Source organism: Papaver somniferum, chromosome 8 (assembly GCF_003573695.1).
Source record: "Papaver somniferum cultivar HN1 chromosome 8, ASM357369v1, whole genome shotgun sequence".
NCBI classification, from domain to species: domain Eukaryota; kingdom Viridiplantae; phylum Streptophyta; class Magnoliopsida; order Ranunculales; family Papaveraceae; genus Papaver; species Papaver somniferum.
Genome location: NC_039365.1, coordinates 16,716,314 through 16,788,402, shown reverse-complemented (window position 1 = coordinate 16,788,402; position 72,089 = coordinate 16,716,314). Strand labels below are relative to the sequence as shown.

At 36.3% G+C, this 72,089-nt stretch overlaps 3 protein-coding genes, 4 non-coding genes and 2 pseudogenes across 7 annotated transcripts; 6 read left to right on the top strand and 3 right to left on the bottom strand.

Annotated features, from left to right (window-relative positions):
- The first annotated feature begins 20,084 nt into the window (after positions 1–20,084).
- LOC113301650 (DNA-directed RNA polymerases II, IV and V subunit 6A-like) lies at positions 20,085–23,077 on the top strand. The gene is made up of 6 exons (XM_026550438.1): positions 20,085–20,238; positions 20,358–20,388; positions 20,478–20,653; positions 20,772–20,823; positions 22,527–22,594; positions 22,702–23,077. The coding sequence occupies exons 1-6, from the start codon at positions 20,204–20,206 to the stop codon at positions 22,769–22,771; spliced, it is 432 nt and encodes a 143-aa protein (XP_026406223.1). The 5' UTR covers positions 20,085–20,203; the 3' UTR covers positions 22,772–23,077.
- Positions 23,078–34,093: 11,016 nt separating this feature from the next.
- On the top strand, positions 34,094–37,969 carry LOC113306532 (E3 ubiquitin ligase BIG BROTHER-related-like). The gene is made up of 8 exons (XM_026555460.1): positions 34,094–34,284; positions 34,673–34,913; positions 35,072–35,324; positions 36,021–36,058; positions 36,169–36,213; positions 36,461–36,585; positions 36,719–36,827; positions 37,718–37,969. The coding sequence occupies exons 2-8, from the start codon at positions 34,758–34,760 to the stop codon at positions 37,751–37,753; spliced, it is 762 nt and encodes a 253-aa protein (XP_026411245.1). The 5' UTR covers positions 34,094–34,284; positions 34,673–34,757; the 3' UTR covers positions 37,754–37,969.
- A 314-nt stretch (positions 37,970–38,283) lies between these two features.
- LOC113307109 lies at positions 38,284–38,481 on the top strand. Its single transcript, XR_003339037.1, has one exon. It is a non-coding gene; the product is annotated as a U2 spliceosomal RNA (small nuclear RNA).
- A 1,513-nt stretch (positions 38,482–39,994) lies between these two features.
- On the top strand, positions 39,995–41,646 carry LOC113303472. Its single transcript, XM_026552501.1, has 2 exons — positions 39,995–40,143; positions 41,200–41,646. The coding sequence occupies exons 1-2, from the start codon at positions 40,024–40,026 to the stop codon at positions 41,410–41,412; spliced, it is 333 nt and encodes a 110-aa protein (XP_026408286.1). The 5' UTR covers positions 39,995–40,023; the 3' UTR covers positions 41,413–41,646.
- A 1,630-nt stretch (positions 41,647–43,276) lies between these two features.
- On the top strand, positions 43,277–43,474 carry LOC113307098. The gene has a single exon (XR_003339034.1). It is a non-coding gene; the product is annotated as a U2 spliceosomal RNA (small nuclear RNA).
- Positions 43,475–44,390: 916 nt separating this feature from the next.
- Positions 44,391–44,516, bottom strand: LOC113307329. The gene has a single exon (XR_003339116.1). It is a non-coding gene; the product is annotated as a U6atac minor spliceosomal RNA (small nuclear RNA).
- A 587-nt stretch (positions 44,517–45,103) lies between these two features.
- Positions 45,104–45,254, top strand: LOC113307074 (annotated as a pseudogene).
- Positions 45,255–46,794: 1,540 nt separating this feature from the next.
- On the bottom strand, positions 46,795–46,927 carry LOC113307041 (annotated as a pseudogene).
- A 6,483-nt stretch (positions 46,928–53,410) lies between these two features.
- LOC113307037 lies at positions 53,411–53,512 on the bottom strand. Its single transcript, XR_003339004.1, has one exon. It is a non-coding gene; the product is annotated as a U6 spliceosomal RNA (small nuclear RNA).
- Between the last annotated feature and the right edge of the window lie 18,577 nt (positions 53,513–72,089).

The window sequence follows — 72,089 nt, the reverse complement described above, 5'->3', positions numbered from 1 at the left end:
ACAATCCTTTTTGAGGTATTTGATGTCTAGCTAAAGACTTTAAATTTAGCATTTCCTGGGAGGTACTCATGCTTATGGTAATATCCTTCCTTATTTATTTTTCCATCCATCAAGTGGTAACAGTTTCTTATTGTTCATGCTTTTAATTTCATCTTTAGAACATTGAGGACAATGTTATATTTAAGTTTGGGGGTGGTGAAGAAACTTTTTGTTAGCTCTTAGCTGCAACAAATAAACTCCAGAGCCTAGAAATTTATGCTTATTAAGGTTGGCACTAACCAATCTAAGTGGATGGGAACATCTTATTTATAGGAGTTAAGGAACCAATCTGATTAGATGGAAACATCTAAAGAGTCTATTCATAAAAGCACATAGCTCAGGTGTTAGAATTAAAAAACAAACATGGTGGTTTCGCCATATCTCGTTGAATCCTAATCCTTCTGTTTTTATTTTTTTAAGTGATTTGGTGGGGCACACGATTCAAGTTGTTACCTTTGCTAAGGTAGAATAGAGTGATTGAGACAACAAAAAAAAAAAAAAAAAAAAGAGACCATACCATTATACCAACCGGAATAAATTCAATAAAGTCGACCACTGGTGCCCTTGTATATGCCAGTTGTGTTGACCTAGAGTTAGGTTTATCTACCACTGGTCCCCTTGTATATGCCAGTTGTGTTGATATTAGTCAGACCGGTATCTCAGTCCATTAGGATAGGTTCACCTTGGCAGAGGCCTTCAGACAGATATGGGAAACACCGTTCACTTTTAACCATCTTTTTATCCATCTTCTTAATCTTTCCATGTGATTAGTTGACTCCAGTTATGATGTACATAAACTATCTGAGTAGAGCTCTGTCACTTATATATGAATTTTAGTATGCTGAGTGCAAACTCGTGTACAACAATTGGAATTTCGCATCAAGGTACTTCCTCCTGTAGTCAATGAGAGTATGCCAACCAAGGAGATTTTTTAGTGCTTTCCAAGGTTCTGCGTAGATAGCTAGGGTCTGGAGTAAAGGTTTTGTGGGTACACCTCTGGTAAACCCTCCGGAGACAACACTCCGCCACTAGGGCTACCTAGTGGTTTAACGGCTTGCTGCACGTGCTAAGTGTAGTCATTTTTCTAGATTTGCTCGAGGACTAGCAAATAATAAGTTTGGGGGTATTTGATAGACACATTTTTGGGTCTAATTTGTCCTCAATGTTCTGTATTGTTAGTACTCGATTTCGTATTTATTTTGGTGTTTTGTGTGTTTGTAGGTATTTCTTTGGAAATAAATATTGTTGGAAAATTCGGCTCGAAAAGTTGCTTGGAGCACCCCGGAGGACAATTGCTATACGGACCCCCATTTTTGCTAAGTGTCACCCATGGGTATATGTAGCCCATTTTTGTCCACAACACCCATTTTTGTCCACAACACCCTTCTCACTCGTTTGAATTAATTTTTTTGGCGGGAAACTTTTTTTTTCCACCTGCAACATATTCTTCTTCGGATTTGGAGGAGCTGCAGTGAGACTCAATGGCTGAATTTGCACGGGATGACTTTACGGATCGTAACAGGCGTGGTATGGTATGGTTGATTGTTTCGATTATAATTGGCTGCATCGTCGGATTGAAGCTAAACAGGGCAAGCCATGGTCACAAGGGAGACAGTCACGGGAATACAGCGAGTTTGGACGTGTACCGCACGCGTTGGTTGCTTCAGAAACGTGAAGGAGTTAAACAAAGATTTTATGCACGTATCCAGACGCGTGCAGGAGAAGAAAAAGAGAAGAAAATATTCCCGAGAATATTTTCTTTGCTGCCGGAGTTATGAGGATTATTTGGAGTAATGGGGTGATATTCGAAGGCCTCTGTGGGTATATATAGGCTTCTGGTATCACATTTAGGGGAATGGAGAGTTTGAGGATAGTTTAGAACTCTACAGAGACGTAAATAATCGAGTTTCAGGAAACTGCCATTTCTGCTGCTGAAGCTGAAGAACACGAAGAACATCGACCCACAGAGGCAGTCGTTTTGCTACAGTGACAACGACAGTTAGGTTCTATCGTTCCCTGTAACAGTTCGGTTTGTAACACTTATAACTGTTACAAACCCGGTTTTAATTGATTTCTCTCCCATTTCATCATTTGTACACCACCTTTGAGCAATAAAAATGAATTTTGAGCATGTTTCCATGATGAAGAGATAAACCCAATCCTTGGGGAGATGGAGGAAGCTGTTGTTTCGGTAAAAGTGATATATCTTTATTTTAAATTAATTATAGCAATTCTATTATGATTTTTGCATTGAACTAAAAATGGATTATATGATTTTGATTAGTTATGTGTATTTTCTCTTGATACAATATGCTTGCTTTAGATTTTTGATATTCTATGCTTGGATTAACATCTATTCTTTTAAAAATCTACATGTCTAGGCAATACTATTAGAATCAATTTGAATGTTGAGTTGCGAAATTATTGTTTTATTAAATCACTAATATCGACCAATGGTGGAATCCTAGCCCCAGTCTCTCCACAATATTCATATCACCTTTTTATTTGAGTTTATTATTATCATTTATAAAATTTAAGTCTAAAAAAATCTGCTTTCACAAGTCTTGAACGAACCATCTTACTACAACATCATTGAAAAAAAGAACACATCAGTTGTACCCCCGCTTTTTCAATTGGTATCAGAGAAGGAAAACACGTTTAAAGACCTTACAAGTCTGTGTTTGTAGCGGTCCGACAATGAGAATATCTCTGATAATGCACCATTAGTTCAGAGTCACCCTTGTGAGTTTCAAAGTCATGAAGCTCTTAAAAAATACCTTGTCTCTAGTCCGTTGTCTGAATCTGCATTTAACTGGGAGAAATATCTTGATGAACAGTTGGATGATCTTTCGGATGACAGTGATTCAAGTTGTTTGACCGTGACTTGAAAGAAAAGAAGTCAACAACTTGATTGAGTAAATACATGGCTCCTCTTTGTCAATAAAACAGAAAATTGAGAAAACTCTTTAAGGGATATGATTGTGGATATAAACTCTTACAATCTATTGTTAAAGATCATGAATAAGATGTATGATCGAAAAGATCCGAATGTGATAATCTTCTACGAAATCTCTTTGTGTTGAAAGAAAAACTTGCAGAATCTGAGGCAAGATATGACTCTCAACAAAAATGTTTTAATGACAAAGAACTCAGTTTTCTCGCCAAAGAAAAATCCTTGGAGACTGATCTTACTACGGCTCTTGATAAAGTAAAATCACTGGAAAAGAGTCTGAGTAGATTCAATTCTAGCTCTAAAAAATTATCCTCTATGATTGGAGCATGTAAAGAACATCGTGATACACGTGGTCTGGTCTATAAAGGAATAGACGCTCCAAAAACTAGTAAGATCAATTTTGTTAAAGCTAATGATAATTCTTCATGCGTGAAAACGTTTGCAGCTTATAATGATTCTGGAAACAAGGATCTCGTTCCTTCTAAATCTACACACACGAGAAAGGTAAAGAACAATTCTTTTAACTGCTATTATTGCGGAAATAAAGGACATTCTGAGCGAAGATGTCGCTTTCGTTTAAGGAATGAAAAATTTCACAACATTCTTGCATGGATGTCAAAATAATTTATTAAACCTGTCTCTCATATTGTTGGAGTAAAAGGCATTATTGACAATCAAGAAAACTTCTCTGATAAGACTTTTCTTAATTTTGTTTTTGAAACAAAAAATACCGACAATGGCAGAAAGAGAACTGACTTCTTAAATAACTCTGAAAAGAGAAAAAGGCATAGGAGAAAGAAAGAAAAGTTGGGTTCCTTTTCTCTCTCTAAAGAATACTGTAGATCCAAGTCGTATGATCTAAATTTCATCCATATCAATAATCGAGTCTAAGAGCTTAAGATCAGCATAAACAGACTCAAACGGAGCATCAAAAAGATAAGGAATGCGTCTGGCTCAGGTACTTCTTGTTCCTCTCTTGATAAAACTTCTTCAAGTAAGTCAAGTGATTTTTCTATAAATCCTCTTGAAGGAGAGATAAAAGAAGTCAATATTGATGAGAAAATTGCTCATCTGAACACAACATGACTGCTCAATGTAGCATTCTTCTTGCACTCTAAGAAGGATGCACATAGTCTCAAGAAGTGACTTGAGAGTGTTGTCAAGGTTTATGTTTTCTCTTCTTTCTTCTTTTTGTTGTTTTGTTGTTGATGATCTTAAAAATCTGTTGAGCTTCAGTCCAGTTCTTCTCTTGAAGATATTTCTGATCATCTTCTTTTGAGAAAAATTCCTTTTTTTGTGTGTGTTTCCTCCAAATAGTTGGTTCTCAACTATTATTATTGACACGTTTTTCATTATTTGTTCAAAATGTCTCTTGAGCTCTCAAGAAGCAGTCCAAATTTAGCCTCTATCCTCTTGGTCACACATTAGGGTCGTCACCACAAGTGCACGAACACCTGGCCCACACGGACGTATACAAGTTTTCCTAGGGTTTTCCATGGAACTTGTTTATATACACTTATGTGCCATATCTTGATACATAGTTCCGTAAGGTCAAAAGGTTCTACCGAATTTTGGTGTGTGCAATGAATGGAGGTAACAAAGATGATGAAGTCAAGAAGGGGAAGACTGTCGAGTTTCACAAGAATCCTGTTTTCATAACTTGCTATCATGCTATTGATCATGAAAACAAACTACCAGTTCAGATGTCATCACAACTGGTAGGAAATCTTCTTCGAGATTTTGAGGTTGTACGTGAACAACTCGGAATTACAACAAGAAATCTTGATTTTCTGAAAAATGAACTGAAGAAAGCAACTGATGAGCTCGTCCATATTCAATCTCTAGTTTCTGACCGGGTTTACTGTTTTTAAAATCATGTTCTCTAAGAGATAGTTTTCCCTAGTAAATCTTCTATTTTTTCTTGTTTTGTTTAGAAGAATAACTAGAGTTTGGAATAGCCGTTATTGTGATTACACATAGCTATGACCAATGTTTTCATCTTAATGTTTTTAGGTTTATTTTTTTAAATTCTAAAATTGTTTGGAAGGTGATTTTTGCAGTATTAATCTTTATGGTTTTGTATATTGCAATTTTTTATGGGATATGTGTGTTTGCGTCCGCGAACTGTGATTGTCCCATACCTTGTCAAAAGTTAAGTCTTTCATATGTCGATATGCATGTATTGATAAAAGAATGAATGGACTTTTGACATCACAAAATTTGAAGCCTATTATGTGATGAACTTTTGTTGACAAGGATTATGTCTATTGTATGTCATTGTACGAATAGTGATGGAAAATAGAATGAATCCATGTATATTCTGCAGTATTGATCTTCCCAGATCCATATTTTTTATGTACTACTGTGAGGCTCTGTAAGTTCTCTTATGTCGAGCATGATCAACTGAATTCATCACTTTTTGTGGTTAATTTGGTTGTATATTTCTGATTAGATTAATTATGGGATCTCTTGTGATTAATCTAATTGAGTACTTTTGGATTCAAATTCATATTTGTATATGATTTGTTATGTCCAAAGAAATCCTTGTTTTCTTTTGAAATTAAGGTCGCTCTTGTTTTTCTTTCGGGAATGACATTTTATGGGGGAGAGTTCTTAATTGAACTTGTGCTTAATTGCCAAATCTTTGTGGGGAGTGTGGTTGTGGAATGTTATAGGGGTCATATTATATCTTTATAAACTCCTTGATGAATGCATTTAGCTTGGGCTTTATGATTGCATCTAAACAAGTTGATTTATGATTTATTTTGGTCATGAAATGTCTCTTTTGGAAATTTCATTAGGATCACGTTTTCGTACCTTTGCCAATTTTACTGACAAAAAGGGGGAGAATTAATATGTAGTTCACACTACAAATACACATGGTTTTCGGATCATTATGTAAGGGGGAGTGGTTTCCATGTGAGATGGAGTATTGACTAAGGAGGAGTGATACATATCACCATAGTATTGTTGTCGAAGTTGTGATACAATTGAACTTTGATGTTGTATAATGATACTATGACACTGTATAACAATGACTGAGAATTATGTTTTCTCATTGTTATAGCTACGGATTTTCAACAATGATGATGCTGAACTTACAACCTTTGGGATCATTGGAGTACTTGGAAGTGACGAAGATTTCGAGTAATGTTGAAGATTAGGCATGTGGAATAAGAGCTACAAAATTTTATTTATTTATTCTTGTATTCCATATGTATTGATAGTTTTGTCACTAAAATTGACAAAGGGGAAGATTATTAGAGAACTTCTCGGTCGAACTCGCATGCGTTGCTATCTCAAGCATGTTTGTCAATGTTAGTGATCAAAACTATAAGTCTTGATTTCTAGTCTACTATAGCTAAGTCTCGGACTAGGATAGAAAGTGTAGTTGAGCTCAAGAACTCCATAGCGATCATCATACAAGACGAAGAACTACTCAAGGAACTGGTGGAACTTCATCGACCAAAAGGTATGTGGAGACTTGAACTTATCTATCACTCAAAAGTCTATCTACTCTATCTCCTATCTTGAGACAAAAGTCGTTTTGCTATATAGACTTTGATTATAGACATTTGCTATTTCGAGCCGAGTTTATCTCGCCTATCTGTTTCTCGAAATATGTGTTGGTAAGCTTTCGCTTTGGCCAAGTTCATCTTTAACCAGTGACGAAAGTCATGTTATGTTTCAATCACTTTGAAAATGGCTTTGACGAAAAATGGTTTGTGAATAGCAACTATATAACGTCCTCTAAGAATGTTTCAATGATTGAAATGAGAGTTTAGATTATATAACCGTTGTTGGATATAAGCATTATGTGGAAACACATATATGTATAAGTCCTTATTCCTTGAAACAAAGTATGTGTACTTTGTTGATCAGGAAAACCGAAACAAGATCTGTGAGCTCATTCCGCGAACTCAGTCAGCGAACTGGCGGAGGTTCTCATCCTGAGAATATCTGATGGAGTTTGTGAACTCCTTCCGGGAACTTAAGTCCGCGAGCTTGAGTTGGTTATATCTAAATAAGATTATTTGTTAACTTATATTTATATTAACTAAAGAATGCAAATTGGAAACCGTGGCTATAAAGTTCATTAATCGATTCGAGTGAATCAAATCGTTTTTGCTTCGATTGTGTCTTGTATAGTTATATAAGATTTATACAATTGAACAACTCTATAACTAGTTCATTTGAGTCATTTGAACTAGTTATGGTGAAGAAAAATATGGTTGATATGAAAGTGCTCATATAGCTAACCATTTGGTTAACTACTGTTGAACCAACAAATGTACATGTTTTGGTACGATTACACAAAACTAAAATCGTTCATTTCATTTTTGTGTAACAAGCTAAGTTTTCGATCTAACGGTTGAAAGATATTATCTTGAATCTAATCAGGTTTTCATCTAACAGTGAATATTCAATGTTTTGTTACCAAGCTAACATTGATTCCAAACCTTGATTTAAAAGACTATATAAGGGAGAACTCTAGCAATTGGGAAACCTAAACCACACACCTCGTGTGTGATACTAGTTGTATTAGCTATAGTCGATTCTCCTTTAACCTTAGGCTTCTTCTTAAAAACCAGGTTAACGACTTAAAGACTTCATTGGGATTATGAAGCCAGACCGATACTGCTTTCTCGTAGTTGTGTGATCTGATCTTGATGATTCTATCGTGTTGAGTACAATCGTAACGATTGGCTTGAGATTTATATCTCTGATAGGAAAGATATAAAAGTAGTCACAAACATCTTCATCTTATCGTTTGTGATTCCATAATATCTTCTTTCGCCGCGTTGATTAAGATTATTGTGAGGCGATTAATAATACTAGTCTTTTCTTCGGGAATATAAGTTCAGGTTATCAATCGGTTCATTTTCACCTTGATTTATCAAAAGACAGAACAAATACTTGTAGGTATTTCTGTGAGAAGATTTATCTATTACCGTAGACTTTTCTGTGTGATACATATTTGTTTATTAAAGTCTTCGACTTTGGGTCCTAGCAACTCTTAGTTGTGGGTAAGATCAGCTAAGGGAATCAAGTGCGTAGTATCCTGCTGGGATCAGAGACGTAAGGAGCGCAACTGTACCTTGGATTAGTGTGAGATTGATTAGGGTTCAGCTACAGTCCATACCGAAGTTAGTTTGTAGTAGGCTAGTGTCTGTAGCGGCTTAATACAGTGTGTGTTCAATCTGGACTACGTCCCGAGGTTTTTATGCATTTGCGGTTTCCTCGTTACAAAATTCTGGTGTCTGTTTTGTTATATAATTGAAATATCACAGGTTGTGTGTTTGAATCAATCAATTGGAAATCCGACCTTTGGTTGTTGATTGAAATTGATTGATACTAGAACATTGGTCTTTGGTACCGTTCAAGTGATTTCTCTTGTATTCAATTAGACTCGCAGGTTTCTATTTGCTTGAGTAAAGAATTGAATCAAGAAAGAGATATATAACTCTTTGATATACTTTATTAAGATTGAGTCTAGTTGATTCTCTTGAAAGTATATTGGAGTTAGTCCATACAGATTTCTAATCGAAATATTGGGTATGGTTGTTGTACCCCTGCTTTTTTAGTCTTCATTTTCATGAGGAAGGTTTGGTTCATCTCCCATCCAAGGAAAGATAGATATACTTGTGTTATCCGCACATATGCAAGGAATAAATACCGGTACAAATTTGAAATCCTAATACCCCTTCTCATATTTTGGTCAAACACATCTCATTCAATTTCCCTTTCTGTTTCAAACAAACCTAAAAATCTTCCGTTCCCTAATACTCAGGAATCTCATAGCTTCCCTATTTACAGTAAACATAATATGTTTTATGTATATATGAATCCAATATCCCAAAACCTAAATACGGATAATTGCATCTTGCATCAAAAACAAATGACTGCAACTAGGGTTTTCGGTTAAATTGATTCGAACTCAACCATTGAAGTGTCTGATTTAGCTGCAAAGTTCAGGCACACAATGTTAGGATTGGAGGCCGCTGAGAATAACGTCCTCTTCAATCAGTCTGATCCTAAAAATAAATACTATGAAGAAGGAGAATGAGATTTTTTATCTCATAGGAAAAGTTATTATGGAAGGAAAAATGGGTTATAGTGTTGTTGAGAAAAAATTCAGTTCACTTGGAATTTCATTCCTCCAGAAGAAGTGAATATTATTGAAGTTGGCATAAATATTATGATTTTTAAGTTTAAGAGTAAGGAAATGGTGGATAAAGTGATTGATGAAGGTCCCTGGAATATAGATGGCCACTTATGCATCTTGTATGACTACTTTCATGGTCTGGTGCACCAAAACCTTGATTGGAAAAAATAAGTGTATTGGATTCAATTAAAAAACTTGCAACCGGAACATATGAATGTGAAATATGTTAAAGATATGAGTAAGCTTTTAGGTGAGGTTCTAGCTATTGCACCAAAAAAATGCAATTCCAGTTGGGGTCCCTGTCAAAGTGTGTGTAAGGATTGAACTCACTACTCTCTTAAGAAGAAGTGTGCTAGCTATCACTGCAGCTGGAGTAACAAAATAGGTCATATTTTTCTATGAAAAAACCCCACAAAATTTACAAGGAATGCTTCATTATAAACCATTTTCAGGGAGCCGGTAAGGATGCAAAAAAATATGTTAAAGTTGTACATGCTATCTCTGGAAAGCCTGCAAGAGAAATACTGTTGTTTTAACCCCTAAGCCAATCTTTAGAAAGCCTGCAAGAGCAACTCCTTTTACCCCGCCCACAAGATGGAGTTCCTATCAACATTCAAATTGAAGCTGATAGTGAAGAATTCCAAGCTAGACTTGGAAAAAGGCGGAGATTTATTGGTCCCCAAGATGGAAAAGGAAAACTAACCACAAAAAGAAGTTGCATATAACAATGTGGAAAGTTCAGGGAAACAAATAACAGCTAGAAACACACAAAAGGATAAGCAATTTGGAAACTTTTAAGGGGAGAATAAGGTAATTTTTAAACTTTTTCCAAACTTTCCCTGCATTTACTACTTACACTGCATTTATTTTTACAACTTTTTTTCTTTTCAAAAAATTAAAATGATGAAAATCTTATTTTGGAATGTTTGTGGTTTTGGTAATAGGTACATTATAAAGCATTTGAAGGATATGTCCAATAATCCTGATATTATTTTCCTAACTAAAACTAAAAATAACACAAAAAAGATGAAGTAGTACACCTCTAGCCTAAATTACAATAATAGGTTTTTTCATGACTTAATAGGTACCTCTGGAGGTTTGAGTCACCTTTGGAAAGATGACATTGATTTACAAATTATAGAAACTAAACTATATATGATTCAATGCACTATTGAAATGGATGCTAGAACTAAAAAATCCTTGGTAACTTTTATGTATGGAGCCCATGATCCTATAATTAAAAATGAACAGTGGAAATAAATGAATAATTTCTTAACCCAAATGAATCTACCATGGATTGTGGCTGGGTATTTAAATTTTGTCATCTCCCAACATGAGAAAGATGGTGGAAACAAAATTAGCCAAACAGTTTTAGATGAGAACAATAGTCTTCTAGATGTTAATGGTCTTCATAGTATAAACTTTATAGGTAATCATTATACTTGGACCAATAGAAGAAAATGTCATGCTCTGATCTTATAGAGGCTAGATAGATTTTTTGCTAATGAGATTTGGTTAAATTTTTATCCTACTTGTGCAGTGTATCACCTTATTCCTTTATAGATAATCATTATACTTGGACCAATAGAACAAAAGGTCATGCTCTGATCTTAAAGAGGCTAGTTAGATTTTTTGCTAATGAGATTTGGCTAAATTTTTATCCTACTTGTGCAGTGCATCACCTTATTCCTTTTTCTTCTGAGCATTGCCCCATCATGCTCACTAATACCAAAGTTCATAATGATACTTATAAACCTCTTAGATTAAATAAAGCTTGGTTTAGAGATAATTCCTGCAAAACTATTATTGAAAATAGTCGGAAGATGAACAATAATAGATCTCATGCTTATAGATTTACTAGATCTTTGCTTAATACTAAACATGAACTCAGGAAATAGAATTATATTAGTTTTGGCAATATAACAACTCAGATTAATAAGATCAAGTCTCAACTAGAGGTCTTATATAAGAGTAATAATAATGACAACATTCATTTGATAGAAGAACTTAATTGTAAATTAAATCAGCGGTATAATATTGAGGAGGATTTTTGGAAGCAAAGAAACAAAGATGAAGATCTTAGGAATTGTGATAGAATCATATATTATCATCAAAAAGTCAATTTTAGGAGGGAAAAAACAAACATAGATACCTTGCAAAATTCTATGGGTAATGGCTCACTGATAGAAGGGACATAACAAATAATCTTAAGGATCACTTCTTTAATATGAGTAGGTCCACTCTTCCACCAAATGCGGATGATTATTTTGTTAATGTTTCCCTTGTATTATTGAAAATGATATTGCTCAGCTTCTTGCTATTCTTACTCATTATGAAATAAGAAAAGTTGTTTTTAGTATGCATTATTGAACTGCACCTAGACCTGATGGATTCCCACCAGGATTCTATCAAAATATGTGGAATACTGTAGGTGATGACATAATTAACATGGTTCAGGATTTTTTCCATTCAAAACATATGCTTAAACAACTTAACCATAATTTTACAGCTCTCGTTCCTAAGAATAATTATCATGTGTCTGCAATAGATTCTAGACCCATCAATATGTGTAATGTGAGTTAAAAGATCATATCTAAATTACTTGTTACTAGGCGTAAGTCTCTCTTAAACAAGTTTATTTCTCCCTTCCAGTCACCTTTTATCCTCATGGGCTGATTGACACCATGAAAAAAATAAAAAGTAAGAAAGGCTGGATGGCCATAAAATTAGATATGGGTAAAGACTTTGATAGGATTGAGTGGAGTTTGTAATTGCTAGTCTAAAAAGTCTAGGCTTCTCTGCTGAATGGTGTAAACTTATTGAGCAATGCGTTTCTACAGTCTCTACCTCTATTCTTCTAAATGGATCCCCTGAATAGTTGTACAAACCTCAGAGAGGCTTGAGGCACGATGATCCTTTATCACCTTAACTGTTTATCCTTTATATAGATTCTTTATCAAGATCTCTTTTTACTGATGAGTCTAATAACTACGTTCATGGATGCATTGTTACTAAGAGTAGGAAATACCTATAGGTACTATAGATAATATATTAGGATGAGTTTGGTCCGGTTGACTCAGTCAACTATCTGTTTTGTCCTTTTTGGAAAAATAAATTATGGTTTGGTCGTAAAAATTATAGTTTGGTCCTAAGGTGACGTCATGGATGATGTAATTGTCATGTGTGGTGACGGAAATATCTTTTTGGGACCACATATATAGAAAAAAATCCTTGAAAATATCTTATTTTTATTTTTACTTTCTCTCTCTTCCTGTTTTTCAGATCTAGAATCTCTTTGCTCTAGAATTTTCTTTTCCCTGTTGTTGTTGAAGATGAACCTTGCTTTTCTTGATCTGCTATTGCGGTTGATGATTTTTTTTTTTTTTGCTGTTTGAAGATGAACTCGTGATGATGTTTGAAGACGAACTCGTGATGTTGTTTTGATGTTTGAAGATGAACTCGTGATGATGTTTTGAAGATGAACTCGTGATTGTTGTTGTTGAATATGTGAATACGATGAAAGAAGATGATGAACGACGGAGTTTTTAGGGTTTGATTGGTGTTGCTGTTGTTGAAGACGACGAAGATGATGAAGATGATGCTTGTGTTGAAGATGAAGATGAAGAAGACGATATTGATGTTTGTTGTGAAGGATGAACTAATATCAGATCTGAAAAGAATGAACTCGTGTCTTGCTGCTCGTGTTGAAGATGAACATGACGATCTTGTCTTGCTGCTGGTGTTGAAGATCTTGATTTTTAGATCTTTGTCTTGTTGTTTCTGCTGTTGAAGATGATGAAAAAGATGAAGATTTGTATGTGTTTTCGTCATTTTTTTAGGTTTTTATATGAAGTTCATTTCTGGAATGAACTCTGTTTTTTTAGGTTTTTATATGGAGTTCATTTCTGGAATGAACTCTGTTTTTCTAGGTTTTTATATGGAGTTCATTCCATAAATGAACTTTGTTTTTTTTAGCTTTTTATATGGAGTTCATTTCTGGGATGAATTCTTTTTTTTTTTAGGTTTTTATATGGAGTTCATTTCTGGAATGAACTCTGTTTTTTTTTAGGTTATTATATGGAGTTCATTTATGGAATGAACTATGTTTTTGTAGGTGATTTCTGAAAAACAAGTATAAATTAACACGGAATGGCGCTTTTGTCCATTTAATATTTTTAAATAATTATGGACCAAACAGTAAAGGCGTTTTCCCAAAGGACCAAACTGACTTGGGACCAACCAAAAAAGGACCAAACGATATTTTTCCCTTACAAAAATTGCACCACCTGTGAGTCACTTATTTTTGCGGATGATTATCTCCTATTTGCTAGAGCTAACAGTAATGAGGCTGCTCATATAGCTAAGATTAATGAAGAATTTAGCAAATTCTCAGGTCAGTCAGTCAATTTTGATAAATCTGGGATTGCCTTAGTCCCAAAATTCAAGGTAATATCAAAACTGAAATCTCAAACATTTTGAATATTAAGAAATTGGCTTTGCAGGATACATATCTTTGAGTACCTCTATTGCTTCAAAAAAACAAAGTTCAGTCCTTTACTACTTTGTTAGATAGGTTCAGTGACATGCTAGCTCCTTGAAAGTATAAGTTTGTAGCTCAACCTGGTAAGACAACCCTCACTCAATCAATCTTAGGAAATATTTTCAGTCACCATATGGTTGTCTTTCCTATGCCAAAGACTATTACTGACAAGATGGATGTTGTTCATAGAAATTTCAGGTGGAACAAAAAATAAGGTGAAAGAGGAATTTATATGAAAAATGGAACCATATATCTATCCCTAAAGACTTAGGAGGTCTGAATATTAGACAATCTACTATCTTAAATCAAGTTATCCTAACTAAATTAGCATGGAGAGTGATTGAAGATCCAGATGCCCCTTGGGCTGTCCTTCTTAGACATAAATACTTCAATTGCCAAAATCCTATTGACTGTGCATTGTTTAGAAATGGTTCCTGGGTGTGGAAGGGAATTTGTGATGGTATAAAATAAAAAAGTTTTATTGTTGGCAGGTAGGTGATGGAAGGAACATTTCTATCTGGAAGGATAACTGGATTCCTAACATGGATGGTCCATGAAAGTCCAATTTTGCGTCTACTACTAATAGTAAGGTGTCTGACTTAATTGATAGTAGTGCTAAAACTTGGAAAGTAGAAACTTTTTGTTTGATAGAAATACTATTAGAGCCATTCAAAAAAATTAAAATCTTAATGTCAGGAATTAATATTGTTAGATGGAAACCATCTAGTGATGGTCTTTTTTCTGTAAAAACTGCTTCCAGGGCTATCATGGATAAAACTCAAGAGAGGCATGCTAATAGTAATATGATTGACTGGAAATCTCTTTGGAAACTTAACCTTCCCATAAAGGTCCAACACTCCATTTGGAAAGTCCTCCACAACTGTTTGCCAACTAAGGATAAAATAAATAGATATACTAGTCACTTTATTTATGAATGTCTTCTATGTAAAGCCCATGATGAATCTCAACAACATCCTTTTGTCGATTGTAGTATCTTTATCTCTGTCCTTTGTAGCATTAATTTTAAATGTGTGCAGGTTTTACGAGGAAAAAATTATCCATGAATGGGTCTCTTCTTGGTTTGATAATGATGTTGGAAATAGGCCTAAAAAATTATTAAAATTTAATTGTATATGTTCTACTATGTGGCATATTTGGAAAACTCATTGCACTGTGGTTTTCGAAAATTCGCAGGTGAAACTAGAGGAAATAGTCATTAGTGTGAAATATCATATGGCTGGCTGGATAAGAGTTCTGGGAGCACAATCAAGTAACAGGGGAGAAAGAAGAGTTGATCATAGACTAAAAGTTTAGAAGAAACCTGATATGCAATTTATCAAAGTTAACTTTGATGCAGCCTGGTGTAAATTTAATAATGAGAACATTGTATATATACCCCTACTATGAGACCCATTGCAAAGATACCCTTATGAACTTTACAAATACCCCTAAGCTTAATACATTACTAAAATACCCTTTTCCGTTGTATAGTGTATATAATCCACTACCAATATTCAAAAAAAAAAAGCATCTACTGCCCACCACCACCAGTCCACCACCACCAACAACCACCACCACTGTCCATCGCCGCCGCCGCCGTCCACCACCATCTCCACCACTGTCTACCACCGCCAACCACAACCAACGCCGCTAACCAGCACCACCATTTCCCTCCACTACCGCCACCAATCATCACCACCGCCGTCAACTACCACCCACCACCACTGCCGCCGCCAACCACCACCACCGACAAGCAACACCACTGTCCACAACTACCGACAACCACCACTACCCACAGCCGCCATCAATCACCAGCAACCACCAATTCCACCACCACCATATGGAGTCAACTTGCTGAAGTTGTTTCCAAAAGTGGAGTCAACTTGCTGAAGTTGTTTCCAAAAGTAGAGGAAACTAGCTCAAGTTGTCTCCAACAAATAGTGTGTAAGAACAAGTTGCTTTCCATATTTGAAAGCAACTAGCTCAAGTTTTCTACAAATATGGAGGCAACTATCTCAAGTTGTCTCTGCATATGGAAGCAACTAGGACAAGTTTTCTACAAAGGAAAAGTATACACAAAAAAATGAACCTGGTGTGAGTCGAACACACATCATCTGACATGGAGTCAGTCGTGCTACCGTTGCACCACATCTTCGTTAATGCAAAATGACATATCAAAATCACATCCAAATAGATATACTACACCTACTAATGTATAAAACAACACATATGTTCATGGTTTGTAACACATACATACCTAGTGATTTGCGCGCATACAACACAAGTTTATATTGTCTCCTGCAACTACCCCCACCACAGCTGCAACATCCACTACCATCACCACTAATGCTAACACAACAAACCACCTCCACTGCGACATCCACTACCTCCAGCATTGCTGCAAACAAAGAAAATTGGAAGCTCAACAACCCTGTACATTCACCTAAAATCCACCAGTTCAACTGGCTATAACAGCAACTTAACACAACCTAATCTCTACCAGTTCAACTGGTTATAACAGCAACTCATCACAACCATGTGTTACCATTGCACCACATATTCGTCGCAACTACTCTAAGATATATTATAAGATAATTTCATATGCATGGATGGGCCCAAAAACATAACCAAGTTGCCTCCGAACTGGAATCAACTATCTCAAGTTGCCTTCAAATAGAGTATCAACTGTAGGTCAAGTTGCCTCCGAACTGGAATCAACTAGCTCAAGTTTCCTCCAAAAGTGAAAGTAACTTTATCAAGTTGTCCCCAAAATCTAGAGTCCAAGAACGAAATTGAGGAAACTAGATAAAGTTAAACTATTGTTAATCCCAAGCCAAATTGGATCTATGTATGTATGTTCTTGGCTGGATAGACTCAAGGATAAAAAAATGCATCAAGATAAAGAATACCTGAAAGAATATGAAAGAGAATCTAAATATAAACTGGTTATCCATCTTTCTCAACTCCATGATGCTCTTGGGAATAGTGTTTGAGCACTTCATAGTGGTGTCAGGGAATCAATCATAGTGGTTTCAGGGAATCGGTAATTCCCTGACCAGCGACTCCTGAATCAATTCCCACCACAGAGACTAGAGGGGAACATCAATGCAGCTATATACACCTGTCAAGACAAAAGAAATGTTGCAGTATTGAGTATTTCGCATGCATAAAAAGCGAAATTGTCATTACAGATACATATACCAGTTCTGAAACATTTTTTCATGCATAAAACAAGAAATATTCATTATAGATACCAGTTCTACAACTATGTCAAATTTTCTAGTTCCTGGCATTTGTGAATGTGTAAGAGTGTCTAAAGTTAGTATCGTCACACATATACATGGAGTAATAATTTTCTTCACAGAGGAAAATGTAAACATCATTTTATTCTTACATCATGGAATAGTGTACCAAATAATACTAAACTATGCTTTTTGTGGTAATGAAGTTAACATAAGCACTCAAAAAAGCTGTAAAGTGTTGCTATTAAAATTACACAATATCTAATACAAAATGTGCAACAAAGTAAAATATCAATACATCATTAGCTACATGAAATATGAACCCATCGACATATATGTTTGGACGCCACAAATTAACCCGGGGAACAACCACCAACATACACTATTATTACCAATTAACCATCTATACCATTTTGCATTCACTGATAAATAAAGAATATTCATTAGGGAAATTCATATCTTGTTTTAACCACCTCCTTTAACCACTTCTAGGAAACAAAGAAATGAGTTCCTAAGCACACATGGTGGTGAGAAGCATCCTGTGCTTACCCAGCACTAGTAAGACTTCATGAAAACTTCTTAAATAAGTTCAATTTCTATATTACATATCCAACAGAAGTGCTTTCATAAATAACTTCTTACCTAGATCAAGGAACCACAAAAATGTCAACATCTCGAGGATATCTAGATCATGTTTAATTTTGAATCTCATTTAATTTCTTACTATTAGTCCACAAATCAAGTCACTTTTCATATGAGCAGGCAAATTAAGGTTTCTAAAGTTAACATATACATGATTAAAACACTAAATTCAATCAAGCATTTTTTTCTCAAAGTAATTAAAAACCCCTAATACGAAATATGAAAACAAAAACAGTAATACCTCCTCCACCGTCGTCGCCACCACCACCACCACATCATCGTTATTACTCCTTGAGTTTCTAATAGTACCTAAGGAATTGAAGTTAGATTTTAGGAACCCTAAATTACTTTGTGTTTGATATTACATTCGATATTTCGACATAGTTTCAAATAATCCTTCTCCACCATCACCACTGCCACCACCTCCTTCAGTATCAATGTCTTCAAGTCTAAAAACACCATAATAATGTTAGTCACTTTTTTAGATCGAGCAATCAAATTGACAAGAATGTATGTTCAAAGTATCTAATAAAAATCAAAATCGCAACTAGTTACCACACCGCCACCAGTAACTCGAACCCCTAACCCTAACTTTATAAATTCAACCACCGTCACCACCACTGCCACCACCAAATTTTAAAAAAGAGAAATAGAATGCATAATTGAAAACCTTAATCTCTCTCAAACTCCAAAATCTTAATCAAATATTCATCATAATCAAAGAAGAGAAACTTTTCCGTCGGCGAAGAAGATGATGGTAGTGACAGAGTTTTATAGGATCTGAAACATAACAAAATACGATCATATCGCAGAAGATGGTGCTGGTTTTGGTGGTAGCGGTGGCGGTGGCGGCAGTAGATATGGTGGTGGTGGTAGATAGATATGGTGGTGGTGGTAGCAGAAGTGGTTGAAAGAGGAGGAGAGGAGAAGAAAAGTGAAAATGAAATAAACAATCTCATATCCAATTTATTATTTGGTGAGGGTGAATTTGGAATTAATAACTCCTTTGAGGAGGGGAGGGGTATTATTATAAGTGCAAAAGGTATTTCTGAAGGCGCGCAAATTACTAGGTATGTATGTGTTACAAACCATGAACGTATGTGTTGTTTTATACATTAGTAGGTGTAGTATATCTATTTGGATGTGATTTTGATATGTCATTTTGCATTAACGAAGCTGTGGTGCAACAGTAGCACGACTGACTCCATGTCAGATGATGTGTGTCCGACTCACACCAAGTTCACGTTTTTGTGTATACTTTTCCTTTCTAGAAAATTTGTCCTAGTTGCTTCCATATGCAGAGACAACATAAGCTAGTTGACTCCATATTTGTAGACAACTTGAGCTAGTTGCTTTCAAATATAGAAAGCAACTTGTTCCTACACACTATTTGTTGGAGACAACTTGAGCTAATTGCCTCCACTTTTGGAAACAACTTCAGCAAGTTGACTCCACTTTTGGAAACAACTTCAGCAAGTTGACTTCAGATTTGGATACAACTTCAACAAGTTGACTCCATATGGTGGTGGTGGAATCGGTGGTTGCTGGTGGTGATTGGTGGCGGCGGTGGGTAGTGGTGGTTGTCGGTGGTGATGGACAGTGGTGCTGGTTGTCGGTGGTGGTGGTTGTCGGCAGCGGTGGTGGTGGGTGGTAGTTGACGGCGGTGGTCGTGGGTGGTAGTTGACGGCGGTGGTGATGATTGGTGGCGGTGGTGGAAGGAAATGGTGGTGCTGGTTAGCGGCGATGGTGGTGGTTGGCGGTGGTAGACAGTGGTGGTGGTGGACGGCGGCGGTGGTGGACAATGGTGGTGGTTGTAGGCGGTGGCGGATTGGTGGTGGTAGGCAGTAGATGTTCTTTTTTTTTGAATAGTGGTAGTGGATTATATACACTATACAACAGAAAAGAGTATTTTAGTAATGTATTAAGCTTAGGGGTATTTGTAAAGTTCATATAAGGGTACCTTTGCAATGGGTCTCATAGTAGGGGTATATAGATAATGTTCCCTTTCTTTTAAGTTATTGACCATCCCCAAACGATCCCTAAGAGCATCTCCAACATCGGGTGTTAAAAATCATACATGAAATTTTTTTGAGACCCTTATTTAAAAGAATTTGTACATATAATAAATATAGGACCCCATGACTAGTAAACCATCTCCAACAGTATATAGGTTTAACCATTAGAAAATCTTGTGTGATGAAATCTTAACCGCTTAATTATTTTTTAATTAATTATTAAAAATATAAAATATGACATGGAGGTCATTCCGGAGATCAAGATAAGACTTTCTTCAAAACCTTCAAAATTAGTATTTCATCCCTCTATTTTATAGGACCTACTGTTGGAGATGGATTTAATTAAAATGAAGGTCTAAAATCCTACATGCCACTAAAAAATAAATCTTCTACCCTTTTCCAGGAGATGCTCTAAACAGTGTACTGCATTTAACGAAAAATACCGGGCGGAAATAAAATTTCCAAGCAATTTTCCCCTTTAAAAGAAAAAATAACCCATTTCGCTCGTTAGGGTTTAAGTGCGAGAGCTAGACAAAGTGAAGCGACGAAGAACAGCTAAAACCCAGAACACAGACTCTTCTTCTTCAAACAACATCATCATCATCAATGGCCGACGATGATAATGATATGGGTGATATGGGGTAACTCTTTCTTCCCTATTCTCTTTTATCAATTTCACCCAAAAAGTTCAATTAGGGTTTTTAATTTTACTGTAATCTCGATCTTTTGAACTAATTTGTTAAAAATAACTCTCTTACAGATACGAGGATGAACCAGTTGAGGATATTATGGTAAGTGGATGAATCAGTTTTCTTTTATTGGTTTTTTTTTTTTGGTAAAATTTTGTTAGTTTTGTTGATTGTGATTGTGGTATTTGTAGGAAGGAGAAGAAGAGGAGGTTGAGAATAACAATGAGGATGAGGCTGCTGAGCAAGTGGTGTTAGAAGGTGAAGAGAAAGAGGAAGCTGAACCAGTTAAAAAAGATAGAAAGACGTCTAAGTTTATGACTAAGTATGAACGAGCAAGAATTCTTGGTACGCGCGCTCTGCAGATTAGGTATGTGATGTTTTGGACTTTATATTGTGTTATTTGAGGTGAAGCTTTGCTAATAATGTTGTAATTCGTTGAGATGAGAAGAGTTTTTACTAACAATGGTTTTGTTATGTTTTGATAGTATGAATGCACCAGTGATGGTTGAGCTGGAGGGAGAGACTGACCCACTTGAGGTAAGAAGCAGGAAGTTCTTGCCCTTTGACTTCTTTTTTTTCGAACTTATTAGATGCACTGAAAGTACATTTTATTGAATTAAGCCGGAATAGGTAAAATAGAAATAATTTGATTGCTTAGACTTTGTAAAAGTGCTTGGAGCATTCTTTCTATTTGAGGCTTAGATGCTCAGTTTACGACATACTAATACCTCGACGATGGACAAAGTTGAGACTTTGTATAGTTGAGACCATGGAAACATCTAGGTATGCTTTACAGGAGTTATTGAGGTGAGGAAATTCATGAAATCTAGGATATCAGGTTTATGCTTAGTTGGAAAAAGGTTTTCAACTGCCTACTCACATTAGAAGCTCAGTAGAACAGGCAAGGCCGACTTCAATGGTAGACTACTGATGAAAACTAGGTTGGATATTCAAAGATATTCAGATATTGAAACAGTATGTTCCCCTATTATTTAGAATATGCTGACCTATTGAAGTTTAATGGAAGGAAGGAGCTGAAATGTTAGTTAAATAATAATCTTGTTTGATTGCCTCTCTGTGTTAGTCGGGGAAGTGAAAGCTTAGTGGACTAAAATCTCAATGAATTAAACCAACTGTGTGCAATATGGAGGGATAAAGGGGTCTTAAAGCCTATTAATGTTCACCATACGGTGGTATTCTGTTCACCATGTTCTAAATGGTGACTATCAGTTCAAGGCTTAGATGCAGAATTTAGAGGATTTAGATGTGCAGACTTTAGTACCTTGAGATTTGAAAATGAGTTTAATTTGACTATTCTAAGGATAAAAGTGGAGTGTGCTCTGAGCAGTGTATTCTAAAGGAGCCTTGAAATCCAAATTTATAAGTGGGTTATACCTTAGGGGAGGTTAATAGCAGCATGATGGGCGTTTTGGATTTCTGTAGTCTGTTCGTTCTTATGGATATTTTTCCCAATCTTCGAGCGGTACCATATAGTAACAATATATGGTACCTTGATTTAGGAAAATATACATCTTTCAAGGCTGAGATCCAGAAAGAGCTAGGTATTGGTTATAGTTGACTCATTGAGGTAAGGTAATCAATGATTTCTAGGATATTGGGTGGTTGTAACCAGGACAGAGAAGCTCACCCGAGGGTGTAACTTGGTTTTTTTTCTGCCTACTTAGGTAGAAGCTAGGTAGTACATATAAGTGTGGGTTCGAACCAGGTCGGACATTTAGATATTGAAATAATTTGTTCACATCATTTAAGAAAATGCTGACCTGTTGAAGAACTCTAATAGAAGGAAGAAGCTGAAATGCCAGTTAACTATATTATCTTAGCTTGATTGCTTCTCTGTGTTAGTTGGGAAGTGACAAATCCGAATGAACCAAAAGCTTCAATGACATAATCTGACTCTTTGCAGTGTGTAGGGATTAAGGGTAGTGTACATGATTCTGCTGGCTTGATTATAACTTACTAGAAACAGCCAGGACTTGTCATTATCAGTATGTTTACAGAACAATTTTCCAAATGTACGAGCACCTAATTCTTAGATAACTAATAACGTTAAGTAGAATAGCATTACTCATACGAAGTTTTAAAGTAAGTTGGTACACAGATTTTGTGTTTGAACCCACTCCATATGCATAAAAGACTGAAGTTACGGACATTATATCGTTAGACATGAGAGTGTTGTTTGGCAGATTACTTATAACCTCTGTATGTTCTCTTATGTTCAGATTGCCATGAAGGAACTCCGGGCGCGCAAAATACCTTTCACCATCCGTCGCTACTTGCCTGATGGAAGGTATGTTTTGCATTTAACTTTAATGCATACTTACTGATTATTACCTCTTCCTATCTTAAACGCTGAAAAGCTAATATTACTGCCTCTACTTTTGTATATGTGAATAGTTACGAAGATTGGGGAGTCGATGAGCTGATCGTCGAAGATTCTTGGAAGAGACAAGTTGGTGGTGAATGATCATTCAATAAATCTGGTGCTGTCCCGTCACACTCTGGCAGCAATATGTTTGGTTCTCTTGGTCTGCTTGTCTCTAGATAACTACGGGGTCCTTTAAACATGTTGCAACTTTGGTTTTGGGTTGTATAAAGAAGGTTGTAATGGGACTGATTGTCGGTCGGATGTTAGAATTTGTACTATGTTTGCTTTTCCTTTCCTTGAATGTAATTAAACCAGGTGTGTTCTTCCAGTTTAAAACTTCAGTGATGTTGAACTAATAATAGGTGTTGGTTTGATGAATTTGAAGATGATTTTCAGTTTTTCTTACTCTTTTGGTTATAGTAGTGGAGAATTTGGTGCAGTAGGTATACAGACAGATGAAGTTTTTGATGAAGGAATTTAGTTTTTTTTTTTCTTCCCGAAAAGAGGATAGAATCCTCAAATAATAGATTGATAACTTCGATTCTGAGAATCCGTTGCAATTACAAGATTACGGCAGTTTTCAATGTAAAGGTAGTGCAACATAGCTTTTGTTTTTTCTGATCAAAAAAACAAAAAAACATAGCTTTAAGTTCTTCACCGATCCAAGTGTTTAGAATGGCATTAAGATTACAAAAAGTCGCTATGTTTGCCGCTTTTCTAATACTGAATCCAGAGACTAAAATAAAAGCATTAGCCTACAATTTAAGTTTGCTTCAAAGTCTTCACAAATCATATAACGTTGTTGTCTAGCTTTTGCGTATCTTCCCATTAACAGTTTTAGAGTTGATTCTGAATCACTTTGAAAAGTGATATTATAGCCACTCCATTCGGTTGCCCATTGGAAGGCAGCTTCAACACCTTTTTCTTCTAATTTTTCCCTGGTTGTGTAGTCCTCAAAGGATCCTCTTGCCTCAATTGTATTACCTGAAAACTCCATCAAAGTTATGCCAATTCCAGATTGATTTATTGGGATATGCATAGTTATAGCTAATGACATTCGCATACTTAGGTATGTTACATGTTTTTCAGGTTCTCTAACCAGAATTTTTAGATCTTCATCATGCATATGATCATAGAAAAGAGTTTGCATTACATTATAAGTAGGGCCTGCTAACATTCATTGTGATTCAGAACACTATGATTATTGAGTAAATATAGAATTGAATGATAGAATTAAGCTTGCTAGGGAGAACGCTGAGTTGCATCTGGAAAACTAGACTTTCAAAGACGTCATGATGATGGAGCAGAGATAATTATTTTGTTTTGTTTAGAAAGGGAATTATGAAAAGAATTTCTGTTTGTTTTGTTTTGTTTACAAACGGAATTATGAAAAGAATTTCTGTTTTTGGTGGAGAGGAGAGAAAAATAATCTGGCATTTTTAGGGGCCACTCAAAATGAATTAGGGGCCAATAATTTATAACCATCCAAAGGCAGTAGCTAAGGGATATCCCATAGGAACTTGGAGCTATGTATGTTCCCTTTCAGGAATAAAACCAATTGAAGTTATTTATCTAATTCATTTCTATTCATTTCTATTCATTTCAATTATTCTTCCCCTCCTCTTCTTCACTCCCGAGTGTGAAGAGATTTTTTTTCCCTCGTTCTTCAATTTGATTCATCGTCATCTTGAATCGCTTTATCAAAACATCGTCGATTCTTCTCTTAAACGATGACTATAACTAATCAACCTAATAAAACTCGAGTGAAAAACGTACACCGTGTTGATGATCCACATATTGGAATTGCAGCTGGAAACAAAGAGATTGTTCCTGAAAATGATGAAGAAAATGAAGAATAGGAAGAACGCGAAGAAGGGGCAGCCGCGGATGTAGTTGGTGGCGGCGAATCGGATAGTTAAACACTCCCGAAACTTCAAATGACCCCAATTAGGTAAGATTCTATCATTTTTTAGGTTTATGTCGCTTTATTTAGACGAATCGTTGAAATTTTTTTCTAGGGTTTTATGTTTTTTACCCAGATTCGGGAGATATGCGTGCTAACTGACTTCTGATTATAATCGTGTTCTTCGTTTCTCAAGAACATAGTCAATATTCGGGAGATAGATTTATAGGTATGTTTGGTCATATCTTCCTGAAACCTAAATGGATATAATCGGTAGGAAACATTTAATATGTCTTCCGAATGTAATAGAAGAGTAGAAGATACAGAGTCACCGTAAATTGGCCAAAATCGGAGGTTAAATACTTTTTGACTTCCGAATATATTGATGTAGAAGTACAGTAATCAGAAGTCCACTTACTACCGAATATATATTTTGAAAAATTCTCATAGATTGTGATTTATGCAAAATCCCATATTGGGGCCAGTATATATTCAGAAGAGAATATAATGTGATATACTTCCGATTGTAAAATGTTGAAATTGAAATAACTTTGGGGCCATATTGTATTTGGTAGAAAATATTATTAATTATTTCAAAATTATATAGGCTCAACAATTTAGAGTTTTATGTATCCAAATGATGAATATTCGGTAGGTAATACATTAGTTTACCGTCCAATTGTTTTGTATTCGGGAAAATAATGTTGCTTTTTTACTTCCGATTGTGTACATTCGGGTTTTATTTGTGTACTTTTGTTTCCGATTGTATAGTTTGTAAATATTGTTTTTTATTTTGTTTTTTAGGAAAAGTCGAGCTAAGCAAGCCCACAAAACAGCTGACTTAGGGCCTCGTCGAGCAGGGAGTAAGAAAGTGTCAGCTAGTGCTAGGAGAGAAAGAAGTGCTAAGGGAAATTCATGTGCTCAACAAGGTGAAGAACCAAGTGATCCACAAGGCACTCAACAAGGTGAAGAACCAAGTGCTCCACACGTTACACCCCAACATGAAATTGAACCAATTGATCCAGTGCCAAGAGTACAAGAAGAAGGACAACGAAGTCGTACCCAAGAAGAAGGACAACCAAGTGCTACCAAAAAATCCAAAAAAGGAGGAGAAGGTGGAAAGAAATAAATTGCTAAGAAAGCATCACACCTTGTCCTACCACACTTGAAGGTGCAGGATATCCCAAGGAAAAATCCTTCGGCGGATGGAGGAAAATTGTTATTTGGATACAAAGGCTTCTGGGCCAAAGAAATATACGAAACCGAGGTTATAAGCGTATCCTTTTTATTAACGTATTGTCTAGGTTCTATCGTAATAGTTGTATTAAGGGTTTTTGTTTTCCTTTAAACATTTGTCGTGTGTTTAATAGTATCATCAACATGCGGTTCGTCTACTCAAACCCACCGCCTCACCAACAAAAATGCTGGATTGGCCTTTATCCGGTGAATTTGAAAGGTTCAAGGAAATTATCAAAAACTCGGGGTTGTCTACTTCTGTCGAGAATTCAATATTGGAACAAGATCGTGTGGCTATATCGGCTTTCGTGGAGAGATTGTATCCTGAGACCAACACCTTCCATATGCCGTTTGGGGAGATGACGATTATCCCGGATGATGTTGTGCAGATTCTTAAACTCCCTGACCAAGGCACAACCGTGAAGTTGAACTACACAAAGCAGTTAAGTTGGGCACAACTTTATAATCTAACTCAAAAGTGCTTAGGTTGGGATGAAGAGACATCAAGAGTTGAGTTCAATAGGCATGCAAGTTACAGAACTAGACAGATCAACATTAGCATTTTGATGAAAATGTACCGAGGCACCTTGGATAAAGAAAAGAAAGGAGCGTTAACTGATGAGCAAGTGAACCACGCGTCCACCGCATATCTCCTTTGTGTATTGGGATGTGTGATTTTCCCCAACACTATTGGTAACCGGATCGATGCCATATTTCTACAACTTCTGGATCCTCTCCATGAAGTCAGTGACTACTCTTGGGGCATGGTATGCCATGCACACTTGATGGAAGAGTTGAGAAAGGCGTCGAAGCGAGGAACTAGCCAAGTTGCAGGAAACGTGTCTCTATTGAAGGTTTTTATTTACTCTATTAGTCCATCTATAGTCATGCTTCCCATGAACTTGATTTGTTATTTGTTAAGCTGTAGAGTTAACAATTTTGAGACCGAGAGTGAGTGATATTTACAGCAAGTTGCAAAGAATTTATTCCCATTTAGTTGGGAATATGACAATGACCAGTGGGGGCTTTCTTCTTTCATCTTTTAATTTTCTTTTTAAAGTCAAAAAATAAAAAAATTGTTGTGAAATTTCGAAGAGAGTATGGGTAGTCAGTTATTTGTCATATGACGTAAATTTTACACCATAAGCATCGATGTTTAAGTATTCAAGTTATATCAGGATTGAGGCATATTTTAAGTGTAGGAGATTACATGACTGAGGTTTTCTATTACACGACTGAGGTTTTCTGTTGGCCAAGAATTTGTCCTGAAGAAAATTATGTGAACTACATTTTTAGATGTTTTTTTTTTGATAGTTTTCAACCTCCAACTTCGGGCGTCACCCAAGGACACAAAGTATACATGCCTTAATTTTATACAATCGGTTTTCCATACTGACAGTGTTTTTACCATCCTTTTGATGTTCATTACTCTAGGCTACTCACGCATTGTCAACTGTTACAAAATATACTTTACCATAACCATGTGATTAACTTGTCGAGGAACCGATCCTTCCATGAAATATCCAAAATTTAATACATCTTATTAAAACTGATCTTGACATCGGTTTAGAGGATGGAAGTCTTGTTATGACTCAGGCTAAGGCACATGTACTTGTTTGTGGTTGTTTTCACCCCGCCTGTGAAATTTGTATCTTTATATTTGTGTAGATGATTTCTGACTTCATCTTCCCAAGGATAACGAAACATTCTAATCTGTATGCCCAAAAAACTCATACACATATTGCACTGATATGGCATATTGTTTTTGTATATATCTTTTAAATAAAACTGTCGTGAAGTTCAAGTTTATGTGAAGTAGGTTTGCAGGAAACAAAAACTTTAAACAAGTTATAGTAAATAACATATTCTTATTCAGCCGAATATTTATGTGGTTTCAAAAATCAAATCTCCGTGAAAACTATGAGATGTTGGAGAGGACGGAGAAAGAGTGTTGTTTTATGACATTGTTGTAGTAGAGAATAAGGGAAGGTTTGAAGATGCAAAATGAGCTCTAGAATTTTTGGTGGAAAATGAATGACCTTTCTGTATTGGGAGGCAATTTTTTTTTAACCAAACTGAAAAGTATTATCTCGATTGTTATGCTGAACAAAGATCGGGTAAAATTAGTTGTTTCTTATATTAATCAGGCTCACAGATTTCTATCTGTTTGATTTGCTGATTACATTAAGAAACATAGATATAATTCTGGGATACACTTTTCCTTGATTGAGTCTGATTGTCTAGTTGATTCTCTTGAAAGTATATTGGAGTTAGTTCATATAGATTGCTAAACGAAATATTAGGTGTGGTTGTTATACCCGCGCTTCTTCACATTCTATATGCCATCTTACAATCATGACAACATTGACGCAGATGAAAATTTGGTCACTGTCAGAACATGGTATCACGAAACAAGACATGAAGATGTCGTAGCCGGAATGATCACAACCGAAATCTTTTGCGGGAGGGTGTATAACCAATTTTTATGAGAGTATGGAAATCCAAAGCAAAGATCCCTTCAACAAGTTCATAATCGGTTCCGACTTACCCAAAAAGGATTGAATGACTACATAACGATACAAAAGAGGATCTTTAACACTAGACACTTAAGCTTGTCGATCCAATAATTTTTAAGTATTTGCATACTTATTTTACATAAGACTGGATGAGTATATCTTCTTACTAAACTATCCGAACTTAGCATTCTTTTGTATTTGTAGGTTTATGTAGGAGACACTCGCAACAAGGCACTACTAAGAGGAAAAAGGAGAAGATTTCATATATGATGGAAGTTATGAACTCCTGAAGTCTATGGCCACAGTATAGAGAATAATGGTTATAATCGGAAGTTAGTAGGTTATGCAATCTACCGATTCTGTCAAAATTTTAAATTTTTTTGTCAGAGTTTGGTTATAATCGGAAGTTGGTATGTTACGTAATTAACTGATTCTGGGAAATTTTCAATTTTCTTGTCAGAATTTGGTTATACTTGGAAGTTACTATATTATTATTTCTACCGATTATAGGAGTTGCCAGAGTTTGATTTTAATCGGAAAATAGAATGTTATGTAATCTAACGATTCCTAGAATATCTTTAAAGAATTATCAGAAGATTTCATAATCGAAAGTTAAGTGTGCAAAATAAATGACCGATTTATATAATCGGTTGATATATCATATGATATAAATACCGATTATATCATATATCTTCACTGCCATTCCAAAAAAAATATGTACAAAAAGGCGGTTCAAAATACATCTTCATCATAATGATCAAACATCGTCATCATCCGAGGGTATCAATTCGAGTAACCCATCGGGAAAGTTGTTCATGACGCGATACCAATCAAACATGTTGGACTCGTATTGTTTTACCAAATCCTTGCAATGGTTCATAGGGAATTAATCCGACCACTTACTCAACGGAAGTAACATACATTCTTTCTTTACCCTTAATACCGATAAAATGCATGTCATTCACAAGCGCCGTAACAATTTTTCTATCTTTAACCGACTCTTCGCAAGCTGACCTTGTGGGTGCAAACGTCATGCTAAGTCCATACTTAGGAGGAATAAAAAAATGTACCACGCAATTCAAAACATCCGCTAGGAGATATCCAAATCTAGGCAACTTGGATCTGATTGTCTTCAATCCCTTTCGGCACTTTACACACGCAACTAATTCTTTGAACTCTTGTTGTTGTCGTATCTATCTCCTCGCCTCATCATCTCTATACAAAAATCATTGTCCTTCATTAGTTGTACCGCCATATTATTTCTTAAATATTGGCATTAGGTGACATCTTCGATAACCGCCTCTCTAAAGTGACCTATTTGTTCCATGGCGACGTGAAACCCACAATTGCCATCCTCATCAACCTCATTTGTGGACAAAACAAATGGGGCAATGAGTGGAGCGAGTTGTTTCAAATACTCTTCGTATACTGTATACGTGGTTCGATTTGGTCTTCCTTGAAGATCCCCAGGGAAACAAAGAGTACCATTCTTCTCTTTTATAGTCACAATTTCCATGGATTGGGTTTGTTACGAGGCGCCCATTTTCTCAACAACTTCTAAGCTAGTTTGGGTCTCCACCAACACAACTTCTTCGATCACCTCGGCTTGACATACTTGATAAGGCTCCGTAGAGATCTTTGGTCTCACTTGTCGTGCGGTTGGTCGACTTTGATCCTTTCTTGGACGACCTCTTTTCTTAGGTTCCAGCTCATCTTAAAATTCGGCTTCCAAATTCTCGTGCCTACACAATATTATTTTATTAGACAAATACTCCTTCAATTCTTTTCATTGGATGGTCCTTGGCACTTCGATGTTCGGCCTACCCGCCGCCGTTTGCTTAATAGGTTCATCAACCTCCCTTAAACAAAGGTTAAGGGTTTCCTCTAAATGGTGCATCAATATTTGCATTTTGGCACCGTTTGATGTAGTGTAATATCGTGCACACAATTCCGACTCCAACAATGACGGACCATCAACTATCAGGGTGCTTGTGAAATTTAATTTCTTCCAAAATGGATGAATATCATTGATGTCAATCACTTCTACATACCTACGTACCCAACTGATGACGAAACAGGAGTCCAGTACCTATCATATCCTTGCAAACACAAAATGTATTCTTGTCATCGTAGGCTTTATAAAACTTCAATTGTTCCATGATGTGATTTATTTCCCATCTTGAAACTTTATAAACAATTCCACTTAGAAGCAATCTTTCCTTACCATATTCCATAGGGACTTGGTGTACACTAAATTGCATACAACTCCTAATCTTTATGAGATCACGATTGGTGTATTCATGGATTGCTTCTTGGATCCACACAATTCCATTTTGACTACCAAGTAGTATTTTCTTTAATCGGACATGAGACCCCTCCACAATGGCCGACTTAATTATAGAAAAAGAAGAGAAGTTGTTGGGATTGTCAGCCTTTATTTTGCTTAAGATCGCACTCGCTTTTTGGATCCGCATAGACCTCAACGTCTCCATTTCATTTAGTTTTAGCTTGGAAACCATTACATGACCAATTAGAGTATCCGGGTCATCGTGGTTGTGACAACCATTATAAACTTTAAACATTTTCCATTCTTTACCTTCCCTACTCTCGGGCTTATAGGAGACAACCTATTAAATGAACATTCTATCTTCTTTGTATTGCTTCGGTATTTGCTCTCCGTCTTCCTTACGTACTTACTATTCTTTACCTCATGACTCTTTCGCTTCCCACCTTGCTCACAAATCATTTCAAATCGAGTTTCACTCATATGATTGTTCTAAACTACCACGCACATCTTCTCTTTTTCCTTGTTCATAATCCATTCCTTTTCCTCCGCCTTACTTGCAAATGACTAAACACACATATAACAAAACAAATCTCATAAGCATAAGCATTTAACATACATACTTTGAAAAAAGAGAGAATAGTAATGAGTATACCAAATTGTTTGCATAGTGTAGAAAAGTATCGGGCCTCAAATAGAAATCATCAACAGACGCTACAACGTCCTGCATAAGGAATCAACAAGTTATACTATAATAATCGGAAACAATGTATCAAGGCTGTCTACCGATTGTCCCATAATCGGTAAAAGATTGTGTGACCCGAACAACCGATTGCAATATAAAAATGTAGATAGTTTACTGAATACAAAAAATACCACAATAGGAAGCAAAATATATAGTAAAACGAACTGAATACTTATAATCGGTAGCTATATGTAAACGATATAGAACCGATTATAGGCTGTACAATTCAAAAAATTTCAAGTAAATTCAGTTTTGGGGCCATATCTATAATCGGAAGATAATGGAATTAATCAACCTCCAAATTTTAAAGACAAAGAATTACAATTTTTACAAGTTTGCAGAAATTTTATTTTGGGGCCAATGATATATTCGGTAGTTAGATAAATTTACCATACTACCGATTGTAAAAGATAAGAATACTGAGTTTTATGATTTTGGAGGAATTCGTTTTTGGGGCCATTACTATAATCGGTGGTCAAGTTGTTCTACACAACTACCGAATGTTGATATTTTTGGAAAATCAATTTGGGGCTTTTAGCATAATAATTCGGTAGTAATCTACTTTCATGAGACTACCGAATATACATATTTGGGACTCAGTATGTTATATTCGGTAGATATGTAAATGCATTATCTACCGATTCTGGGTGGTTCATGTCATTTAATGCATGCCGAAATCGAATTTACTTGTTTACAGATGGATATAAACGCATACAAAGTGGGTTATTTGAGTTTCTTAACACAATACATGTATGTTTGATGCGTCGTTAGCTTCGATCTCGGATGATTCTCTGTTTTCTTCCATGAAAACGTCGTCTAGGGCTTCCTCTCCACAAGAGTTTGGATCATTCAACACATACACCAAACCGTCTTCTCTAAACGTTAGTGAATCTTCAACATTATGTTCTTCGTGATGATTCTCACTTGCATCCTCATATCCATCCACTTTTGTTGTTTTCTTAAGAAAAAATATTTTTTTACCTCCTTTTTCTTCTTCTTCTTTTCTACAACTCAAAAATGAAAAAAAAATGAAAAAAATTTCCTTCAAATACATTTTTCACCCCTTTGCAATCGGAGCAACCGAATCTAATATTATCTACCGATTTTTTTAGGAAAATGCCATTAAGAATTACTCGAGATAAGGGTTGGCTTCAATTTAGGTTTGGGTGACCCATTTTTGTTTTATTGTTGGCCCCTAATTTCTTTTGAGTGGCCCCTATAAAAACACAAGGAAAAATAAGTCGAGTTAACACATTTCACTTAAGCTCTTCTTTCTATGTTAACTATTTTATTTTTTGAACCATTTGAGTAGAAAATGGCATGACTTGTGAACCAACATTTTTTTTTTGAAGCAAACATTTTTTCGTATCGACAAGGACCTTATAGTCATGCTTCCCGTGAACTTGATTTCTTCTTTGTTCAGCTTTAAAATTAACAGCCTTGAGTCTGAGAGTGAGTGATGTCTATAGCAAGTTGCAAGGAATTTGACAGTGACCAGTGGGTGCTTTCTGCCTTCATCTTTCGATTTCCTTTCTCAAGTCCAAAATACAAAAACAGTTGTGAAATTTTGTAGAAGTATGGGGTGGTCAATTATTTGTCATATGACGTAACTTTTACACCCCAAGGCAGTGACGTTTTTAGAAGTCTTCAAGTTTGTATTTGTCCATAAACTCATATTTTATGTGTAGTAGATTACACGACTGAGGTTTTCTGCTGGCCAGGAATTTGTCCCGTCACTTGATAGTTTGCGGATATTTAACAGAAGAAAATTAGATGTTGATGATACTTCGGCCATCACCCAAGGGACTGCAAAGCACACATGCCTAAATTATATGCCGTCGGTTTTCCCATACTGACAGTGTTATTTCCTTTATTTTGGCGTGTTCATTAGCTACTCCCCCATTGTCAACTGTCGGTGGTTTCTCCGATGCTGAGTTAACACAATCGTAATCCACACGGTGAATTTACTGTTTGTTTGCATCAACACTCAAGGACCCAGAAGTAAAGATTCTATAGTAACATGGCTCTCTATCCATAAAATGCTACTACTAGTAAGTGGCAGTAGGAGTTGTAACACCGTAAAAAAAAATACCGAGGGGAAATCCTTAGATTTCAATCTTAAAGTTTTTGTGCACACTATTTTAATGTTAAGTAGTAATTTTTAAGTCTGATGGGTGTGTATTTTTTTTTTCGTATGCGCTCGAGCAATTTTAATCTAGCAGCATCACAACCACCATTATAACTAGTACTACCAACAACTATCTCGAGCAAGTAGTTTAGAGCATCTTTGAATGTTGTTTTTGGACAGGGTGACTGCTTCATATGTCCACCAGAGGACAACTAATGCTCCCCAGACAATTACAAAGTTAACAGTCTAGAGACTCTAGACCCTGTCCCAAAAACATCAACCACACACAATGTTGTGGTGCTGGTAACTTTAAAGAAGCTTCCTTGGTATTTTCCGCTTGTTACTCTGGTAGCAAAAAGGAATTTCCATTTTTTAACTTTAACACTGAACTTAGAAAAATTATGTAAAAGAAGAGGAAGCTAAAGATATGAGAATCAACGAATCATGACAAATGTCCTCAACCCATCCATGGTGATTGGGTGTAAACCAATTATATTCTAATAATAATAAGTATTATTTTTTTGTCAAATTTTTCAAAACAGAAGTGGATCCCACTCCTACTTTCCAATTGTTTTCATCACTCTTCTTCTTCTTCCTCTTCCTCACTAGTCAATTCAATCAACAAAAAAAATCAACAACAACTTCACAAGGGGGGTGGGGTGGTGTGTCCTTCTTCCCTTCATAACCAGTACTAGTAGCAGTGGAATTTTCTCATTCCAATAAGTACCTCCTTCTCAACACAATTTAGAAATAGATAAAGCTTTTGATTTTGTTCAAGTACCCATTTCTCTTTTTAAAAGGTAAGATCTTTGATCTTCTTCATTCTCTGTTCTATGTACTTGAATTCCATTTTTGTTTAGAGAACAGAAAATTAGTTTTTATTCTTCTTTTTACAAGAACCCATTGTTGTGGGGGGTTGAAATTTTTGTTATTTATGGTTTCATTTAGTATTTGTTAAATTCACAACATGGGTTTGTTGATTTTGAGTCAATTCTAGTTGTTATATATGATGTGTTTGAAGGTTGTTGAAGTAGTCAATTCATACATTAATTCATTGGTTCTAGTTGCTATCATGATGCTTCAGTTTGTGTAGTTTTTCTAAAATTTTAATTTATTGTAAAGACTTGTAGAAATTTGTGGATGGAAATATAAATTTGTGGTTGACTGACTTCTGTTGGTTTGATAAAGAGGAGAAGGGTAGTAAAGGGTTCTTCCAAATTCCCAATTTGGGGAGAAGAAGAGTGAATAGAGTTTCGATCCGAAGGGAGTCATCATGAAGGCAATTTTTGAGACAAGGGGGAGTACTCATCATCAAGTTGATATTCATTATGTGAATTCTGCAGTTCATGGTGTAGTAGTTGAAGAGAATATTGATGGGTATTATCTTGGTCATGGCGATCTTTTCCTCGAAGAAGTTCTCCCATATCAGGTGAGCATGAGGCGATAATTAGATACTTTATAAAGATGTTGTGCTTTATTTATGTCTCTATTTGGTTTGGTTAATTGCGGCTTGGCGATAATTATACTTTATAAACATGTTGCAGTCAGTTATGTCTCTAGTTGAATGTCTGGTTTATTTTGAAACAGGAAAGTGTTTACCAATCACTTCAAGCAAGTGGTGGGAATGATAGAGCTAAAGCCTCAACTAGTACTGCACATGTTGTCAATCGCGAACAAAGAGGTGTTGAAACAAAGGTTCCAGAAAAGGAAGGTGAATCTTCACAAGGTCGTAGGATCATATCACAAGTGGAGCTAGATGAAGCTTTAGCTATGGAGTTGCAAGAACTGGAAAATCAACTTGACAGTGCCTCAATTGACGAAACTTCGGAAACTGAAACAGGTATTGTTTTACCAACTTTGTGGTGCATTTGGCTCGACTTTATACGATTTTGTACTAGTCAACCCGCTGTGGTGTGCATTGTTTTGGTTACTTGTGCTATCGATTTTCATATAGATACGCCGTTGTGCTTTGGGAACAAAAACTCAGTATATAAGTTTTATCATCACTACTGTATCTCTAAATCTGGATATTGCTCATACATTGTTTCATTATCCTATTTATGTGCAGTAATTGCATTAAAAGAAATCTTAAAATAAATTATGCTCCTGAGATTTGATAAATGAGACGTGCATTTGGCTTGTACAATGCACATTTATATGTTTACCACCTCTCAAGTATATTCCATGTTTAAGAATTTCAATAAAATAGCGCCTTTGTGAAGATGTGTCAGTTATTTATCTTTTGAAGCCTTCCGATTTCTCAAAACATGAACTTTGCAATTGTTAGTTGCTTGTGTTTTTACCTTTTTTCTAGAGTCAGGGAAATTTAATATTCGCCTTTGTAAAGAAAGCATCTAGACCTTAGTACTGATCAGCTAACCGTTTTTTGATGTTTACTGCGGATATTTGCTTCTGCCGTCAACGCCTAACCAGATAATTGATAGTCAAAATAAACGATCATTACAAGAAATAGGATTAGCATTGTTTAACTTTTGGTCATCTTCTAGAAATAAACAGCTCTTAATTGTTTTTGCAGTTCATAGAGAAGTCAATACTACAAACACTTCAGTCCAGGTACTTTTATCCCTGTAGTTGTTTCAACTTTTCTACTCACATTTTTTCTTTTCCCGTCTATGATCAATTTGATATCCAGCTCTAAGACGTGTTTCTATATTGAACTGCAGGCTGTAAGACAAGATAGTATTGACCCGGATAACATGACTTATGAGGTGAGTTGTCAATGAACAACAATATCTCTCTTTCTGGTCGCTTCAAATTTAAGGTGAAACGATTACTATGAGAAAATATTTGCTTCTACATCCAACTTTCTTATGATCATTACAAGAAGTGCATTGTTCTATTTGGCATAAATATTATTGGTTTCCACCAGCGGTGATAGTTACTCACTCATGCTTCAGTTTTGTTTTCTTCTTTTACTCTATGCACGACCTGACTGGATTATTTTTTGCTTCCCAGCAATTGCAATCACTAGGAGAATCCGTTGGAACTGAGAGTAAAGGTCTGTCGGATGAGCTTATTGCCTACTTGGAGACATCTAAGTATAAAGTAGGATTCTTCTCCAAGAAAGAAAAACATGACGAGTACGTAAATCCAATCTACTTATAGCATTTAGTTGTAACTTACTGATTTTCCTTCTCCCTCATCCACATGGTTTAGTAACTGAGTCAAGAAATTCTTTTGTTTCTCATTTCGGCTTATTTTGAACTTTTGCAGATGTGTGATCTGTTGTATGGAATACAAAAACCGAGACATGCTAACCACTTTGCCGTGCCGGCATTTATATCATTCAAAATGTATCACCCAGTGGTTGAAGCTCAAGAAGGTGATTCAATTTCTCTTTTTGTATCATCTAATCCTTACTTATCCTCTTTTTCCTCTTGCTTTTGAAATCTTTAGATACCGTTTCTGTATTTTAGCTCTATGGTTAAGCTCCACTCTACTGCTCGTAGCTAAACATTCATAGGAATTGACTTTTGGAAATTAATTCATAAGCATGATAATTTGAAAATGCTTGAACAGATAAGAACATAAAAGTACAGTTGCAAGTAGAGTGGAGCTTAACTATAGAGCTAAAATACAGAAATGGTATCTGTAAGAGTATAGATCTAATTTTTCATATATTTGTGGTTCTGATCTTCTGATACATACTCGACATAAGTTGATATTGAACTCGTTAAGAGAGAGTTGTGCAGAGATGCTTCTTTTGTTCCATACGTTTCTACTATTGAAAGCCACAAAATTGTTGCACCATCTGTCAGCTAACTGAACCTTAGTTTTATTTTGAGGAGTTCCGTGAGTAGTGCATCACTTACATTTGGTTTATTGTGGAGTAGAGCCCGGGAGTTGGGGACTTCAGTAGAATCTATTAGGAACTAGCTGCATCCAATTACCTGATTCTTCTTGTCAACTAAGGTGGCGTTTATTCTTTGGCTGGCTCATTGTCTGAAAGCTGACTAGGTGCAATCAGATTTCAGACTGTTTGTTATTCTTTTGTCGGAACTCCTGACTTGAAACTGGGCTCATATCATCAGATGATAAATACATCTGTCTGGCTGGATATCCACCTTAATATGCACAAAATTTTGCACTTATGCATGATGAGTTGCTAACAAACAACATTTCTCTGTTATTTGTGTGCTTTATGGATTTATAGAGTTGGCCATATGTTAACGATTACAAAAAATGAGCTAACTTACGGTGTTTTTTAATCAGGCATGCCCAGTTTGCAACGAAGAGGTGTTCGGTTAACATGTAAAGGAAAGAATAGTTGTATTAAAGGTAAATTGGATCAGTTCTCTTTTTTGTATAAATTTATAAGATCTTGGTTTTATGTAGAACGTAAGAGAAGAGACCTCAATAGTTCTAAAATTTGTTAGGAAGGAAGGTATCATTGAACTTGAATGATCAAGAAAGACTTTATTATGGTATTTAGTTACGATCTCCTGAAGTTCTCTTTTTCTTAAAGATGATATGATTTTGATTTTTCCTAATTCAATCATGCATTTTACTTACTGATGCCAAACATCTTAAGTATTAGATGATTAGTGTCTTCTGCTTTTAAATCTGGCAATGAGAATCAAAATTTGTACAGTATGATTTTAAGTACCCCTGTTGGGCCTGCCCCCTTGTTTCATAGGAATAGCTTCCGATGGAGATTTGGCAGGATACTTGTGAACTGTTATGTTTTAGAGTTTTAGCTTTTGTCCCATATCGGTTAAGCTGTAAGATATTATGAATACTGTGACCTATAAAAGCTGAATTGTGAGACTAGAGAAACCATACCTTTCTCGGCCTTTTGGCTAAGATCAAGTGTAGTATCTGTTCTTATCAGTTTAATATCTGATATGTGAGCCATCGGCTCACACGATATTAAATTAATTTTTTTCATGGGAGAGTTCCCATCACAGTAGCTTGCTGCTGGGGTTCTCGAGCGTCGCCTTTGCGTTGCACTACTGCAAAGGCCTGGCGCACCCCCACCAAAACTAACAAAAACATTTCAGTTTTGCTTCTGACTGAGGTCGATAGCAGATTTGTATCTGTTAAGCATGCAATGGCTAGTCATGCTCAGCTAAGTTAGCCATTCGTCAACTTCAGGGAGGTGTTAACCATACAACGGCTAGTCATGCTCAGTTGAGTCAGCCAGGGGAAGTTCTCTTGTGGAAGATATTCACCATATCTCATGCTCAGTTGAGTCAGCCAGGGGAAGTTCTCTGTGGAAGATATTCACCATATCTTATTATCAGCATATCCAAATGCGCTATAATAACTTCTTGCTTTTTGACTTTTAAAAATCGGAAAGTAACTTCTGAGAGCAGGCTATAAGTCAAGGGATACCAACACAATGCCATAGTGGTTGCTGTTTAGGCAGCGGCAGCAGAAGGCAATTAAGATTCGAGAGAAAAATGAGTGTAAGATTAAATGAACCGCTTAAATAGAGAGTTCATTGCACCTAGGCTCTAGCAAATGCAACTCTCTTTCTCCTTCTCTCTCTCTCAATCCAAAAATGCTGTCCGCTTGGGTCTAGGGGTTTAACAAATGATTTTCCGGAGGAAATCAAAGTTTGGGTGGAGTTCTCTTCCACTGTAACCGGAATCAACCAACGCCATTAAAGCCTAATTCAGGTAAATGTTACCAATTTCTAGGGTTTGTCTTGGCTTTCTCTTATATTTGGTGAATCTCTATAATCTCAAGTTTGAAATTTAATTAGAAGTTCAATAAACATGGAAGAAATGAGAAATGTGCCATTTTCAAACAATCAAGACAGACTCAGTAATTTACCAGAGTCTCTAATTCATCACATCCTTTCATTCTTGGACATGAAATATGTAGTGCAAACCAGCATTTTGTCTAGAAAATGGAGGTATACGTGGACCACTGTCTCCACTCTAGTCTTTGAGTCCGATGCATTTAACAGAGCTGGTGAAAACAAGGTGCAATCGTTCATGAGATTTGTTAAAAGTGTACTCATGCTTAACATCTCCGACATCAACAAATTTGATCTTTATTATACTTGGGGTTCGGAAAAGATTGCAAAACATCTTAATACATGGATCTTTGCTGTTGTAAAACGTAACGTTCAAGAACTAAATATTCAGATCCAATATAAATATAGTATTGCTTGGACTATGAGGCTTCCTCATTGTATCGTTAACCAGGTTGTTACTTGATTTTAATGGCTCGTTAGTTCTTCCTAAGTCAATGAATTTACCTCGGCTCGAGTCTTTGTTTCTGGGTGCATTTCAAACTGATGATATAAAATGTGTTAATAAGCTCCTATCAAGTTGCTCAGTTCTTCAAACCCTTGTAATAAACAGCTTTGCGTAATAGCAGGTCATGAATTGAGTGTGAATATTTGTAAACTCAAGGTATTGGACATATGCCCTTGTCATTGTGGCGAGAGTGCGCTAAGAATTATCAAGTTGTGTACACCAAACCTCACATCTTTCACCTGTGAAGACTACATGATAAATGAATATTGTCTAGAAAACCTTTCTTCTATAGTCACTGCTGATGTTCAAATGACAAAAGGAGTAGGAGATACAAATATTGGAAAAGAAGATCTGTTTAAGCGTATATTGGTGTTTTTGATGGCATTTCGGAATGTGAATGAACTGATGTTATCGTCGGATTTCCTTCAGGTATGGGTGCTTCCTTTGTTTTTTCCTAGTTTCCATTTGTAAAGAATGTTGCTTTAGCAAGATTTTTTTATAGTACAACGCTAAAACTCTTTTATTTGGACCAAGAACTAGATTCAAGTCCTATGTTAAGATCATTTTTATGCAACTTTTTGGATTTGATACGTTTGTCTGTATAAAGTTGGTGCTGTAGATTACTAATTTGTCAAGCGAAGTCCTAGTTTGCTACGGCCCTGAGTAAACCATCCAGCAATTGAATTTGTCTTTTTGTGATTAGAATATTTGAACGGGTTAGAATACATAGTGAAGTTGGTGCTGTAGATTACTAATTTGTCAAGCAAACCACCCTGAATGACAGCTTAAACATTTACAAATTAGTACAGAAAGATAGTTTGTTCAGGTAAGAAATAGAAGCACTGCTGACTTGTGAGGTAAAGGCGTAATATGTTAGCACATTCCTAGCTAGTCACTTAAAACGAACCGTGCAATCTCAACCAAATTAGGTCTAGATCATAATTTGTCAGACCTATTGTAATCCACATTGCTTATGAGATGAACTATAAATTATGTACCTGAGAGAGAGCCTTCATTTTTCTCTGGTGGAGTCCTGGTCTGCGAATTCTTTAATTCTTCCTACTTAACCGACATATCGTTGATCTGTTTAGCCATGTGCATTGTAGCCTAGGCTCTACATAATCTGAATGATTTTTCTATTGTTTGACAAGGTTCTCTCAGAAGTTCCCAACTTGATAAAGCGCCAACTTCCCCAATTTCATAATCTACGATATTTGAAACTGGATATGCATTTTATTAGATGCTGCTTGTTTGCATTAGCTTTCTTACTGACGAGCTCACCATGTGTGGAATCACTTTTTATCACATCAAAGGAGGAAATAACCAGACTCTTGGTATTTGTTGTTTTTTGTTATATCTCTAAAATCCCTTCAAGGGTTCATTGCTGTTTAGGAATGCTTCAGAAATCATCCAAACAAATTAGTATAGGATCAAGCAGTTCACTTATATTTTGCTGCCATTTTCTTTTAAAACGTTTGGATGTAGCCGGATTCTGAAGATGATGTTGAAGTGGTGTTATCAGGGTCGTGCATATTGTCTCATCTTAAATATATCGAAATGAGAGAAGTCAAAGGATGTAATAATGAACTTATATTTCTGGAATTTGTACTGAAGAAATGCCTTAGTTTTGGAGGAAATGGTTTTGTATTTCTGCGGCGCTGGGAGCTAACCCTCAACGAATACAAGAGGCGTACCTGATAAACTGAATGTAATGAAGAAGTTCAGTGAGAAGATAAAAGCACTTCCAAGAGTTTCTTCAAGTTTGATAATGCTCTTCTGTTGATTTTGTTAAGATCTTATTAAGTAATTTGCAAGTTAGTTTGACATCGAAAAACTCGTGTGCTCTGATATCGAAAAACATGTATTGCTTTGTTTCTAGGGAATAGTTAATTTGCATGTTGGGATATCCAAAAATCTAAAACCTTGCATCTGTTGACCCTTAAACTTTAATGTGATATTTTACAATTTAGTTTGCCAGTGTAACTGACTTCTGCTTAAATAGCACAGAAGTGCAACTTGAATTTGTAGAGCTACACTGAGAGATCGAAGAAAATCAATGTCAGCATGGCTAAATCAAGATTTAACTACTGAGTTGGGAACATAGGTTCATGTAGTTTGACAAAAGCTCACTGCGGCTTGGAAGTTTTTCAGAGCGTCTTTTAATCAACTGTATATAGTTTGTGCAACAGCAGAAGCATGACTTCACCAATCATCTTCAGTTTCATCAACTTATGATTAAAAGACGTTATTGATGAAACCGTGTGCTTGCCGCTTATAAGCGGCATACGCCTATTTTTGGAGGGTTTCTCTTTTTTAAGAGGAACCCAACAAATTTCAAATCAAAGTTTCTCTGTTACTTAGGCATATTGCTCTACCATAGGGTATCTGGACCTGCAGAACTTCGTTACTACTTGAGAAAAAGCTTACAAGAAGAGAAGTAAAGATGTGTAGGTATGAAATGTAGATTTTTACTGAACTGTCTGCATTGAAAAATCTCCGAAGTGTGTTTGATAGTGGATTTTAGATCCATGAAGTTACAAAATTGTTGTTACAATGGTCCCTGCCTTACTACACCTGAATGCGGTGTTTGAAAATAGGGTAAATCCTACTTTGTTTAAAGAGTAGGAACAGAAAAGTTACTGAATTTCTTTAGGCTAGAGAAGCTTCTATCAAAACGTTCTTTTGTTTGCGCAGCTATCTGACTGTCTTCCCAAGTCTGATGCTACTATTCATTCCTATGAACAAGTTCTCAGCGGCGATACACTACAATAACTACAGATCTTGCTCGGTATCCACTCTGCCTCTTTCTGGTGTGACTTTTATGAAAGCGGCAATCCTGGAAATGTGTGGACTGTGCCTGAAGCAATGTTTTATAGTCTGCATCAATTGGTAGCAGGGGACCATGCTGCCAAAATGTTAACACCAGGTGCCGTTATATCAGACTGCAATTAATAGAGCTCAAGTATAGTTCAAATACGATTTACTTAAAACTAGAAAATTACACCATAAAACTTTTGAGTGTTCAAATATTGATACTCATACTGAAGTTGTGCAAGTAGGTGGTTCTTGAATGTCTTTACAATGTGCCACCCACTAAATCATTCTTGGCTAAGTATATTCCTCTAGAGGATCCTTTATGCCCTTTATGTGGTGTTGCCGATGAAAACTTGGATCAAATATTTTTTGCATTATCCTTTTGCAAGGGAAATATTGTTTGGGTTAACCATTCAGGTGTTCCGAGTCCTCTCATGCAGCAATGGTGTTTTACATTGGATTTCATCCTGGTTCTTCAAGCCTTTTCTACTTCTCCTGATAACTACTTGTATTACATTTCGTGGTCCTCTGATATCTGTAGAAAGCTCGCTGCCCAGTTTGTTAACTTGATTACCCTGTACAAAGCCCATCCAGGCATCCACAACTATAAATTGCTGCCTCCTTTCTGAAAAAAAAAACTCATCTTGTCTAAGGTGGTGAGGAAAACATATAGGCCCACATAGACTAGTTAAAGCTTAGGAATGGAAATAAGACTGTATAAGAAGAGAAGCTGATAAGGAGAACAAGCATACCTTTCTCGGCCTTTTGGCTAAGATCAAGTGTAGTATCTGTTCTTATCAGTTTAATATCTGATATGTGAGCCATCGGCTCACACGATATTAAATTAATTTTTTTCATGGGAGAGTTCCCATCACAGTAGCTTGCTGCTGGGGTTCTCGAGCGTCGCCTTTGCGTTGCACTACTGCAAAGGCCTGGCGCACCCCCACCAAATCTAAGCATTAAACGTTCAGGTCTTGCTTTTGTGTTGCATTTTCTATCTTTAACGATTCAATGCTAATTAGCATCCTCAGTTCAATTTTTTGTGTGCAACCACAATAGTATCCAGATTCAAGGAAGCTGCAAAATTTGTTTTGCTGTAAAAAGGAAGGGAAACAAGGCAGCTTTTGCGTTGGCAAGGAAATCCACCTGGTTCTCTGATCTGAATAGACTAGACCATACCTCTGATCTAACTGCTCTTCCTAGATTTTTAGCATGTAATGCAACTTTTTCAGATCAAAAAAATTTATTACAACTTTCGTTTTGACATAGTGTAACAACTTAGCATAAGCATGATAATTTTGTTCTTTAAGATAATGACAACTCTGCATTAGCAGATAGCTAGAGGAATGCAAGAACGCTAATTGTTAACTCCTGGCAGGAGTCTTGAACTAGATCCCGTGACCAGTAACTCTCAATTCAAGTGCTGACTAACATTTCCCTGTTTGTAAAAATTTGAAGCAAAATGTCGTATCCCCTGTAAGCGGGGCCTGGATTAATCACCGAGGCATTGATAAAGAGCTTTCCGCTCATCTCAACGATTTCATCTCACAAAGTTCAAAGCAAGCAGCAAGCTTAGTTGCGGCATGGTTCAACGATAGAGAATCTAGAAAATGCACTTAAAGGCTTTAATTATTTAGCACAGCAATAACATGAGTCCCTCACCAATATACGGTTCTCACTGACTTCTTCCTTTTGTTCTCCCCCAATTATCAAACCCATGTTCCTATCAAGTGGTGACTATTTTTTTCTCCAAAGGCCGCTTCACGCTTGGTGCGTGTTATTGTAATTCCTCGTCTTTCTAACAATCGCTTAGATTGTCCTAGGAGTCGTTAGAAATAGTTCATGCTCTAATTCCAAATGCAATCCTTTTTTGGTAAGATCCATCAAGGTGGGTAGCATTAACCAGATTTATGGTAGTAGGTAAGTTCGAAAGCCGTTCATGTCCCTGTCAGGGGAGATGCCAACCGTATCTCCTTTTTAACGAACTCAATAGAGTGACCCGAACAAATCTTTTATAAAACATATCGCTCATTTGCTTCAGCAGGACATTATTGTGAGTTGTACGAGACTTTTCACACTGTTTTTGTGAATTGCACCTTGTCTTCCGGCGAATGCGGTGAAAGGTATAATAGTATTTACTCCGGCTATCTAAATAATCATATCTAACACATGACATTTGCGAAAAACCATAAGGATCATTAGAAGACTAATCTTTGCAGAAAACTAGTTTTCTATGGTTACAAACTTGCATTAAGTTTGTTTTCCTAAACTAGTCAGTGGGATTTATTCTTTTTTAAATTAGATCAACATTCTACTAATTCAGCTACTTGAAAATGTTGCCCTCGGATTCGGTATCAAAGCACCAAAATATTGCCATTGGCACACAGTAACTTATTGCATACTGTATTTTTCAGAAGTTTCAAAGACATGCTGCTTTTAGGCACTGTGTTGGCAACAAGATTGTAGGCCCAACTTTTACCCATGAAAAGATGAAATAGTAGTCCACACAGGTTGGATAGAAGGAAAGATACAGAAAACAACCCTATAAGAAAAGCTTGAAATGCAACTGTGGATCATACTTACCTGGACGGGTCTATGGTTGATCATGGCCTAGGTTAGTGACTTCCATTGCACTTTGGAAGAGCGCTCGCCTAAGATCTCCCTATTGAGGGAGAGTCTACGTCATAATTTGTTCCTGAAGGGGTGTGCGTCCGCGCTGCCCCTGCCAATTTTATAAACCCAAGTTTTGTAAGTTGTGTGCAAAACATATCCGGTGCCAGTCAGTGGACTAAACAATCATTGTGTAAGGGGACAAACTAAGTTTCACAAGTATAGGAACCAAATACGAGAATCATTGTGTAAGGGGACAACATCGGAATCTAACCTGCACTTGCTTTCTCCCCTTGTTACTGATCCTTCCCGTGACTTGGACTACCAAATACATGGAAGCCTATCTTTAGTTCTAATTACCCTCACAAGCAGCTGGGTCGTTGATTGTGCTTGAAAATCCCTTTCTACATCCCACCAAAACCAATTCGTGGTTGTCTGTCCTCTTCTTTTTCGTATGAAAGAAAAATACCCTTTTTGCTTTTCAATTCTTACTTTCAAATGTTTAACTGCAAAATGTAAACTCTACATGGTTCTCAATGGACCTTTTGCTTAGGTTTTGACTCCAAAATTAAAACCTACTGGATAGAAAAAATACACTTAAAGAGTGCATAAAAAATTGTTTGCAATTTTCGCGTTCCTAGATAATTTCCTGATTCATATAGACCCAATTCGGCAATCTACTAAATGTCTAAATCCCTACAAGAAAACTGCAATGAAAAATGCTAGTCCACATGTGCATCTTTTTTGCCAAAGAAAAACATCCCGTTGATCTCTTCATGAATTTGAGCATCAATTGCACATCAAATGTGCAATTACATTTTAATGCTTCTGGCATGATACATTTTTCACATTTCTTATTTAAATCATTTTTGGAAATAACTTTACATAGTAGCTAGTAATCAACATTTCCTTTCCTAAAGCCAGAGATAAGATGTTGGAGTAAACTAATTATTGTACTTTGGTCTTTTTTCATGGAGTCAATTTTATAACTTGGAAAATTTAAAACAGTGGAAACAACACTGACCAGAGAGGGGAGTAAAATTTTAGCTTGGTTAAGAAATTATTAGTGATGGGCTAATCAAATGTTTGTTTTGGGCAAAGATTTGTATAATCACTTCCCATCTTACGATCGACACTATGCTGTGGAGTGCAAGGCCAAGCTCCTAGAGACAGTTTTGTGATTTCGCCTATATTACATGCAAATATTTGGAGTGTCAAAGCATAAACTGATTTTCTTAGATTTTTAGCTTGTAAGCAGCTTTTTTCGGATCGTAAGAAAAATTTATTCCAATTTTCGTTTTAACATAGTTTAGCAACTTAACAAAGAATGATAAAAAAAATCTTTTAAAGATAACGACAACTCCGTGTTAGTAGATATCTAGAGGAAGGCTAGACCGCTAATTGTTAAGACCTGGCAGAAGTCTTGAACTGGAGCCCCATTCCAAGTGCTGACTAACAGTTCCCTGTTTGTAAAAATCTGAAGCAGAATGTTGTATTTTGGCTGGTGGCGTTTTCTCGGAAAAACTAGAGATCAAATGATTTGAGACGTAAATGGACAAATTGATGGGTGCTTCTGTTAGAGAGCCGAACAAGAGTTCTTTAGCAAAGTCCAAAGCGAGCAGCAAGCACAGAATATGTGTTCGTCTTTAGAAACGAAAAAAAATAAAAAATCTTGAGGTTATCTAGATCATCCTCCCTAGGAACTGCCGGAAAAAAAAAATCAAAAAAATTTGGACCATGCTAATCTTCTCTTTATCGTTCCAATTTTATTGGATGTCCCCAAAGGGACGAGCTATTAAAGAAGCTAAGGCTATTTAAACCGATCACTATACAGGCAGTGAGGGACTAAAACAACCAAAGCCCGAAAATAATTTGACCTTTTTGATCCCGTATTGCCATAGGGTTTAAGGTATGTTCGGACCGGGTTTAATCGGTCCTGGTAGTGAGCATGCTACCTAAGACGACCATGAGTGCTGCGGCCATCATAACCCGCCGGCGTGGCCTGACCGCCTCAGCGTCCTTGTTGGAACCAAGGAGAACACTCTTCGGCTCAACCTGCCGATGGATTAGATCGGCTTCCCATCCCGTTGTGATAATCCGTCTCGTTTAAGCAATGATCCGTCCTGTGTTTTAGTCTATTGCAATTGTTAGGTCTATTCCACTTCCCCGATGACGTCCCTACCAAGTACCTCCCCCCTAACCGGTGATGTCCAATCCGGAATAGCGCGCCCGGGCATGGCCAACAGGCTGCTGTTCGAGTCGGACCGGTCATCAACAGTTGTCGGCTAGTCGTTTTTGTTGTCGGGGGCAAGCTGATCCGCCAACAAGGTATTGAATGCCCTTGCTTGCAAAATCTATCCCCATAAAACAACCAAAGCCCATCACTACGGAGAAATTCAAAACGCAATAGTTACAGTTTCTAAATTCCTTACTGGAGGCGGTTAAGAGTTCGAATCTCTATGCTGCTCACAACTTTGTGTCCAACACCCTAAAAGATGGTTATATATCATTTGTTTCCATCACTTGAAATCTAGCACGACACTAAGGACCTGTTTGGTACAGTTTTGAAAAACAGTTTTCAAAAATAGTTTTCCACTGTTTTAAAAACATACCCTTTCTTCCTTGTTTTTATTTTCTAAAAATTGTTTGGTAAACTGTTTTTGAAAACAAGGAAAATCAACCAAATCGGATCAAATGTAAAGATTCGTCTATGAGATAGTGATATTAGCCATGACTCACTTGCAGTCATTCCCCCATCTCTTACTTTGTTCTGAAAAGAAGAAAACAATAAAGAAAAGAAAAAAAAAGAGAAAACACAGAAAACAATAATTTGTTGTTTTCATTTTTTTGTTTTTAAAAACAGAAAACAGATAGAAAACATTTTCTGAAAATGTCCCTACCAAACGCGTTTTCTCCTGTTTTCTGTTTTCTCTGTTTTTAAAAACAGAAAACTGTTTTTGAAAACTATACCAAACAGGCTCTAAATCTTTTGTTTCTTTGTTTCCACAAAGTGGACTAAATTTCACAAGTACGAGAATCACGTAAGGTGACAACATCAGCATCTGACCTGCATTGAAGTACTTGCTATCTCCCCTTGTTACTGATCCTTCCTATGACTTGGACTAGCAAACACAAGGAAATCGATCCTTGGTCCCAATTACCCTCACAAGCAGGCATGTTGATTTGTGCTTGAATATCCTTTTCTAATTCCCACCAAAGTTGCCTGCCCTCTTCTTTTTCATATAAAAAAAAAATACCCTTTTTAGCGTTTCAATTCTTACTTTCAACTGTTTAACTAAATATAAATCCTACAGGAAAAGTAAAATGAAAAATGCCAGTTGAGGTGTACATCATTTTCGCCCAACAAAACATTCCGCTGATCTAATCATGAATTTGAATTTGAGCATACAATTGCATATTAGATGATGCAACTATTTTGCAATGACCCTTCTGGTTCCGCAAAATTAGATGGAATGCGGTCCTGCATCATATTAGATTAATAGGATAAAGCTGCCTGACCATCTTATTTTTTGTGTTCAACTACCTTGTAATGATTACAGTTTGGGAAAAATTTGAATGATCAATCTCACATATCTATGTTGTGAAAAGAAAATCCGAGGAGTTATTGAATTTATTTTATTTTAATTTTTTTAAAAGGGTAAAATTTTATTGAAAAAGAAAAAGAGAAATACAACATGAGAGGCGCCTGAGCGCAACAAGAGAAGGCAAAAACCGACCCAATTACAAGCTGCAGTGAAAACAGATAAGAAGATAATTGCTCAACAGCACAATGACAAGCCTAAACACACCAATTCCTATAACTTCTTTTTGAGTATAGGGGTTCGTTTCCCTCTACCCAAGTCCTCGGTGCTAGGACCCAAATCCTTGATTTGTTTCGAGGAATGTAAAGAATCTACAATCCCTCCAAGGATTTTCTTAACCTCGGTTTCTTTACCTCCACGAGCAAGACAGAGCGATGAACTAAACTTCATAAGTGTGTCCATGTTTTGTTCTTTAGACATTGGTTTCCACCGACTGACCTCTTCAACTGACTTTACCTTTGCAACATCCAAGACATCATTGTCTGTCTCATATTCATTAGAATCTTCACATGTATCTACTTCAGGGCCATCTTCCAAATTTTCTGGCAGATTCTCTACTAAAACTTGAGCTATATCACAATCCACTTCTACTCTTTAATCATTTTCTACGCTCTTAGGAATCTCTGAAATAACCGTTTCGTGATCTGCTCCTAAAACATTATAGGGATTCAAGTAACATATTGGATTTTGCTCATGTGAATTACCTTTTCTTGCCTGCGCTTTTATTCCTTCTAGCGTATGTCTTACTTTTAATATAAGGCTCTTCAATTATATCACCACTCTCTACATATTTCTTTGAGACTCCTACAACCCCATTTGAGCTGAGCACCTTTAAATTCGCTGTATCCACAACTCCTACACAATGTTGGACACTGTCAGTTGCATTTCTTTCACCTACAACTCTGTCCTGCAACGCTTGTTGCCTGACTTCCATATTTTGCTGCAAGTTCCTGGCAGGAATTTCAACTTTGACAACCTCATCACTATCTTTACTGCTATTCCCTAAAGCAATATCCAATTCCTTGTCCTTTGACCCTGACTTAGAATGCATTTGGTTTTTCTTGGAATTCCAGCTTGCTTTCTTCTTCACACCTGTTACTGAGCAAGAGCTAGCATTGTGACCAAAAGATGCGCATTTAGTGCACTTAGATGGTTTCCATCGGTACTCGACGGGAAGATCCATAATATGAATACCATCAATCCATAGAGGAATAAGGCTAGGCAATGAGCAATCACAGTTAATCTCGATACAAACTCTAGCATAAGTGAGTCTTGTGTTCTTCTTAGTATGTTCATCCATCATTAGCGGGTTCCCAATGAAAGTAGCAATGTAACTTAAGGTTAATTTATTCCAAAGATGCAATAGGACATTGTAATCAAAACCCAGACACGAATGGTCTTCATCGACTGCTCAATCAAAGGGGTCCAGGGTCTAACTATGGACAGTTTTCCACTTATGTAGAAAGCTCCTTGTTGAAGAGCGACCCTTCTATCTTCCTCATTAACAAAATTGAAAACAAACGCATTATCACCATGAATAGAGATAGTTACCTTTTTGACTGCTTCTTGCACCATGGAAAAAGAAGCTTTGCGACCCGCAAAAAAACCCTATCACCAGTTTTTCACATTCTTTGCTTTGTTCTTCAAAGTTCTTGGAGGAGAGATCCACCCCCTTGTTTCTTTCCATCAACACTGAAGATTGACGCTCTAAAGAGCAATCTTCGGAAGGAGATTTAATAGAAAAAAGAGAAGACCAATTTTTTTTTTATCAAAACCTAATTTTTGAGATTTGTTTCCAGAATTAGAAACCAATGGAGGAAATTCAGAGTTTGAGATAATCACAGAAGACCCATCTCTGGATTTTCCACCTTTAATTGAAGCTTGCGACTTCGAGATTGTGTTAGAAAGAAGAGATTCCTCCCCGGCCATGGCTGGAATGGAAAGGGAAATCGCATGGTCAAACTTGACCGCCTCTAGTCAAAGCTTGACATGATGGATCTTACCAACTACCATAAATCTGGTTAATGCTACCTACTTTGATGGATCTTACCAAAAAAAGATCGCATTTTGGAATTAGAGCATGAACTATTTCTAACGATTGCTAGGGCAATCTAAGCGATTGTTAGGAAGACGAGGAATTACAATAACACGCACCAAGCGTGAAGCGGCCTTTGGAGAAAAAAATAGTCACCACTTGATAGGAACATGGGTTTGATAATTGGGGGAGAAAAAAAGGAAGAAGTCAGTGAGAACCGTATATTGGTGAGGGACTCATGTTATTGCTGTGCTAAATCATTAAAGCCTTTTAAGTGCATTTTCTAGATTCTCTATTGTTGAACCATGTCGTAACTAAACTTGGCCGCCTCTAGTCAAACCTTGCTTTGAACTTTGTGAACTTTGAGTTATAATGCTTTTAACATGATCCACTTTTACATTTCTTATTTAAATCATTTGGGAAAGTACCTTTGCCTAGTTAGTCAATGTTTCATTGCTCGATGAGGTCTAGATTTGGAGTGAAAAGCCATGTATGAGATATTGGAGTAAACTAGTTATTATACATTGGTTTTTCTTCGTATAGCCAATTTCGTAACCTGAAAGCAGTAAAAATATAAAAATAACATTGACAAAAGAGGGGAGTAAATTTTTTGTTTGGTTGATAATTTATTTGGAGCAGTGATTTACCAAATGAATGCTGGTTTTGGGTAAAAATGTGAGTGACACTACAATGTGTGGAAGTAGGCACTTCCCAGTATTTAATGTTCAACAGGACGTTTCAAGTTTCAAGAGATTACATGGACAGTTGCATCCAAATTTTTCCAGTAATGGAACATGATATCTCGAAAAGCTTCTAATTAAAGTTATATTTAACCAGTAAAAACTTTTCATATGTAGTTCAGGATAAACTTAGGGAAAAGAACTTACAAATCCTAAAACCTAAAACCTTTGATGAACATGAATGGTCGGTGTTTTCACCTCTAGCCGTTTTTTCCTGACAAATGAAATATTCTCTCAAGATTAATCTACTCCCGGTCATAAAATACCATGAAAATGGCTTCACCATGGGTCATCAACATAAAAACCAGACACCATTACTTTACAAGAAATCTTAACAATCTAAACAAAATTACTTCATGAATTATATAGTAGAAGAAACCGAACATACCAATATTAATTAACTGAAAGTAAGTAGGATTAGTTGGAATCTTGAAAGAATGGACTTGACCTACTTTTTGGATAGAATTGGACATTTGATTTTATCACGCAATAAAAACCCGAGACATTCAAATTAAATAAATCTTAAGAGTTAAGAGTTAAGAGTCCGGAAAATCTTGTTTTCCTAATTGTTTAATCGCCACAAAATTAATTATTAATTATCTAAAAGGTACTAAAGTTCATTAGTTAGGAATTAGTGGGGTCTTGTCGTAAAATTTGACAAAACCCACTTTCTTTTTGCCATCTTGGATCTTCCGACGTGAAGGCTCTACTGATTTTTCCATCTTGGGTCCTCGAATGATGATAAATTCACTTAATCCTCGTGAACAATATGTTGTTTCATGTGGGAGAGTGTTGTTGTAAACTAGATTTATTAATGCTAAAATGATGGTTGTTTTCTTTTTTCATTAAATGTATACTCCTTTATGCCTGCATGGATATTCAAAATTTTGGAAATATAACATAATCAACGCAGTTAATCTTGGGCCCTGGTACTGGGATGAGACACTGAGAAAACCTTATCTCAGGGAGATCATTGATCTACGGATCTCTCGATTTTATTTTTAACTTTTGTATCTGCTGTGTATGTATATCATGATTTTGGTACACTTTACATATTTTAAACTTACGAAGAGATAATACCAATTTTGAAGAAAAGTAAAAAGATAACCGAGTTTTTTAGAATTAGATTTGATTTTTATTACATATTAAATTTTCACATATTAAGTTTACCTTTGCGGGTTATTGATAGCATGTCGATAAAAACTCGGCTACCTCTGCAAGTTTCCGGTAAAATGTAATTTCGCCAAAATTAAGATACTCATCTCAGCCATGGACCGAGGATCTTCACTAGATCTCGGTTGTCTCTGTCGAGATTGACTACATTGACATAGAACCCACATCCGTGGAAGATGAACATTTTATTTATGGGTGTCTAACTGCATTGTGATAAACCTCATAGTTTTGCAAAGTTTGAATGATCCATCCTAGGCATCTGTGTGTAAATGAAAATACTGAGTGCCTGTTGAGTGAAAATGCTTTCTGCATGATACAACTTTCATATTTACTATTTAAATTATTTTGGGAAACAATTTAGTCAATGTTTTTATTATTTGATTTTTGTGATGAAACGTAAATTTCGAGAGAAAAAGTCCAAGCAATAAGACATTTGAGAAAACTAATTACACTACTTAGGTTTCTCTTTCATAGATCATTCCATATCTTGAAGCAACTGAACGGCATAGTCCACTTGTACTGTTGTGTTATGAGCGCTCTTGTTTTAACTTACTATTGTTTAAACCGTGTGATCGCATATGAAGTACTATATGGGCTAAATTTATTTTAGTTATCATTTTATTTATTTATTGTTTTAGCTGCAAAAACTCCTATCCAATCGGATAAACTTTAACTTCATAATCGATGACATTATCCTAAGGGCCCATGGAAAAAAAGTAAAAAAAAATTTGGACCATTTTTCGATTTGTGCGTGTCATCCTTGCGCGGGGCCATGCTAATCTTCTTCGTATCGTTCGAATTTTATCGGATATCTCCAAAGGGACGAGCTTAAAGAGAAGCTAAGGATGTTTATACCGGTCCTTATTTTTTGTAATATAAGCGGTAGGGAACTACAACAACCAAAGCCCATCACATACAAATATTCAATAGGTACTAGTCACAGTCTTTTACACTCCTTCTCGGAGGGCTAAAAGTCTAAATCTCTCTAGTTGATGACGGGGATGATGGTATTTCTGAGAAAAATGAGGTTGAGGAGGAGGAGGTTGAGAAGTAGGTAGATGAAGCAAAAACCAAAAGGCAAGGAAAAATGCCCAAATAATTTATAGACTTGACATATTTCTACTGCCTCTCTCCTTTGAAACACATTATCCTTTTGTCTCTCAGTTAGCCAAAGCTAGACCTACCTCAGATCATATTCCTATCCTTCTTGACATTTTTGATCCTTCTTGGAGACCTAGTCCTTTTAGATTTGAAATTATCTGGTTCTTGGAGAATGGATTCATTAACATGTTAGAGGAGTGGTGTATTCTTTTTGTTTTGCAGGTAGTCCAAGCACAATGCTTTGGTGCAAGCTTAAGGCTCTTAAAAATAAGTTAAAAGAGTGGAAAAATGATACTTTTGGGCATACTACTTTTAAGTTAAAGCAAATACTTTATGAGATTCAAGCTCTTGACAGTTTAGCTGAGGAAGATGTGTTGTCTGCTGAGCAACTGAATGATAATTTACTTCATACTGTTTAATTTGAGAAAATTACTCAAACGAAAGCGGTGGCTTGGAAGATTAAATCAAATTCAGATTGGTTGACTTAGGGTGATAAAAATACTCATTTTTTCATGACTAAAGCAATAGCTAGAAGAAGGAAGAACATAATTAGGAAGTTGTACATTGATGTCAAGCTAGAAGATGACATATTTAAGCTATAAGATCATATTGTGGACTAATACAAAAAGATTTTCATGGAATAGAAATCATTAGACATGAACTGGAAGATATTTTTTTTAACAACATTAATGCTTTGAAATCAGATATTTTAGATGCAAACTTCACAGTAGATGAAGTAATTCATGCCATTAAAGATCTTGGTCAAGATAAGGCTTTAGGTCCTGATGGTTATCTTCTTATGTTCTTCTCAAAGTGATGGAACTTCTTAAAATCTAATATTATAGGTACAATTCATGAATTCTATGAAACATGTAATATTGATGTTAAACATAACTCCATTTTTATTGATCTAGTACCTAAAAAGAGTCATGTTGAATCTATTAAAGATTGTAGGACAATTTATTTACTCACAAGCACATACAAGATTGTTGTTAAAGTTTTGGCTACTATACTAAAACTAGTTATGCCTAAGCTTATTTCCGCTATGCATGTGCTTACATAGAGGGGTGACAGATTCATGATGGTACTTTAATTGCAAATGAGTTGGTTGAATCAAGACTAAATGTTGGAAACGGTGAACAAATAATCAAATCGAATCTCAAACAGCTGAGTCGCGGACTAGGTCGCGATCTTTAAGGTGTTTCGCAACTCTGCCTCTTGATGTGTTAGCAGTCAAAAATTTGTCGAAAACCCTATGGGATAAAACAGCTGATACTCACTTGTTCGATTTCTCTGCACTATGAGAAACCGAACCAACTATCACTCTTTCTAACATTTGCTCAGAATCACATGGAAAAAACAGATGTTTTTCTCTTTTCAGAAAACCAGACTTTTAACGGCTTAAGATAATCAATCAAGTTTTAATGGAAATAAATTCGGATTAATTACCTAAAATTAATCTTCCGTAACAGTCAGAAAACGGGCAGAATATAATACCAAAATTAATGAAAATTAATTTGAGAATAATTTCCTTAAAACTTTTTTGAAAACCAAAAGTCAAATTTGCAAAAAGTCATTTTTGAAATCGCCAGACCTCCCAAGACCCCCAAGGCCCCGCTCTCCCGGACTTTTGATAAACAATATATATATATATAATATACTTACACAAATGTATGGGGTGAGACTTGAACCTAAGTCTATAGTGTGGGAGCCCAAAATAATACCACCACACTATTTCTCTAAGTTTGATATAATATTACAAAACTATGTTTTTAAATATATATATCTCCCAACTCTAAAATCTAAGTCTGGGATTATCTGCAAGATTGATCTTGAGAAGTCTTTTGATAGGGTAAACTGGAGTTATTTGGATTATTTTTTTTTGAGAAAAATGGGGTTAGATAGCAAATGGTGTAGGCGGACCATATTTTGCTACTCTACAGCTTCTTTTTCTGTGTTAATCAATGGATCTGCTTTGGGTTTCTTCAAAAGTACAAGAGGAGTGAGACAAGGATGTACAATCTCCTCTTTACTTTTCAGTATTTCTATGGAAGGTTTTTCAAGATATTTGGATAGAGCAGCACACCTAAGTTAATTTGTTTAATGGTTTTGATAGACACATTTTTGGGTCTAAGTTGTCCTCAATTTTCAGTATTGTTGGTACTCGAATTTGTGCTTATTTTGGTGTTTTGTGTGTTTGTAGGTATTTTTGGGAAATAAATATTTTTGAAAAAATCGGCTCGAAAAGTTGTCTAAAGCACCCGGAGGAATTTCTATTGGCACCCACAGTTTGGATAAAGGGCACCCCCAAGGCACCCCTCAGGCGGATACTATTCGCACCCTTACTCTGGATAGGGGGCAACCATCTCCTCCCACGTTCAAACTTATCTTTTGGCGGGAATGTAACAATCCTGACATGCGTATCTTCTGGAATCAGTTAGGGAGAGATTTTCAAGGATTTATACACGGGATTTGATTGATATAATCCTGTTTCATCCACCCTGGATATGTAGGTTACTTATTTTTGGAAATAAATGACTTTGTTGCATGCAAGGTACGAGAATATCTCGATTTTCCTATTTTCTTTCCCGTGGTACCATGTCATGTACGGAAGCTGGAATGAGCTGGGGAGAGTTTTGACTATGTATAAGCTATACTATACACGTATTGGAGTGTGTCGATGGCCGGAGAACAACGTGAGATGCTGAAAAAGGGAAATTATCCCGTGGAAGATATATTCATTTAATGGAGAAGATACGAGAATTATATGGAGTAATGATCGAATATTTGAGTCTCTGAAGTCTATTTAAAGAGTGCTTGGAGTCATAGACGGGAACGAAGAGTTTGGGGAGATAGTTTAGAGCTTCAACAGAGCTCAAAATCAAGTTGCAGGAAAACTGTTTTCTGCTGGTGCACTGAAGAACATACGACGCATCAGAACTGTCGTTTAGCTACAGTGTCAGTGACAAATAATTTGTATCGTTCTCTGTAACAGTGACAATGCAACAATTATAAGCGTAACAAATTGCTGTTTTCACTCTACTCATCTTTGTAAGTACCTATTGAGCAATGAAATTAACTTTTGAGTGTGTTTCCAAGATGATGAGCTAAACCCAACTCTTGGGGCGACGGAGGAAGCTAACTTGCCAATGAAAATGTGGTAATTGATAGACGCATTTATGTGTCTAATATATCTCAATTGTATATAGTTTTAGTGCTCGATTCTATACTTATTTGGTTATTTTATTTATTTGTAGGTGTTTTTAGAAGAATAAGGTTTTGCGGCGAAATTGGCTGAAAATGCGGCGTTTGGACCCCCTTTAATCGCACTATAGCTCCTTCAAAAATTCCGATCAAAAACTGCCAGTTAACAAACTCACTTTCCCGCCAAAACTTCATTTGAAATGTGAAGAAGAGATGCCCCCTATCCAGCTCCGGTTTCCCAATATTTCGATTGCGGTAAATAAGGGTTCGTTGCTCGGACTTGTAAAGATTTAAAAACATAAAAATATATACAAACGTTTGTCACAGGATCAAGAGACACTAGGACTCAGGATTCCACCATTAATCATTCACACAATTCATATATTTATTCGAAACAATTATAGCTCAAATCATAAGGACTCTCATTCTTGCCAAGGTAGATTTTTAGAATATTTATTGTATATCACTAGCATGACGCATCAAAAGCACTACGACCAAGCATACATCATCATACGATATCACAACCAATTGAGAAAAATCATAAATCGATTAATAAAAAGTGCAAGTAGTCAAAAAAAGAATTAATATAATTATCATATGCGTAAAGAACGACTTCCTCCATCATCCCAGTGTTGGGGTTTAGCTAATCATAATAATCATATTCTCAAAATATATTTGATGCTCAAAGTATGATTAAAAGAGTTAAAAATTATAAAACATTGTTTCTAAGACTCACAGAAGGCGTCCAGAGAAGAACGACAAAAGGTAACTGCAGCTAACTGCGACACTTCGCTGATGCTGTTGACGCTGCTGAAAATAAGTCTACTATGGTGAGTCTGTTCTTCGTTTTGTTGAAGCTTTTTAATGGCAGCAGCAGCAGGTGAACATTGTTGTTTTTCCTTCTTCTTCGCTCCTCCTGGATCTGGCTCGACCCCAAACTCTTGATAAACCTTCTCTAACTTCTCTCCACCTCTTATATACTTCACAACTCAAAGAAATCCCGATAGAATCTCTTTTTTTCTTCTCTGCCAGTTACGGGTTTCTATCTTCTTCTCTCTTTTGTACGCGTCTGTTAGCTATCCCATTGCCACAAAACTCTCTCCTGACTTTAACAAACCTAGATACATGTATATCCAGCGTGAAAGTCTCCTAAAAATTTCTCACAAAATATTTGAACGTGAACAACAACATAGTGTCCTGTTTGGACTTTGATTGCTTCTCCCGGTCATTCCAGCCACTTCTGGCCCTTAAAATCACCCCTGTTAGCTTCCTATAAGTCCATAGAGTAAGCCCAAACATTTCCAGCCCTTTAATCGCACTATAGCTCCTTCAAAAATTCCGATCAAAAACTGCCAGTTAACAAACTCACTTTCCCGCCAAAACTTCATTTGAAATGTGAAGAAGAGATGCCCCCTATCCAGCTCCGGTTTCCCTTTAGCAGATGCCTGGAAATGGGTCACCCCTTAGTAATTAGGTTACCCCTTATCCAAAATCGAGGGTCCGTATAGTGAGTTTTCTGGGACATTTTCCGCACTTTTTCGGGGTTCCTCCGGGGTATTTCTGAGGTGCTTCCGGTACTCTATCAACGGAGGTCTAAACGCCGTATTTTCAGCCAATTTCGCCGCAAAACCTTATTCTTCTAAAAACACCTACAAATAAATAAAATAACCAAATAAGTATAGAATCGAGCACTAACACTATATACAATTGAGATATATTAGACACATAAATGCGTCTATCAGTAATTCTTAATTATTTAATTTGTGCAATTTTTATTTATGATTATTTGCCTAGATAGAAAATGGATTTTATGATTTTTGTTAAACAATTGTATTTTCTATTGATGGAACATGCTTAGCCTAGGGTTTTAATGTCTCATGCTTTGGATTAACATTTGTTGTTTCTAAAAATCTACTTTTGCAAGAGTTGAGAATCAAATTGAACGTGTGAAATTGCATGGTTATAATAGTGTCACTTTGGAATTGGTAAATAGTGGAATCCTAACCCCAGTCTCTCCATAATTTTCACAACACCTTTTTATTCGAGTTTGTTTCTTTTAATTTATTAAAATTAAGTCTAAAAAATTTGCTTTCACAAGTCTCAACGAACCACATTATTTATCACTTCTACAATCATTGTAAAAATACCACCAATTTTTGGCGCCGCCGACGCGGACTTGTCTTCAAGCTAGAGTTTTTAGATTTATTTTTTTAAGGTTTTTATTTATTTGTTCTACTTTACGTTTTTGGGTTTTTGTCTTATTATTACAGATTTTGGAATTTGGAGTGAAAGAAAAATTTTCCAAAGCTTTTGGTGAATACTTAAAGATTTGGAGTTACAGACAAAGCGAAAAGAGCGAAAGAAAATAAAAAAAAAGAGAAAATTTTATTAGATTTTGTTTTTATCTTTTTGATTTTTTTTTAGTTTTAGAAATTGTATTAGGATATTCTTTTTTTTTTAATTTTCTTTTTATTTTTGCAATGCCCTATTTGGACTTTGGACTTGGACATTTGGACATTCTTTTATTTTTTAAACCCTACGGAAGAGTAGTATATTAAATATTAAACTGTTTGCAGAGAAGGACGACGATTACGATATCGCCTCGGCTCCTCGGGTTTGTACATGACATTGGAGTCGTGGCCCTAGTCGACTACAACGGTTCATCCCCGTCTGGAACGAGAGGTAAGTTTGTCGAAACACTCGCAAATCCCCTGTCAGCGAGTTATTGTATTCCTTCGTTTGCATATATGCTGAGGAATTGAAAACGGCTGCTTTAATTTCCTAGTAAAGGGCTTTAATTGAAAAAGGAAGCTTCCGTGTAATTTCGATAATACAGGAAAAAGAATTTTTCATGGATTCTCTGTGCTATATTTGGAAAGATATAATGTGGTTGGAGAATTTGACTTGATCCAAGACTCATATTTCACGCGTTTGGAGGATGTTAGATGCGTGCAGAGCTGCAGCAGGTGCGTGAAAATCTAATAACATGAAATTCTTCTCGTATCCTGCATGGGGAGTAAAAGAAAATATTTGCATTGATTGTTGTGATTTTTCAAACCCTGTCGAGTATAAAATGGGGGTTGGAAGCCAGAGAAGGACTATGAAGAGTTTGGGGAGATTACAGAGCATCACAGAGTCGAGAAAATCAAGTCGCAGAAATCACCATTTCTGCTGCTGTGAAGAACACGAAGAACTTTAGACGCACAGAGACAGTCGTTTGTCAACAGTGACAACGACAGAAGAGTGAGGGTCGTATGCTACAGCATCGGTGACAGTTCACATACATCGTTCTCTGTAACAGCTGGTTTGTAAAACTTATAACTGTTACAAACCCGGTTTTTAGTTATTTTCTCCCATATTATCATCCTTGTAAGCACCTTTTGAGCAATGAATTATCTTTTTGAGTGTGTTTACATCATGAGAATCTAAACCCATCACTGGGACGATGGAGGAAGCTGTTTTTCATCCATCTGGTAATTAAATTAATTCTTTTATAACTATGTGCATAGAATTTAATTGTTTTATGATTTCGATTAATTATTTTTTATTTTGTCTGATGTCGCATGCTTAGTTTTGATTACTTTTGATGCGTCATGCTCACAACTTACAGTTAATGTTTTATGAAATCTACTTTGGAAAAGGGTAGAGTTAATATTTCTTTTATTTTGAGCTATACTTGCCTTGGATTAATTTCTGAACCACTTAAATATGAAAAACAGTGAAATCCTGAGTCTTAGTAAATTCTTCATCCTGTGACATTTTTTGTATATATTTTCTTATTTTTAGTATTTAAGCCTAGAATCAATCTCAACAAAGTTCGAGTGAACAACAACTCTATTTACCACTATCAAAAATACGACAAATTTTTAGCGCCGCCTACGCGGATTTGTTTATAGATTTGTTTTTAGGATTTATTTTATTTGTTCTTTTTTACGCGTTTTGGTATTTTTGTTTGCTTTCAGATTTGGAGCTAAGCTAAAGGAAAAAGAGAAAGTGCTGAAAAGAAAGGAAAAGCCCAAAAAGGAAACAAAAGATAAATCCAAAAGGAGTGAAGAAGAAGATTTTGTAAATAATTTTATTTTTATTTTTTTAGAAACTGTAATCAAGATTTTTATTTTTGTAATATTTTATTTTTGGACATTGAACATTGGACTTTATTTTTAAAACCCTACGGAAGGGTAGTTTTAAATAAACTGTTTGCAGAGAAGGACGGCGATTACGATATCGCCTCGGCCCCTAGGGTTCGTACATGACATAGGATTCGTGGCCCGAGTCGACTTCAACGGTTCATCCCCCGTCTGGAACGGGAGGTAAGAATCCTAAACACCCGCGAATCCCCTGTCAGCGGGTTTACTGGATGATTTCGTATGCATATAAGTTGAGGACCTAAAATCGGATTTAATTTTCTAGTAAAGGGAAAGGCCTGGCCAAATCAAGATAAGGACTCGGATTTCATCACCGTTTTCTTCTTTCCCGCCTTAGGAACACGTAACCTACGCGAACCTAAGCCTTAAAATTTGGACTAGAACGAGACCGATATGGTAACGAGCTTATTAGGAAAGTCGTTCGAAAAATATTGGTTACTCTTTTGAGCATACTTTGAAGTTCATGATGGTTATTGTGAGTTGAATACGCCGCCTTGTAACGCCGGTGAGGCCTTGGGTATCAAAGCTCCACTGAGCTTCCCTCGTCTCTATTCAACTTACTTTAACTCAGATTGATTCCAGAGAGGTTTTCTCAGATTGTAAAGAATTCCTTTTCGAAAGAATAGAAGCTAGTCTAGAAATAATCTAAGTGGAGCCATCATGCTTTTTCTTTGCTAGAAAAAAATAGGTTGTTGTGGTCGAGTCAGCCTTGTTTGTGCTTGTTTAGAATTCCCTTGCAGTTAGGATGTCGAACTGGTATAGCCAATACAATGATTATCCAACTGAACAACAAGGACATTACTCTTTTTATAATCATAGTGCCAATAGTGGTTGGGCACGCCAACCTTTTCAAGGTTTCGGGTCATACCATGGTGAGCCCAATTACTATCCGCACGCGCATCGGTCATACGGGCAAGAAGATTATAATACTAGTTCTTCGTCTTTAGAGGATACAATCAAACTATTGAAAAGTAGTCATTTATATGATCCTTCAGTTCGTATTCCTTCTTTAGAAGAGTCTCTCATGAATTTAGCTGAGTCATCAAGTAAGTTAGCTGAATCGACATACAAATTAGATGAGGTGAACAACGTAGTTATGGACGAAAGAACTGCAGCAACGACTGAATCTTCTTTGGAAGATATCCTCAATAGGTTAAGTGAAAACCTAGATCCAACACTTAGGTATATTTCTTTAGAAGTGACCCTTGAGAGGATAGTTGAGTCGACACGTAGACTTGATTTAGAGATGAACGAAAGTATTGCTCGAAATGACTTGAATTTCCAATATAGTGTATCCAATAATACTCTTGAAAATGAGGATATCGAGGTTAGAATTGGTGACACTCCTTGTGTAAATGAGGTTCAACCATTTCTATGTTATGATAATGATGAGTATGATGTGGACAATGTTGATGAAGAATCTGAAGTATTTAGGCATGGTGATCAGGAATTTGTTACTCCTATTGAGCTTGATAATGATAATGATATTTCTGGTTCAAATCCCGATAATTTTAATTATTATCCACCTATTAAAAAGGACGAGGATTTGACTAGAGATAATACCGTTTTAGACGAAGTTGTACTTCCTTTTGATTACGAAGCCAATGATGGTTTAGATGAACGAGTTTATTTTGAGTCCAGCGATTTAGAAACAACAGTCTTATACAAAGAAAGTGAACTCGTAAAAAATGAGTGAGGATGCACCTGATTACAACTTAGAAGAATCAATTGACCATTTTCAAGAATTTAATGATTTAGAAGTTAGAGAAATTGTGACTAGTCTACCTAGAGACATTGAAAACTCCAAGTTTGAGGGTGATTATCACTTTCCTGGTGCCTTACCTTTACCTCTTAGAAAGTTCCCTCGTGTAGGACTTGACATTTGTGCCTTAACCATCTTACAAGATTATCTTCATACACTTTTTCCTGAACCTAGTTGTGTCCATAAGAGAGCTCAGTTGTTAGAAACCCATCCTCTGGTTGATGTGGTAAACCCAGGCTATGATACCAAGATTGACTTTGTTTTCCCACCAAAAACTTTTCTTCCAATTGTGGGAACATATGATTTTCAGATGTGTTGGTTATTAAGTTTTGAGACTAAACCTAATTACTTTAGGAAAATAGGGTCGACACATTTTTATAAGGAAGACCACCTCTTTCATTGTGGTCAGCTGTGTGAGTCAAATCTGATTGATTTAGAGGATCCCCAATTATTTAGGCTTTTGTTATGCGCTTCTAAGTTCTTAGTTGAGTATTTCCATACTCTTCAGCCTGATCTTCAGAATGCCTTTGAGGAAATCCAACCGATGAAATCTTTTTGTTTAGACCCTTTTATAGAGCCTGAACCTGAACCACAACTAGATGTAGTTGTTTTAAACAAGGGTATGTTCAATATCTTCTTGGATTGTTGTAGTTTCCTCTTATTGTGGTTAGCACTTTTTGATCCAGATGACCCACAGTTATTCCGGCTACTGCTTTATGATTCTACGAGGTGATTAATTCCTTCTGATGTATGGCTGAAGACTTTAAACTTAGCACTTCTTGGGAGGTAACCCAATCTCATGCAATACAGTAATATCTTTCCTTAATTCTTTTGCTTCGAGTGGTAACAGTTTCTCCTTGTTCATGCTTTTAATTTTATCTTTAGAACATTGAGGACAATGTTAGATTTAAGTTTGGGGGTATGGGAGAAACTTTTTGGTTGCAATAAATAAACTCCAAAGCCTAGAAATTTATGTTTATTAAGGTTGGCACTAACCAATCTAAGTGGATGGGAACATCTTGGTTATAGGAGTTGAGGAACCAATCTGATTAGATGGAAACATCTAAAGAGTCTATTCATAAAAACACAGAGCTCAGGTGTTAGAATTAAGAAACAAAAAAACATGGTAGTTTCGCCATATCTCGTTGAATCCTAATCTTTCTGTTTTTATTTTTTAAGTGATTTGGTGGGGCACACGATTCAAGTTGTTACCATTGCTAGGGTGAAATAGAGTGATTGAGATACCACAAAAAAAAAAATTGAGACCAGACCATCAGACCAACCGGAATAAATTCAATAAAGTCGACCATTGGTGCTCTTGTATATGCCAGTTGTGTTTACCTATAGTTAGGTTTATCGACCACTGGTTCCCTTGTATTTTCCAGTTGTGTTGATATTAGTCAGACCGATATCTCAGTCCATTAGGATAGGTTCATCTTAGCAGAGGCCTTCAGACAGATATGAGAAACACCGTTCACTTTAAACCATCTATTTTTCTATTTATCCATCTTCTTAATCTTTCCATGTGATTGGTTGACTCCGATTATGATGTCTAGAAACTATCTGAGTAGAGCTCTGTCACTTATATATGAATTTTAGTATGCTTGAGTGCAAAGTCGTGTACATCAATTGGAATTTCGCATCAGGTACATCCTCCTGTATTCAATGATTGTATGCCAACCAATGAGGTCCTTTAGTGTTATCCAAGGTTCTGCATAGCAGCTAGGGTTTGGAGTATAAGGTTTTGTGGGTACACCTCTGGTAAACCCTCCCGAGATTATAACTCGGTCACTAAGGCCACCTAGTTTTCTAGATTAGATTTGCTCGAGGACTAGCAAATAATAAGTTTGGGGGTATTTGATAGACACATTTTTGTGTCTACGTTGTCCTTAATTTTCTGTATTGTTGGTACTCGATTTTGTACTTATTATGGTGTTTTGCGTGTTTGTAGGGATTTTTTTGGCAATAAACATTTTTGGAAAATTCGGCTCGAAAAGTTGCTAAGGGCACCCGGAGGGCACGTGTTATTCGGACTCGCATTTTTGTATATGGGGTAACCTATTACGATGGGGCACTCCACTGACTAAGGGGCACACTAGCTGCTATTTGCACTCCAAGACATCTACCTGCAATTCGCACACCTGTACATGATAAGGGGATGTCATCTTCTCCATTTGAATTATATTGGCGGGAAAATATGACAGCAGCAATCCAGATTAGGGTTCATGATTTGGATGGGATTTACAAAGATTCAATCGCTGAATTTAATGGGATAAGCCTGTTATGGATAAACAAAGATGATATGCATGTTTAATTTGGCCGGAATTGGCTAAAACATCATGTTGAAACTAAACAGGGGAGGATATAAAACTCAGGTTTTCTGTTGTTGAAGTCGTGAGACTTTGGGAAGATTTAAACGGGTTTTCACATGGATTTGGTTTGGTAGTATCCTGTTAAGCCAAAACAGGGATGGTAGTTGACCCGGATGAGAAGAAAAAGGAAGCTTCCGTGTAATTTCGATAATACAGGAAAAAGAATTATTCATGGATTCTCTGTGCTATATTTGGAAAGATATCATGTGGTTGGAGAATTTGACTCGCTCCAGGACTCATATTTCACGCGTTTGGAGGATGTTAGATGCGTGCAGAGCTGCAGCAGGTGCGCGAAAATTTAATAACATGAAATTCTTCTCGAATCCTGCATGGGGAGTAAAAGAAACTATTTGCATTGATTGTTGTGATTTTTCAAACCCTGTCGAGTATAAAATGGGGGTTGGAAGCCAGATAAGGACTATGGAGGGGTGAGGGTCGTATGCTACAACATCAGTGACAGTTCATATATATTGTTTCCTGTAACAGCTGGTTTGTAACACTTATAACTGTTACAAACCTGGTTTTTAATTATTTTATGCCCTATTATCATCCTTGTAAGCACCTTTTGAGTAATGAATTATCTTTTTGAGAGTGTTTGCATCATGAGAAGCTAAACCCATCACTGGGACGATGGAGGAAGCCGTTTTTCAACCATCTGGTAATTAAATTAATTCTTTTATAACTATGTGCATAAAATTTAATTGTTTTATGATTTCGATTAATTATTTGTTATTTTGTATGATGTCGCATGTTTAGTTTTGATTACTTTTGATGCGTCATGCTCACAACTTATAATTAATGTTTTATGAAATCTACTTTGGCAAAGAATAGAGTTAATATTTCTTTTATTTTGAGCTATAATTGCCTAAGATTAATTTTTGAACCACTTGAATATGAAAAATAGTGAAATCATGAGTCCCAATAAATTCTTCATCATGTGACATTTTTTGTATATATTTTATTATTTTTAGTATTTAAGCCTAGAATCAATCTCAACAAAGTCCGATTGAACGACAACTCTATTTACCACTATCAAAAATACGATCAGGCAAGGACTGGCCATACAAGATAAGGGTTCGGATTTCATCACCGTTCTCTTCTTGCCCGCCTTAGGAAAACGAAATCAAACGCGAACTTAAGCCTAAAATTTTGACTAGAACGAGACATATAGGTTAATGAGATTAATAGGAAAGTCGTTCGAAAAATATTGGTTACTCTTTTGATCATACTTTGAAGTTCATGATGGTTTGTGTGAGTTGAATACGCCGCCTTGGAACGCCAGTGAGGCCTTGGGTATCAAAGCTCCACGCAGCTTCCCTCGTTTATATTCAACTTACTTTAACTCGGATTGATTCCAGAGAGGTTTTCTCAGATTTTAACGAGTTCCTTTTCTAAAGAGTAGAATATGGTCTAGAAACAATCTAAGTGGAGCCATCATGCTTTTTGTTTGCTAGAAATCTTTAGGTTTGTTTTGGTGGAGTCAGCCTTATTTGTGTTTGTTTAGAACCTCCTTCCTTTATGATTTTTTTTTCTATTTTTTTAGTGTATGCCCGAGGTCATTAGAGAACGGGCTTGTAAAAGAGACAATCTAGGTCAATTTATTAGTGAAAAACCTAGTAATTCTTCTTGCGGAAGCGGGGAGCTCGAAGAATCTTCTTTTGAGAGCCCCGTTTATGGAAACTTCAGTTTTGAGAATCTATCTCTTCGTGAGGAAAATACCCCTAGTACTTTAGTTGTGCCAGGAATGGCCACTCTGAAAGATTACATGTACCCAACTAGGACCAACCGATCATCGTGCATTAAATTTCCAGCCTCTGCGGCTAATTATGAGTTGAAACCTGGTATCCTTCAGATGGTCCCTATATTCTTAGGAAAAGACGATGAGAACCCTTACTTTCACATTAGGGACTTTGAAGAAATTTGTGGAACAATTAAGATTAAGGACCTTACTTATGAAGTCTTGAAACTTAGGATGTTCCCTTTTTCCTTGAGAGATAAATCCAAAACCTGGCTTAAAAACCTACCATCTGAATCCATAGAAACATGGCAGGAACTTATTGCTGCTTTCTATTTGAAATTCTACCCTAAGCATAAAATTGCAGTTGTTAGGCAGAAAATTAGTTCCAGTATGCAACAAGAGGGAGAATCTATTTATAGATTTCTAGAGATATTCAATGATCTTCTATCCCAATGTCCTCACCATGGATTTGAGAAGATGAAACTAGTAGAGATTATTTATGATGGTTTGACTACTCGACCAAAGCCATGGTCGAGTCTATGTGCACTGGTGAGTTCACTAGTAAAAATGCCGATGATGCTTTTACCTTCTTAGGAGTTGTTGCTGAAAAATCCCAACAATGGGAGCCATGTGTTGAAACCCCTAAAAGACTCTTGGTTAATAGAAGTAGCACCAATGTGGTAGATATGAGTTTTGCGTCAGATGCTAAGTTTGATGCTTTGTCTAGAAGGTTAGAAGATTTGGAATTGAATCAGTCTAAACATAGGTCTCTTGTTGAACCTGATGCTAGGAATAGAGCCTCTCAAGTCTCTAATTATGGAGTAGAAACCGATAACTCGTTTTGGGAAGGTCAGGTTAGTGAAGAGCAAGCCCATGTTGTCTATAACAACTCTAGGTTTGAAAAACGTCATAAGTTTGACCCATACTCAGTGCCCTACAATCCTGGTTGGAGAAACCATCCTAAGTTTTCTTGGTCTAAGGGCCAGAATCAAGGTCAGTCTAGTAATTCTCAGCCTCCCCCAGGTTTTGGATATATTAAGAACTTTTCCGGTCAAACCCAGTTTCAGAACCCTTCTGAGAGTAAAATTACTAGCTTAGAGGAATCTCTTAGTATATTGACAAAAAGCCAAGATATGTTAGCAAAGAGTCAGGAAATGTTAGTAAAGAGCCAGGTTAGTTTTCAACGGTAAAGCGAACAAAATTTTCAAACTACTAATCATACTCTTTCTAAGTTAGAACTTCAAGTTAGTCAAATAGCTAAGACTCTAAGTGAAAGAGATAACGGAAGTTTCCCTAGTCAACCACAACCCAATCCTAGAGGAGTTCATCAAATATCTTTAGTTAGTGAGAAATCATCAAATCATGTTAATGCAATAACAACTCTTAGGAGCGGTAAAACGGTAGACAATAAGGTAGCCATGCCTAGTGGACATACTATAGTTCCACCTTCTACTTTCGAAGAGGAGCCCATAGCTGAGGAAACTAAAACAATTTTCAAGGAGTCCCAAGAAATTCCTGATAGGACTACCTATGTGCCTAGAGCCTCATATCCACATTTTTTAGCCCCAAAAAAGAAGGAGTCGACTTTCAACGAGATAATGGAAACATTTAAGCAGGTGAACATCAACATTCCGTTATTAGAAGAAATTATGCAGATGCCCGCTTATGCCAAGTTCCTTAAAGATCTTTGTACACGAAAGCATAAGATGAATGTCCATAAGAAAGCCTTTTTAGCTGGTCAAGTAAGTTCAATTCTTCTGAACCAAACACCCCTTAAGTATAAGGACCCTGGATGCCCCACCATATCTTATGTGATTGGTAATAATGTAGTTGATAAGGCATTGCTTGACTTAGGATCTAGTGTTAACTTACTCCCATACCATGTGTATACCCATCTAGGACTTGGTAAGTTGAAACCGACCAAAATGACACTTCAATTAGCTGATAGGTCTGTCAAAGTGCCTCGTGGTGTCATAGAAGATATTCTTATTGAGGTTGATAGGTTCATATACCCGGTGGATTTTGTTATTCTAGATACCCATCCTGTTCAGGACCCAAGTGCTCAAATACCGGTGATTTTAAGTCGCTCATTCTTAGCCACATATAATGTTGTCATCAATTGTAGAACCAGACCTATGAACATATCTTTTGGTAATATGACTACTGAGCTAAATGTATTTAATATCATTATGTCTTCTGAGATAGATGATTTAGAAGTGGTGAACATGATTAGCACTCTAGTTCCTCATCCTTTAGCCTGCACTATGTTTGATAATCCATTATTTGATGAACCTTTCAGTGCTTCGGAGGATGTAACCATGACGAACACCTTAGTTGATGAGCCTATGCTAGAGATTTTCTTTGATAATCCATTATATGAGGATGTTGTTCGTTTAGATGAACAGTCCCCAAAAGAAGCTAGTATCTGTGCTGACTTTATGGACCCTAGAACTCATCCCATAGATTTTGGTCCATTTGAGGATATTGTTCACCCTAAGTTTGGGGGTAATGATGACTCTAGTGATCGTCATGTATCCCTAATTGAAGTCTCTAACTTGGGACTCCATCTTTGTGCGTCTAAGATACTACTTGAGTTTCTTCAAACTATGCTACCCGATCCTCCAGATACTGTCCATGAAGAAACCCAATTCTTAGAGACATGTCATTCGGTTGAACCTGTTTTCCTAGACACTTATAGAGCCCAAAGAGATACCCCAGATAAATCTATTTTCCTTGATGAAAGCCCTAGATCAAGTTATGCTCCGTCAGCTCATTTTTTTAATCCAAGATGGTAGTCTTTCTTTTGTGTCTGCTCTATTTGGTTCTGAGGACCTGCAACTATTTCGGCTATTAGTATACGACTTTGGAAGGGGACAATCCTTTTTGAGGTATTTGATGTCCAGCTAAAGACTTTAAATTTAGCCTTTTCTGGGAGGCACCCACGCTCATGCTTACGATAATATCCTTCCTTATTTCTTTTTCCATCCATCAAGTGGTAACAGTTTCTCCTTGTTTATTCTTTTAATTTCATCTTTAGAACATTGAGTACAATGTTAGATTTAAGTTTGGGGGTGGGGAATAAACTTTTTGTTAGCTTTTAGTTGCAATAAATAAACTCTAGAGCCTAGAAATTTATGCTTATTAAGGTTGGCACTAACCAATATAAATGAATGGGAACATCTTGGTTGTAGGAGTTGAGGAACCAATCTGATTAGATTGAAACATCTAAAGAGTCTATTCATAAAAGCACAGAGCTCAGGTGTTAGAATTAAAAAAAAAAAAAAAACATGGTAGTTTCGCCATATCTCGTTGAATCCTAATCCTTCTTTTTTTATTTTTTAAGTGATTTGGTGGGGCACATGATTCAAGTTGTTACTATTGCTAGGGTGAAATAGAGTGATTGAGATACCAAAAAAAGAAAACAAAAAGACTGGACCATTAGACCAATCGGAATAAATTCAATAAAGGTTGGCACTAACCAATATAAATGAATGGGAACATCTTGGTTGTAGGAGTTGAGGAACCAATCTGATTAGATTGAAACATCTAAAGAGTCTATTCATAAAAGCACAGAGCTCAGGTGTTAGAATTAAAAAAAAAAAAACATGGTAGTTTCGCCATATCTCGTTGAATCCTAATCCTTCTTTTTTTATTTTTTAAGTGATTTGGTGGGGCACATGATTCAAGTTGTTACTATTGCTAGGGTGAAATAGAGTGATTGAGATACCAAAAAAAGAAAACAAAAAGACTGGACCATTAGACCAATCGGAATAAATTCAATAAAGTCGACCACGGGTGCCCTTGTATATGCCAGTTGTGTTGATCTAGAGTTGGGTTTATCGACCACCGGTCCCCTTGTATATGCCAGTGTGTTGAAATTAGTCATACCGGTATCTCAGTCCATTAGGATAGGTTCATCTTGGCAGAGGCCTTCAGACAGATATGGGAAACACTGTTCACTTTAAACCATCTATTTTTTCTCTTTATCCATATTCTTAATCTTTCCATGTGATTGGTTAACTCCGGTCATGATGTCCAGAAACTATCTGAGTAGAGCTCTATCACTTATATATGAATTTTAGTATGTGATGAGCGATTAATTCTTACATATTTACTACCCAAAATATATATTGTTGGTGTTTATTTTGGTATTTATTGTGTTTCTGTAGGTAAATGAATAAAATGGGCTCTTCCAAGCAAATCGGCTAAAACTAGGATTCCAAGAAGAAAATATGGACTACGGAGTACATGGGTCTTGGATACTTTTGGATCTAAATGGGATAGGCCCAATTTAAGTTAGTGAAGGAGATGATGGGCTGAAGTTGGTTTAAGAAATTAACTTTCTCGGGCATTTTGGTCTCGTGGATTTTAGGATGAAGGACTTAGTGATTAGTTCTCGAAATATTTAGGAGGTATCACGAAAAATGAAAAATCCTACTCAATAATTAATGTACGAGGTATGTCGACATGGTGGAGGAAGAAAGGAAACTAAATATCTTTTGCAACTAAAGAAGATTGATTTTGAGCATAATATATACTTCACCACATTAATACATGACATCTGTTTTGGAATTGAGATAATGACATAATGAGTACTTACCTCGTATATAAGATCAGTATGTGCTCATATAGTATTTTCTTTCCCATGAAAATAAAAGCAAGTGGTCGGACATGTGGCGAGTCTTTATTAGGTGATATTGTGTATTCTTACACAAGTGTCACACTCCCATTGGACATGACATGTGGAAGAGAATTAAAAGAGGAAGGTTAGATTTTGTTGAAATCTATATATTGATGTCGAGAACAGGAAGGAGGGGGGGATTGGAGAGCCGGTGAGCCGGTAGCCAGTTTCACAATTTTCTTTTATTTCTTCTATTTAGTTTTCTTTGTAACAATGAGGAATTAGAATCACATGCTGGGATTATGGAGGAAGCGTTGTTCCAATAATAAAGTGGTATTTTATTATTAATTTATTATTGCAATTTCGTTATGATTATTTGCACTGAACTACAATTGATTATAAGATTTGGATTAATTACTTGTGTTCTCTCTTGATGGTGCATGCTTAGATTAGAGCTC

Excerpts from the sequence above, each read along its gene's own strand:
- LOC113301650 (XM_026550438.1), top strand. The coding sequence starts at position 20,204 with ATGGCCGACGATGATAATGATATGGGTGATATGGG. Across the intron at positions 20,239-20,357 it reads AATGATATGGGTGATATGGG|ATACGAGGATGAACCAGTTG; the intron begins GTAACTCTTTCT and ends ACTCTCTTACAG. Across the intron at positions 22,595-22,701 it reads CGCTACTTGCCTGATGGAAG|TTACGAAGATTGGGGAGTCG; the intron begins GTATGTTTTGCA and ends ATATGTGAATAG.
- LOC113303472 (XM_026552501.1), top strand. The coding sequence starts at position 40,024 with ATGACAAAAGGAGTAGGAGATACAAATATTGGAAAAGAAGATCTGTTT. Across the intron at positions 40,144-41,199 it reads TATCGTCGGATTTCCTTCAG|CCGGATTCTGAAGATGATGT; the intron begins GTATGGGTGCTT and ends GTTTGGATGTAG.
- LOC113306532 (XM_026555460.1), top strand. The coding sequence starts at position 34,758 with ATGAAGGCAATTTTTGAGACAAGGGGGAGTACTCATCATCAAGTTGAT. Across the intron at positions 36,214-36,460 it reads CGGATAACATGACTTATGAG|CAATTGCAATCACTAGGAGA; the intron begins GTGAGTTGTCAA and ends TTTGCTTCCCAG. Across the intron at positions 36,586-36,718 it reads AAGAAAGAAAAACATGACGA|ATGTGTGATCTGTTGTATGG; the intron begins GTACGTAAATCC and ends GAACTTTTGCAG.